This window comes from Callithrix jacchus, chromosome 13, assembly GCF_049354715.1.
Source record: "Callithrix jacchus isolate 240 chromosome 13, calJac240_pri, whole genome shotgun sequence".
NCBI classification, from domain to species: domain Eukaryota; kingdom Metazoa; phylum Chordata; class Mammalia; order Primates; family Cebidae; genus Callithrix; species Callithrix jacchus.
The window spans coordinates 122,238,898-122,305,692 of NC_133514.1; the positions used below are offsets into that span (position 1 = coordinate 122,238,898).

General features: G+C 45.2%; 1 protein-coding gene and 2 long non-coding RNA genes across 4 annotated transcripts; all 3 read left to right on the top strand.

Moving 5' to 3' along the window:
- Window positions 1–22,742: 22,742 nt before the first annotated feature.
- Window positions 22,743–25,065, top strand: LOC144579091 (uncharacterized). The gene is made up of 2 exons (XR_013525976.1): window positions 22,743–22,875; window positions 24,843–25,065. It is a non-coding gene; the product is annotated as an uncharacterized LOC144579091 (long non-coding RNA).
- Window positions 25,066–36,581: 11,516 nt separating this feature from the next.
- Window positions 36,582–58,690, top strand: RBFA (ribosome binding factor A). Of its 2 annotated transcripts, XM_002757361.6 has the most exons (7): window positions 36,582–36,773; window positions 39,209–39,251; window positions 39,873–40,049; window positions 40,736–40,848; window positions 44,613–44,697; window positions 50,856–50,929; window positions 52,410–58,690. In XM_002757361.6, exons 1-7 carry the CDS (start codon window positions 36,616–36,618, stop codon window positions 52,789–52,791), a joined length of 1,032 nt encoding a protein of 343 aa, XP_002757407.2. In that variant the 5' UTR covers window positions 36,582–36,615; the 3' UTR covers window positions 52,792–58,690. The 2 variants fall into 2 exon arrangements, with proteins under 2 accessions (XP_002757407.2, XP_008978280.2); XM_008980032.5 differs by lacking the exon at window positions 39,873–40,049 and having other exon boundaries at window positions 52,410–54,792.
- Window positions 37,864–38,938, top strand: LOC144579092 (uncharacterized). Its single transcript, XR_013525977.1, has 2 exons — window positions 37,864–37,914; window positions 38,735–38,938. It is a non-coding gene; the product is annotated as an uncharacterized LOC144579092 (long non-coding RNA).
- Window positions 58,691–66,795: the final 8,105 nt, after the last annotated feature.

The window sequence follows — 66,795 nt, forward strand, 5'->3', positions numbered from 1 at the left end:
ATTGTGGTGATCTCCTGGGGCACCAGCATGCAGGTGACACCTGAGGCCAGTGAGGCATCCTGGACTTGAAGGGTGTTGAGCAGGGCCCTGGCCTCCACCTGTTCTGCTAAAGATACAGAAGTCTCTACTAGAAATACAAAAATTAGCTGGCATGATGGGCGTGCCTGTAATCTCAGCTACTTGGGAGGCTGAGGCAGAAGAATTGCTTGAACTCAGGAGGCAGAGGTTGCAGTGAGCAGAGATCACATCACTCCACTCCAGCTTGGGAGACAGAGCAAGACAATGTCTCAATTAAAAAAAGAAGAAGAAAAAGAAAAATATCTAGGAAGAAGCACTTCCTAAAAACAGCTTTTTCTAGTATGGGAACACACATCTGTAGTCCCAACTACTCAGGAGGCTGAGGCAGGAGGACTGCCTGACCTTGGGCATTTGAGGCCAGCCTGGGCAGCACACATCTTGTTTCTAAAAAGTAAACCAGGCCAGGCTCAGTGGCTCACGCATGTAATCCCAGCACTTCGGGAGGCCAAGGCAGGCAGATCATGAGGTCAGGAGTTTGAGACCAGCTGGCCAATATGGTGAAACCCTGTCTCTACTAAAAAGACAAAAATTAGCCAGGCATGGTGGCACACACCTGTAGTTTCAGCTACTCAGGAGGCTGAGGCATAACGATTGCTTGAACCCTGGAGGCAGAGGTTGCAATAAGCTGAGATCATGCCACTGCACTCCAGCCGGGGCAACAGAGTGAGACTCCACCTCAAAATAAATAAATGAATAAATAACAAAAACCCAGCTTTACTGAGACATAATTCTCATGTCATACAATTCACTTAAACTGTACAGTCCAGTGGCTTTTAGTGTTGTTTAAAAACATTTAAATTGGGAGGCTGTTCCGCTGGGGTAGCTTTGGCACCGTAAGTTCCTGCCAATAAGTGGAAGCCCAGTGAAAACACTGAAGCAGAGGTGAGGCTTTACCACCAAAGCTGCCGACTGACCTTCACCAGGGGCTCTCCCACCCTCGCCAAGCCACCTGTCTACCTTGTCTTCCGGGAGGGCCTCTCCACTGTCCCCCTTCTCCCGCTCCCCACCAAGTGCATCTCCTCTCAGATGTCAACAGGGTCTTCCCAACTGCTGGTGTCTGGTACTGCCCAGCTCATGAACAGCTGAGTCCTCAATTAACCCTTTAAAACTGTAGTTTGCTGCAGTTTCCCTTTCAACAGTAGATTCACAATGTGCAGCCACCACCACAGTCAATTTTACAACATTTTCATCCCTGCAAAAGGAGACCGGGTACGCATTGGCAGTTGCCACAGGCAACCACTAATATGCCTTCTGTCCCATGGGCCGCCTGCTCTGTACACTTCACAGATGAGGACTCATGCAGTGGCATCTCCTTGGCTGCCTTCTCTCACTTCTGTCATCGTGTGTTGAATGTTGATTGACAACGACTCCTTGCTTGGCCAAACTGTAGTCAGCTTCTGATGCTTCTCTGAGGCCCATCTGTGGACTTTCTTGTAAAAACAGGTTTAGCAAATAGCAGTGCCAAGGCAGCTTATCAGGAACCCCCTGGCATCCACGCCTGGTCACCCTCAATATCTTATCAACATTCTGCATCCTGCTCTCGGCCTCTGACCTCCTGGCTTGCCTTCAGCAGGAATCCCATGGGGCTGCTTCAGCCAGAGCCCACCAAAGCCCCCAGACTAAATGATTCTTCAGCACTTTTGCATCTGCCAACCCCCTCCTTGGTCCTCAGTTCCCACATGTGCTTGGTATATTTGGAATGAAGCCCAGTTCCATGCTAGGGTCTCTCTTCCCCATCTCAATAATCCTGAATAGGCCATCGGGTGCAGTGGCTCACACCTGTAATTCTAGCACTTTGGGAGGCCAAGGCGGGAAGATCACCTGAGATCAGGATTTCAAGACCAGCCTGGCCAACATGGTGAAATCCCTTCTCTACTAAAAATACAAAAATTAGCTGGGCATGGTGGTGGGCGCCTATAATCCCAGCTACTTGGGAGGCTGAGGCAGGAGAATCCTTGTATCCAGGAGGTGGAGGTGGCAGTGAGCCAAGATCACGACACTTAACTGCAGCCTGGGTGACAGAGTGAGACTCCATCTCAAAAAAAAAAAAAGGAAAGTTAATTAGAAAGGAAGAATACTGCAAAAGGGTGCAGTGGGCACCTCAGAGAGAAGACTCAGTGTACATTGGTAGATTTTCCTTAGGAGCATTAATGGACCTTAAGGCTGGAGCTTAGGGTTGTAAAATGTTTCAGCATGGCATTCCAGAGATGTTTAGAAATTTTATTTCTAAATGTGGCCGGGCGTGGTGGCTCATGCCTGTAATCACAGCACTTTAGGAGGCTGAGGCAAGTGGATCACGAAGTCAGGAGATTGAGACCATCCTAGCTAACATGGTGACACCCTGTCTCTACTAAAAATACAAAAAATTAGCTGGGCATGGTGGTGGGTGCCTGTAATTCCAGCTACTTGGGAGGCTGAGGCAGGAGAATCACTTGAACCTGGGAGGTGGAGTTTGCAGTGAGCCGAGATCGTGTCATTGCACTGCAGCCTGGGCGACAGAGCGAGACTCCATCTCAAAAAAAAAAAAAAAAGAAAAGAAATTTTATTTACTTATAAAAGCTGACAGAAACCTGGAATTGAAGCTGTGTCATTTGTCTGGGGTAATACCCAAGGTTCGTTGCCTCACTCCAAGGAAATTGAGAACATGGACAAAAGGAGTAAGTTAAGAGTAGAAGTTTAACAGGCAAAAGAGAACAGTTCTCTCGTGCAGAGGGAGGCAGGTTCCGAGAGGATTTCCCCCTCCGCATTAAGATGCAGTTGGTTTTGTAGATGAGCTTGAGGAGGTGGTGTCTAATCTACACTGGGCACAGACGATTGGTTGGACCAGGTGTGCCATTTACATAGCACCAGAAGAAGCTGGCCAACTCACCCTCTTGTGCAAATCTGTTTATGCAAATAGTGTCTCTACCTGGCTGGCACCACAGAGCCTGCTTTTCTACTGCACATGTGGTGACAAAGAAAAGGGAAGGGGAACCTCCATGTTGAATATACCTGGCTTCCAGGTATCCCTTTGCTATTGGCACAGCTGCCGGCATTCACCTATGCAAGCTTCCAGCTGGCTTATCTATGTCTGCAGCTCCATTTTACAGGCTGCTCTTTGTTAGAAGAGAAATAATTTGGGGGCTGCTTTTCATCAAAAGGGAAGCCTTATTGAGGACTCTCTTACCTTCACTAACTGCCTAAATGATTTCTTTTTAGCTTTTGTATCAGAATCAGATGCTGTCTTTGGATACAAGGAAGTTTGATTACTTCACATTCCCCAGATAAGGAGTTTTGCCTCCGGATGCTCTGTTTGATGGTCACCAGCTGATCTTTGCTCCCTTCTAAATTGCTCACATAAGAAGTTTTGTCCCTGGGGCCTGTTCAATGGTCACCAGGTGATTTTCACCCTCCTCACAGCCTGGGCAATATAGTGACACCCCATCTCTTAAAAAAAATACAAAAATCGGCTGGGCGTGGCAGTGCACACCTGTGGTCCCAGCTACTCAGAGGGGCTGAGACAGGAGGATCGCTTGAACCCAGGAGGTCTAGGTTGTAATCAGCCTTGATTACACCTCTGCACTCCAGCCTGGGAGATGGAGAGACCCTGTCTCAAAAAAAAAAAAGAAAAGTTTTTCCGTGTGTTGTGAATGTGTTCTCCTGCTTCCCTGTGACTTTGTTCATTGGAGACTTGGCTAAGTATCCAAATTGTTTTTCAGATTTAAATGTTAGCAGCTCTCATTCATGGAAAGTTTATGGTCTGCTCTTTTAGCTGTGTGGCGGTATCTTTCCACCTGTGGCGTAAGGCTGGTTGGTTTTACGTCTGAGAAAAATGAGTCTGGGGAAGTGCCACTGCCATCCCGCAGCAAGCAAACAGCCTCCTGCATCTTCCTCATCTCATGCCTGGTCCTCCCCTTTCGTCATCTTTTCTTCCCTCACCCCATCTTTATCGTATCTCTTTTTGTCTCCAAAGCAAAACAATATTTTAATTGGTTGCATTTTTTTTACCATCCATTTTTAACTTTAAAAATATATTCATGACTTTCTCCTCCTCTTCCCTTCCTGTCTTCTCCGCATTAAATTCATCCTCTTTGTACTGCTACCTGAGTGGTTCCCCCATTCCCCCCACCCCACCCCACCCCACTTTAGGCAATTCTGAGTGGTACAAATGTTTCACATCCCTCTCCCGGGACTGTATAAGAGTCTGGTTTTCCTTTGAAGTAAGCAGTTGGGAGTTCATTCTACTTGATTTTTCTTTCTAGGTCTCAATTTTCCAGGGGCTTTAAAGGAAGAAAATCCTGTATTTAGAGCCTCGAGTCTGAATTTCAACAAAGGTAATGCTCTTTTTTTTTTTTTTTTTTTTTTTTGTAAATTAAGCAATCATCTTACAAGAAGAAAATGACTAACGTTCATGGTTTAGCAGCTCAAATGGAATGGTAAGAGGAAAGTGCGGAGCACAGTCAGGCAACGTCAGTCCTGAGCTATCACTGTTAGGCAAAAGCAAAGCTGTAAACATTCTGCCTTTTCCGTATTTCATGGAAGTGTTTATCCTCTGACTGCACAAGATGCAGGTTAATCACACACCTGCCCAGCTGTGCAGTCCTCTTGTTGGGAGGTCCCTGCCTGTGGATCCTGTCAAGTTTGTCAAGACAGGACACCAACAGGGCTGTGACCAGTGGCAAATTTATACAGCTCTGCAGCCACTTTATTCTCGCCTGCTTGGAGGAAAGAATGCGGCTGAGGGGCAGAAGTAGTTTTAAGGCAGAGGGAGAGACCAAGGCCAGATTTAGAGAAAGAGGGAGAGTTTATTACAAAGCTTTAGAGCAAGAATGAAAGGAAGTAAAGTACACTTGGAAGAGGACCAGGCGGGCAACTTGAGAGATAAGTGTCCCGTCCGACCCTTGATTTGGGGTTTTATGGGGTTTTGTATTTCTTCTCCCTTGATTCTTCCCTTGGAGTCAGCTGTCTGCTTGTGTGCTGTCCCCCCAGAACTTGGGAGAGGCTGTGTGCACCCCCCACTTCATCTGTAGGAACACTGAGAGTTTGTCTCTGGTGCATTACTACTGTTTACTGAAGTTGTACACATGCTCACTTGAGGCATTTTCCCCTTATCAGTTGAGTGTTTCTAGAGGAAGGTCGAACACCAGTCAGATCTCACCGTTGTGCCTCTTGGCGCCATGCTTCAGCCCACTCACCCGACTCCTGATCTTATCAGGAAGCTGCTGTCACCAGCTTCAGGGGTTTTCTATGTGTTTTGGAGACTGCCTTTCCCTGGCTCCTGCTGTGACCAGCTATTAAGCAGTGCAACAAGATGTAAGTTTTTGTTGTTTGAGATATAACTGGAGGGTTTTTTTTTAACCTCTAAGAAGATTAAGGAGCACAGACACAAAGGTGAAGCAAGGTTTAATAAGCAAAAGAAGGAAGCTCTCTCCCAGTAGAGGGGGGTCCCAAGTGGGGTGGACACTATGAGTCTCGTTCTGGGTTCTTTATGAACGGGAAAGGGGAAGAGATGTGCTTAGTCTGCAGGCTGTCTTGGTGAACATGTGACTTAGCTTGGCCCAGGACCAGTTAGAAAGCTTGGCCCTAGGCCAGGTGCAGTGGCTCACGCCTGTAATCCTAGCACTTTGGGAGGCCGAGGTGGGCAGATCACAAGATCAGGAGATCGAGACCATCCTGGCTAACACGGTGAAGCCCTGTCTCTACTAAAATAAAAAAACCACCCAGACATGGTGGCATGCACCTGTAGTCCCAGCTTCTCGGGAGGCTGAGGCAGGAGAATCACTTGAACCCGGGAGGTGATGTTGTGGTGAGCCGAGATCACACCACTGCACTCCAGACTCCATCTCAGAAAGAAAGAAAGGAAGAAAAAAGCTTGGCCTGAAACCTTGGCCCAGAACCAATTAGGAGCTGATGATTCATGGAGGCTCCTTAGCTTGGCCCAGGACCCATTAGGAGCTGAAGTGAAAGCTTGACCTGGGACCAACAAGAGGCTGGAGTGGTGATTCATAGGGGCCGAACTTACAGTCCAAGGACGGAAAGGAGGTTGCCCACCCAAACCCACCACAGCCCACTGTGCCCACACCCACAAAACGAGGAGAAGCTTTTTCAAAGGACGAAGGCATCGTTATGCCAGGCCTTGTGCCCTTATTCCAGTGAGCCGGAGGTTTGTGCAAGCTTTTTACTGAAATGCAGGTTTTTCCATCTGCGTAGCCAGGGGCATGTCCCTTGTCACAGCACCCTGTGCTAGTTCCCTTATTCGTGCCTGCAGCTTGATTTCCCCACACCCCAGGCTGCTTTTATTTTATGTGAGGGTGAGGCACTGACCCATGGGCTGGGGACTTTCCAAGGACTAAGACTTCCCTCTGGAGTAGAGACTGGAACTGCTGTTAGGGAGATTGGGCAATGCTTTTTTTTTTTTTTTTTTTTTTTTTTTTGCTACTTCCTGCTACAAAGGGGCATTGTGTGGGGAAGAGCAGCTAGGATTTCTCCTGGGGTTGGTTTGAGGATTCTGGAAGAAAGGCACATCCATGTGTGGTTTTGTTTGTATTACTATTTGGTGCTTGTTGGCCTCTAGGGAGAGGAGACAATTTGGGTTATAGGATTGTGTGTGCAAGCCCCAAATGTTAACATAAAGCATATAGGGGAAAGAGGTTTTAGCAGGGGAGCTAACCAGGTCCAAAGCCACGACTGGAATTTATTAAAAAGGGATCGTAGCCAAGTGGGACTAGAGTTCGTACTTTCCCTTAATTTGTTACTGACTTTAATTTGGTTTTTAAGCGCTTGTAAATCTCTCTCTGCCAGACTGTAAGTGTTGATCCAGAAGCAGCATGTTTTAGTTAAGGGTGCACAGGCGCCCCTACTTCAGCTGTAAGGACACATGACAGACTGTCGTGCTACACTGCCTTCCACCCTTGTTGCACTGTGACAGAAAGATTAAACACTGATTTTCTTAGAAGCGGAATACCACCAAACCAAGATAGGCCTTTGGTTATTGCATGTCCTGTTGCTGGTTTTTCTAATACAGGATTGCCATGTGCATGTCCTTTTTAGTTTTTTCTTTTAGTTAAATCTGCATATGATGGCATAGAAATAAGTGATCTTCTGTCCTGGAATGTGCAAGAGAATGCACTTTCCAGAAGAGAGGCCAAGTTAGGGATGTTACCTGATGATGCTACCATGTTAGTAGGGTTTAAAAATAACACACTGGGGACCACTGCCCCCATAGTGCATGTTCCTCTCTGGTGCCTGGGGAGTATTGAGTGTAGCCAGGAGCCACAGGGAAAGTAAAGCCGTGTCCCCTGAAGGGATGGTTTTATGTCGTGGTTTGTGAGGGTTTCAGCTACATTTAGTCCAGGCCTTGTTGGGTTGCCTTCCCTATATCTAATGGGAGTATCTTTAGGATAAGGATATCCATACTTAGTATCGTTATCCACAGTACCACGTGGAACTTTACATGCTGGATGGGAAGAATCTTTTTGGCAAATAGAGTTTTGAAAAATTAGAGACACAATATGCCCTGGCCAGTATCTTAGACAACCCTCCTTACAGGGTCTATTGGTTTAGTCACCCCTGTTAGTCCACAAATTTGCAGATAACTTCCATTAAATATTTTATTATTTTTTTTGAGGCAGAGTCTCACTCTGCTGCCCAGGCTGGAGAGCAGTGGTGTGATCTTGGCTCACTGCAACTTCCGCCTCCTGGGTTCAAGCAGTTCTCCTGCCTCAGCCTCCCGAGTAGCTGGGATTACAGGCATATGCCACCAGAGCTGGCTTTTTTTTTTTTTTTTTTTTTTGTATTTATAGTAGAGACGGGGTTTCACCATGTTGGTCAGGCTGGTCTTGAACTCCTGACCTCATTATCCACCTGTCTTAGCCTCCCAAAGTGCTGTGATAACAGGCGTGAGCCACCGTGCCCAAACTACTTCCATTAAATATTACACAGGGTCTGGGATTTCATGTGTGGACATCTTTGGGAGGAACTGGATTACTTTGTTTTCATACTGCTGATAAAGACATACCTGAAACTGGGAACGACAGCAACAAGAATAGATTTAATTGGACTTACATTTCCACATGGCTGGGGAGGTCTCAGAATCATGGAGGGTGGCGAAAGGCACTTCTTATATGGTGGCAGCAAGAGAAAATGAAGAAGAAGCAAAAGCAGAAACCCTTGACAAACCCATTAGATCTCAAGAGACTTATTCACTATCATGAGACTAGCATAGGCCCCCATGATTCAGTTACCCCCACCCCCATCACCACCATGTCCCTCCCATAACACATGGGAATTCTGGGAGACATAATTCAAGTTGAGATTTGGGTGGGGACACAGCCCAACCATATCATTCTGTCCCTGGCCCCTCCAAATCTCATATCCTCACATTTCAAAACCAATCATGCCTTCCCAACAGTCCCCCAAAGTCTTAACTGATTTCAGCATTAACTCAAAAGTCCACAGTCCAAGGTCTCATCAGAGACATGACAAGTCCCTTCTGCCTATGAGCCTGTAAAATGAAAACAAACTGGTTACTTCCTAGATAAAATGGGGTACAGGTATTGGGTAAATACAGCCATTCCCTGTGGTTTTGCAGGGTACAGGCTCCCTCCCAGCTGCTTTAATGGTCTGGCAGTTAGTGTCTCCGTTTTTCCAGGCACATGGTGCAAACTGTCAGTGGATCTACCATTCTGGGGTCTGGAGGATGGTGGCTCTCTTCTCACAGTTCCACTAGGCAGTGCCCCAGTAGGGACTCTGTGTGGGGGCTCCAACCCCACACTTCCCTTCTGCACTGCCCTAGCAGAGGTTCTCCATGAGGGCCCTGCCCCTACAGCAAACTTGTGTCTGGGCATCCAGGCATTTCCATACATATTCTGAAATCTAGGCGGAGGTTCCCAAACCTCAGTTCTTGACTTCTGTGCACTCGCAGGCTCACCACCACATGGAAACTGCCAAGGTTTGTGGCTTCCAGCCTCTGAAGCCACAGCCTGAGCTGTGTGTTGGCCCCTTTGCGCCACAGCTGGAGTGGCTGACACTCAGGTCAGCAAGTCCACAGGCCATACACAGTACAGGGACTCTGGGCCCAGCCCGCAAAACCATTTTTTCTCCTAAAATTCTGGGTCTGCGATGGGAGGGGCCGCCATGAAGACCTATGACATGCTCAGGAGACATTTTCCCCTTGTCTTGGGGACTAACATTCACTCCTTGTTACTTATGCAAATTTATGAAGCCAGCTTGAATTTCTTCTCAAAAAATAGATTTTTCTTTTCTACTTCATCATTAGGTTACAAATTTTCTGAACTTTTATGCTCTATTTCCGTTTTAAAACAAGATGCTTTTAACAGCATCCGTCACTTCTTCAATGCTTTGCTGCAGAGTAATTTCTTCTGCCAGATACCCTCAATCATCTCTCGAGTTAAAAGTTCCACAGTTGGCCAGGCACGGTGGCTCATGCCTATAATCCCAGCACTTTGGGAGGCCGAGGCAGGTGGATCACGAGGTCAAGAGATCGAGACCATCCTGGTCAACAAGGTGAAACCCCGTCTCTACTAAAAATACAAAAATTAGCTGGGCATGGTGGTGCGCGCCTGTACTCCCAGCTACTCGGGAGGCTGAGGCAGGAGAATTGCTTGAACCCAGAAGGCAGAGGTTGCGGTGAGCTGAGATCGTGCCATTGCACTCCAGTCTGGGTAACAACAGCAAAACTCCATCTCAAAAAAAAAAAAAAAAAAGTTCCACAGTTTTCTAGAAAGGGGGAAAATGCCACCAGTCTCTTTGCTAAAACATAACAAGAGTCACCTTTGCTCCAGTTCCCAACAAATTCCTCATCTTCATCTGAGACCACCTCAGCCTGAATTTTATTGTCCATATTGGTAACAGAATTTTGGACAGAGCCGTTTGACAAGCCTCTAGACAGTCCCAAACTTGTCTACAATTTCCTGACTTCTGAGCTTTTTAAGCTGTTCCATCCTCTGCCTGTTATCCAGTTCCAAAGTCACTTCCACATTTTCAGGTATCTTCTCAGCGACACACACTCTACTGGAACCAATTCACTGCATTAGTTTTCATGATGCTGATAAAGACATACCAAAACTAGGAACAAGAAAAGGTTTAATTGGACTTACACTTCCACATGGCTGGGAGATCTCAAAATCATGGTGGGAGGCAAAAGGCACTTCTTACATGGTGGCAGCAAGAGAAATGGAGGAAGAAACCAAAACAGAAACCCCTGATAAACCCTCAGATTTCAAGAGACTTTATCATGAGAATAGCATGGGAAAGACTGGCCCCCATAATTCAAGTACCTCCCCCTGGGTCCCTCCCACAACATGTAGGAATTCTGGGCAGTACAATTCAAGTGAAGATTTCTGTGGGGACTCAGCCAAACCATATCAAGGACCATATGTTATTTATTACCTGATAATAAGGTTGGCAAGGGTTGGCATTTCTGCCCAGGGATAGCTATTCCCGTTGGGAATTCCACCTAGGAGTTCTGGCTAGATTGTTAGAATTTTCCTATAGTCTCTCCCAGTGTTTGGTGTCACCCTTGTTCCTTCTTAGTCTCCAGATCTCTGTACTCTTAGCAATTATGAGCATACTTTTGCAATATTTGAGGTTTCCCAAGTATGGTTCTTTCCTTCTGCTTTTAAAGCAGAAGAAGACATTTGCTATCTTATTAACTTTACCTAGTCTAAGGGTGTGAGTCTTACCCTCAGGGGATGTGGGTTTTTTTTGGGGTTGCATTAAAAATGCTCCCATACCATTTAAGTTTTAAATGGCTAAACCCAGCAGAGGTAACCCCAAGACAGTGATGTGGTTTGGATGTGTTCCCACCCAAATCTCATCTTGAATTGTCACAATTCCAAAGTGTCATGGGAGGAACCTGGTGGAGGTGACTGAATTGTGGGGGCAGGTCTTTCCTGCACTATTCTCATGATAGTGAATGAGTCTCAGGAAATCTGGTGGCTATAAAAACGGGAGTTTGAGAGCATAAGCTCTCTCTTTGCCTGCCATCATCCATGTAGTATGTGGTGTGTTCTTCCTTATTTCCTTGAGGTTTTTTTGGCGCACAGGTTTGCACCACTATTTATTTACAATCATGTTCAGGTTCTCCAGTTTCCTCTGGGAGGAAAGTGGGTGGGTTTGGACAAGGACAGGACTTTAAGTGAGCTGCAGGTTTTGCCAGCAGCAAAGCTTGATATTTGAGGAGGTGATTATCTGTTAGCCAGATACTTCCTTTAGAGAATAGCAGTGCGGCTACATTGTGGGGTGTGTAAACAGGTTGTTCCTCGTAGTCAGCTCAACCATGTAACTGCAACTGCTCAGAGGCAAGCTGGCCATTTTTTAGCCACAGGGTTAAGCTTTTTTCTTAGGTAACCAACTGGCTGCTGGGCTGGACCTTGGGCCTAAGTTAAAACTCCCAAGGCTATTCTCTTTTTGAGACATAAAGATTAAATGCCTCCCCTATGGGAAGACTGAGTGTGGGTGCTTTAAGTAAGGGTTGCTTTAGCTGATTAAAGGCCTTTCAAACCTCAGGTTTTTAAGTTAGGGAGTGAGGTTTAGCTGCTTGAGTTTCTTTTATAAGCTGATAGAAAGGGTGAGCCATTACTTACCCAGGTATTTACAATTTACAAAAACCTGTAATGCTCGAAAGTCCTCCTAGCTGTTTGAGTGTTCTGGGAATGGCAAAGGGGGAAATAGTCTTATCTTCTCACCTAACGTTCTGGTTCTTTCTGACGAGACTAGAGCTAGGTACCTTACTGCAGTTTGACAGAGGTGAGCATTTGATTTGAAAATTTTATATCCTCTACCTGCTAGAAAATGGAAAAGAACCTTAGTGTTTTCTTGAGAACCCCCTCAGTTGGGGCACAGAGGAGAATATAATCTACATATTCTAAAACTTTAACCTGAGGATGAGAAAACTCAGGTTTTTGATAATGCTTGCCCAAACAGGTGGGGGCTGTTTTGGACTCCTTGAGGCAGTACTGTTCAGGTTAACTAGTTAGCCTGGTTGGAGGGATGTTTGTATAGCAAACAAGTATTGGGAGTTAGGGTGCAATGGTATTCAAAAAAAGGCATTCTTTAGGTTTAAAACTCTGAATGATTTAGTTCCCTCACGCATTTGAGATAGTGAAGTATAAAGATTGGGAACCACTGGACGGATTGCAACTATAGCTTTATTAATGGGATGGAGGTTCTGAACTAGCCTCCATTCCCCACTAAATTTCTGTGCCCCTAATATTGGGGTTTTGTGCTTGTAAATTATCAATGATGGCTTCAAGGTTTTGTTTTTTCAGCTTTTGGCTTTAGGGGGTACTGCTTTTGGTTAGGGAAGAAGGTGAATATTTTTAAGACCCCAGTAAGAGTGAACATGGTTGCTAAGACGGTGAAATTTTTAGGGTGAATTTGGATCAGTATAGTGCTTGTAGCCTGGCCAGTTTTCCCTTGATTTGCCCACACCTCTGGGTTAATATTGGTTTTTACTAAGGGGACGACGGAGTTTGTTCTGGAGCCATAAGGAAGGTGGCTCCCATACGGGCTAGATTATCTTTACTTAGTAAAGGGTAGGATTTTTAGGCATGATTAAAAACGTATGAGTAAATAACAATTCCCCCAGCTGCAACTGAGAAGCTGCGAAAAATATTGGGTTAAGGGCTTTCCCAAGACACCCACCATGGTTGTGCTACGGGAGGAAAGAAGGAATGGACTGGAGAACAGAGGCTGGCTCCAGTGTATAGAAGGAAGTTTGCCTTCCTCCCTTCTACCTTCAGAATTACCCAGGGCTCCTGAATAGTAATGTCAGTTTGAACCACTGGAGCCGAGGAATTAATCCCCGGGACTCGTTAGTCCCGCTGGACCATTTGGGAAACTAGTTCTGGACCCAGTGACCTGTCTCTGGGAACAGTTGGACTTCAGTGGTTTCCACCGCAGGCTACACAGGGCTGACGTGGCTTCTTCTTGATGTCTGGGCAATCCCTTTTGAAATGCCCTGGTTTGCTACATTGGTAGCAATTAGCAGATGCACACTGGGGATTCTGGATTTTACAGGCCTGTAATGCAGCCGCTAGAGCCTCTGTTTTTTTTTGTTTGTTTTTTTTTTTATTTATTTTATTTTTTATAGTTCCTCTTCTCCTGGGCCTCCTCCAGGTTTTTTATTGTGAAAGACTGAAATAGCCACTTTACAGAGGTTCTTAAAAGTACTATTTGGACCTGTGGGCTGTTTTCTTTTTATATTAGGAACTGCCTGATATAATTCTTTATTTTTGAGATGGAGTTTTGCTCTTGTTACCCAGGCTGGAGTGCAATGGCGCGATCTCGGCTCACTGCAACCTCCGCCTCCTGGGTTCAGGCAGTTCTCCTGCCTCAGCCTCCTGAGTAGCTGGGATTACAGGCACGCACCACCATGCCCAGCTAATTTTTTGTACTTTTTAGTAGAGACGGGGTTTCACCATGTTGACCAGGATAGTCTTGATCTCTTGACCTTGTGATCCACCTGCCTTGGCCTCCCAAAGTGCTGGGATTACAAGCATGAGCCACCGCACCCAGAATAAATTTGTTTTTTAAGATTAACTGTCCCTTAACATAATCAGGAGATTGGGAGGTGTTTTTTAAGCATTTTAGTATGCACATCAGAAAGTGTTTTTCTCCCTATTCATTTATAGAATTGTTGGTATTCCAATTGGGATTTTCAAGGGGTACTGCCTCCCTCCCTATTGGGAATGGAGGTTTTGCTATCGGCTCACCTTTTTCTCTTTTAGACTTCTTCCTTTAAAGACTTTTAGACTAGCTATATGTTTCTGCTGCCTGTAAGGCTGCCCTTTTTTTTTTTTTTCAACAGTTAGGGTTTGAATTAAAAGTAGCATATCATATTTTTAAGTTAAAACACTTGGATTAAATTTTAGAAAGCCTCTATATATTTATTACAGTTATTAGAGAACCTGCCCAGGTCCCCTTTTATTTAAGGTCCTACAATGAAAAGGAAACTTGAAGCTTCGTAGCACATTGTCCCTTGGGCATTTCTTGCATGGGCAACAGTGAAGTTGGGAATTTCTTGAGGGGCACTACCAGAGGAGCTAATGATTTGGCTACTGGGAACCTCAAATATATGGGACAGGTAGGGTACCCAGAACTTGGCATTTGAGGGTCCCCCAGGGTTTGTTTTCCTAACTCTGGGCAATCATCCTTTGAAGGCTTGATGTGGCTGCTAAGACAGTGTGGTTAACTGTACAGTGCTTAAAGATTTGGGTTATCTTGCAAGGCAAAGACAACCTGTACATTGGGAACCTCCAACCATTTGCCCTTTTGCCTACAGAAAAGTTTACTGGTTGAATTGTACAGAAATCAAGATTTTCCTTACAAATCCAGGTTTGTTTGTTCCCAAGATGATAACAAGGCCACACTCCTGTGTAATAGAATATAAACTGCTTGCTCTGTAGAGTCTTAGGGTTAAAGGAGTTCCAGTCATTTAGAATAAACTCAAGGAAAGTACAGACTGCAGATGAAACCCATCTAGAAAGAGAGTGGGAGACGAGGTGTTCCTTAGTCCTCTTCCTCCATTTGGCATGACAGAGGGTGGAAGGAGAGACAGAAAAAATGTTGCACTTTTGTCCTTCTCCTCTTTCCTCCTCTCCTCTGGATCCTGGCAACCTTATAGGTGCTGCCCCATGGATACAAGTGTGACTTTTATTAATAGATCTGGAGGAGCTAGTAGGCATGACTAGTCATGCTTACTTGCTCAAAGCACTAGCTTTTTGCCCTGTTGGATTCTTAGACCCACTCAGCCCAAAAGGCTCCCAAGGTATCCCATAGACATGGGAGAGATTATGTAGTAGTTGGACTTGGGCAAGACTCTTTAATGGAGGAAGTGTTTTATTACTATATTTGGCATTTAGATTCTCTTGCTATGGCCTCAGTGAAAAACTGGAATCCCACAGAATGGGACTGATTAACTTCCAAACACAAAATTATTTTCTTTTTTGGTTTGAATCCCAATGTAGTTGGATGCACAACAGGTGCCTTAAAAAAAGCATACAAATTGAATGGCTGCCCTTCCTTTGATTGGGATGGTATTGAAGCTAAGACCTGTTTTTATTAGGATAGCCTTCTCCTGGCTGTTGAAAGTGGAGTTTTTTTGTTTGTTTACAAGTAGGATGTGGGGCCTGATCACTGATAGAGGGACATAAAAGGCAAAAGAATAAGGAAACTAGAGGTTTGGGGAGGGCTGACAAGGCTCCCAATGGAGAAAAACCTTATTCCACTAGGTGTCGCTGTAGGATTGCAAATGTTACTAGGTAAATACTGACTCCAAATTATTTTCAGGCAAAAGTTAGAAAGAGGTTTGGGCCGGGCGCAGTGGCTCACGCTTGTAATCCCAACACTTTGAGAGGCCAAGGCTCGTGGATCATGAGGTCAAGAGATTGAGAACATCCTGACCAACATAATGAAACCCCCATCTCCACTAAAATACAAAAATTAGCTGGGAGTGGTGGTGTGCACCTGTAGTCCCAGCTACTCAGGAGGCTGAGGCAGGAGAATTGCTTGAACCTGGGAGGCAGAGGTTACAGTGAGCCAAGATCACACCACTGTACTCCAGCCTGGCTCCTGGCGACAGAGCGAGACTCTGTCTCAAAAATATATAAACAAAATAAAATTTAAGAAATAAAATTATTTTCCCACAACTTCTTAGTACCAGGGGAAAAGAAAAAAAGAAAAAGAAAGAGAGGTTTGGAATTTGATAGGCTGTCCCCATAACCTGCCCCAGCATAAGAAAATTAAGTCGTCTCATAAAGGAACTGTTTAAATTTATTGAACAATGCTGAACTTTTTTTTTAATTGCATTTTAGGTTTTGGGGTACATGTGCAGAACATGCAAGATAGTTGCATAGGTACACACATGGCAGTGTGTTTTGTTGCCTTCCTCCCCTACACCCACATTTGGCATTTCTCCCCAGGCCGTCCCTCCCCTATTTTTCCCAATAAACCCCAGTGTGTAGTACTCCCTTCCCTGTATCCATGTGTTCTCATTTTTCATCACTCACCTATGAGTGAGAATATGCAGTATTTCATTTTCTGTTCTTGTGTCAGTTTGCTGAGAATGATGTTCTCCAGATTCATCCATGTCCCTACAAAGGACACAAACTCATCATTTTTGATTGCTGCATAATATTCCATGGTGTATATGTGCCACATTTTCCCAGTCCAGTCTATCATCGATGGGCATTTGGGTTGGTTCCAGGTCTTTGCTATTGTAAACAGTGCAGCAATGAACATTGCTGGGCATGTGTCCTTATAGTAGAACGATTTATAGTCCTTTGGATATATACCCAGTAATGGGATTGCTGGGTCAAATGGAATTTCTATTTCTAAGGCCTTGAGGAATCGCCACACTGTCTTCCACAATGGTTGAACTAATTTACACTCCCACCAGCAGTGTAAAAGTGTTCCTATTTCTCCACATCCTCTTCAGCATCTGCTGTCTCCAGATTTTTTAATAATCGCCATTCTAACTGGCGTGAGATGGTATCTCAATGTGGTTTTGATTTGCATCTCTCTAATAACCAGTGTTGATGAGCATTTTTTCATGTTTGTTGGCCTCATGTATGTCTTCTTTTGTAAAGTGTCTGTTCCTATCCTTTGCCCATTTTTGAATGGGCTTGTTTTTTTTCCTGTAAATCTGTTCGAGTTCTTTGTAAATTCTGGATATCAGCCCTTTGTCAGATGGGTAAACTGCAAAAATTTTTTCCCATTCTGTTGGTTGCTGATACACTCTAGTGACTGTTTCTTTTGCCGTGCAGAAACTGTGGAGTTTGATTAGGTCCCATTTGTCTATTTTGGCTTTTGTTGCCAATGCTTTTGGTGTTTTGGTCATGAAGTCCTTGCCTACTCCTATATCCTGAATGGTTTTGCCTAGATTTTCTTCTAGGGTTTTTATGGTGCCAGGTCTTATGTTTAAGTCTTTAATCCATCTGGAGTTAATTTTAGTGTAAGGTGTCAGGAAGGGGTCCAGTTTCTGCTTTCTGCACATGGCTAGCCAGTTTTCCCAACACCATTTGTTAAACAGGGAATCCTTTCCCCATTGCTTGTTTTTGTCAGGTTTGTCAAAGATTGTATGGTCGTAGATATGTTGTGTTGCCTCTGATGCCTCTGTTCTGTTCCATGGGTCTATATCTCTGTTTTGGTACCAGTACCATGCTGTTTTGATTGCTGTAGGCTTGTAGTGTAGTTTGAAGTCTGGTAGTGTGATGCCTCCCGCTGTGTTCTTTTTGCTTAGAATTGACTTGGCTATGTGGGCTCTCTTTTGGTTCCATATGAAGTTCATGGTGGATTTTTCCAGCTCTGTGAAGAAAGTCAATGGTAGCTTGATGGGGATAGCATTGAATCTGTAAATTACATAGGGCAGTATAGCCATTTTCACGATATTGATTCTTCCTAACCTAACATTCTTCCTAACAGAATGTTTCTCCATCTGTTTGTGTCCTCTCTTATTTCGTTGAGCAGTGGTTTGTAGTTTTCCTTGAAGAGGTCCCTTACGTTCCTTGTGAGTTGTATTCCAAGGTATTTTATTCTTTTTGTAGCAATTGTGAATGGCAGTTCGTTCTTGATTTGGCTTTCTTTAAGTCTGTTATTGGTGTAGAGGAAGGCTTGTGATTTTTGCACATTGATTTTATATCCTGAGACTTTGCTGAAGTTGCTTATCAGTTTCAGGATTTTTTTGGCTGAGGCGATGGGGTCTTCTAGGTATACTATCATGTCGTCTGCAAGTAGAGACAATTTGGCTTCCACCTTTCCTATTTGAATACCCGTTATTTCTTTTTCTTGCCTGATTGCTCTAGCTAGAACTTCCAGTACTATATTGAATAGAAGTGGTGAAAGAGGGCATCCTTGTCTAGTGCCGGATTTCCAAGGGAATGCTTCCAGGTTTTGCCCATGTAGTATGATATTGGCTGTTGGTTTGTCATAAATAGCTTTTATTACTTTGAGATACGTTCCGTCAATACTGAGTTTATTGAGGGTTTTTAGCATAAAGGGCTGTTGAATTTTGTCAAAAGCCTTCTCTGCATCAATTAAGATAATCATGCCGTTTTTGTTTTTGGTTCTGTTTATGTGGTGAATTACGTTTATAGACTTGCGTATGTTGAACCAGCCTTGCATCCCCAGGATGAATCCTACTTGATCATGATGGATAAGCTTTTCAATGTGCTGTTGCAATCGGCTTGCCAATATTTTATTGAAGATTTTTGCATCTATGTTCATCATGGATATTGGCCTGAAGTTTTCTTTTCTTGTTGAGTCTCTGCTGGGTTTTGGTATCAGAATGATGTTGGTCTCATAAAATGATTTGGGAAAGATTCCCTCTTTTTGGATTATTTGGAATAGTTTCAGAAGGAATGGTACCAGTTCCTCTTTGTGTGTCTGGTAGAATTCGGCTGTGAATCCATCTGGACCTGGGCTTTTTTTGTGTGGTAGGCTCTTAATTGCTGCCTCGACTTCTGACCTTGTTATTGGTCTATTCATAGTTTCAGCTTCCTCCTGGTTTAGGCTTGGGAGGACACAAGTGTCCAGGAATTTATCCACTTCTTCCAGGTTTACCACTTTATGTGCATAGAGTTGTTTGTAATATTTTCTGATGATGGTTTGAATTTCTGTGCAATCTGTGGTGATTTCCCCTTTATCGTTTTTTGTTGCATCTATTTGGTTGTTCTCTCTTTTCTTTTTAATCAATCTGGCTAGTGGTTTGTCTATTTTGTTGATCTTTTCAAAAAAACCAGCTCTTGGATTTATTGATTTTTTGAAGGCTTTTTCATGTCTATATCTCCTTCACTTCTGCTCTGATCTTAGTTATTTCTTGTCTTCTGCTAGGTTTTGAGTGTTTTTGATCTTGCTCCTCTAGCTCTTTCAATTTTGACAATAGGGTGTCAATTTTGGATCCCTCCACTATTCTCATATGAGCACTTATTGTTATATATTTTCATCTGGAGACTGCCTTAAATGTGTCCCAGAGATTCTGGTATGTTGTGTCTTCGTTCTCGTTGGTTTGGAAGAACTTCAGTCAACATTCAAGAGCCAGTTGTTCAGTTTCCATGAAGCTGTGCGGTTCTGAGTTAGTTTCTGAATTCTGAGTTCTAACTTGATTGCAGTATGGTCTGAGAGACCATTTGTTATGATTTCAGTTGTTTTGCATTTGCTGAGGAGTCTTTTACTTCCTACTATGTGGTCAGTTTTAGAGTAGGTGTGATGTGGTGCTGAGAAGAATGTATATTCTAGAGTTCTGTAAATGTCTATCAGGTTTGCTTGTTCCAGGTCTGAGTTCAAGCCCTGGATATCCTTGTTAATTTTCTGTCTGGTTGATCTGTCTAATATTGACAGTGGAGTGTTTAAGTCTCCCACTATTATTGTGTGGGAGTCTAAGTCTCTTTGTAGGTCGTTAAGAACTTGCCTTATGTATCTGGGTGATCCTGTATTGGGTCCATATATATTTAGGATCATTAGCTCTTCTTGTTGTATCGATCCTTTTACTATTATGTAATGGCCTTCTTTGTCTCTTTTGATCTTTGCTGCTTTAAAGTCTGTTTTATCAGAGACAAGAATTGCACTCCTTCTTTTCTTTGCTCTCCATTTGCTTGGTAAATCTTCCTCCATCCCTTTATTTTGAGCCTTTGTGTATCCTTGCATGTGAGATGATGGGTTTTGGCTTTTTATCCAATTTGCCAGTCTGTGTCTTTTGATTGGTGCATTTAGCCCATTTACATTTAGAATTAATATTGTTATGTGTGAATTTGATACTGCCATTTTGATGCTAGCTGGCTGTTTTGCCCGTTAGTTGTTGTAGATTCTTCATTATGTTGATGCTCTTTAGCATTTAGTGTGATTTTGGAATGGCTGGTACTGGTTGTTCCTTTCTATGTGTAGTGCCTCTTTCAGGAGCTCTTGTAAAGCAGGCCTGATGGTTACAAAATCTCTGAGTACTTGCTTGTTTGCAAAGGATTTTATTTTTCCTTCACTTCTGAAGCTCAGTTTGGCTGGATATGAAATTCTGGATTGAAAGTTCTTTTCTTTAAGGATTTGAATATTGGCCCCCACTCTCTGCTGGCTTGTAGAGTTTCTGTTGAGAGATCTGCTGTGAGTCTGATGGCCTTCCCTTTGTGGGTGACCCGACCTTTCTCTCTGGCTGCCCTTAGCATTTTCTCCTTCATTTCAACCCTGGTGAATCTGACGATTATGTGCCTTGGGGTTGCTCTTCTTGCAGAATATATTTGTGGTGTTCTTTGTATTTCCTGGACTTGAATATTGGCCTGCCTTGCTAGGTTGTGGAAATTTTCCTGGACAATATCCTGAAGAGTATTTTCCAGCTTGGATTCTTTCTCTTTGTCACATTCTGGTACACCTGTCAAACGTAAGTTAGGTCTCTTCACATAGTCCCACATTTCTTGGAGACTTGTTCATTCCTTTTTGTGCTTTTTTCTCTAATCTTGGTTTCTAGTTTTATTTCATTGAGTTGATCTTCAACTTCTGATATTCTTTCTTCTGCTTGGTGAATTCGGCTGTTGAAACTTGTGCATGCTTCGTGAAGTTCTCGTGTTGTGTTTTTCAGCTCCTTCAATTCATTCATATTCCTCTCTAAGTTGTCCATTCTTGTTATCATTTCCTCAAATCTTTTTTCAAGGTTCTTAGTTTCTTTGCATTGATTTAGACCATGTTCTTTTCGCTCATGGTAATTTTCTCATTACCCACCTTCTGAAGTCTGATTCCATCATTTCATCACATTCATTCTCCATCCAGCTTTGTTCTATTGCTGGTGAGGAGTTTTGGTCCCTTGTAGGAGGCAGGGTGTTCTGGTTTCGGGTGTTTTCCTCCTTTTTGCACTGGTTTCCTCCCATCTTTGTGGGTTTATCCACCTGTCATCTGAGTAGTTGCTGATTTTTCGATTGGGTCTCTGAGTGGACGCCCAGATTGTTGATGATGAAGTATTTCTGTTACTTAGTTTTCCTTCTAACAGTCCCCTCTGCTCTACGACTGCTGAGGTCCACTCCAGGCCCTGCTTGTCTGGGTACACCTGTAGCAGCTGCGGAACAGTGAGGGATGCTACCAGTTTCTTCTTCTGCTATCTTTGTCCCAGAATGATGCCCACCAAATGTCAGTCTGATCAGTCCTTTTTGAGGTGACTCTTTGGATATACAGGGGTCAGGGAGCTGCTTGAGGAGGCGGTCTGTACTTTATAGGAGCTCAAGTGCTGAGCTGTGAGCTCCATTGATCATTCAGGGCTTTTAGGCAGGTACGTTTAAGTCTGCTGCAGCAGAACTCATAAAACCCCTTTTTTTCCTCAGATGCTCTGTCTCAGGGAGTTAGGGCTTTCTTTATGAGTATCCGTTGCACTGTCCTGCCCAGCTATGAGGCAGTCTAGTCACTATTTGCCTGCCGAGGCTCCGCCCTGCTGCTGTGGGCTCTGCCCTGTTGCCATGGGCTCCAATGTGCTGTTGTGGGCTCTGCCCTGTTGGCGGAGTCTCTCTGTTATGGCAAGTTGCCTCGGCAACGGCAGGCTGCGTCAACAATGGGAGTGTACCTCAGTAGGGTCCAAATGCCTCGGTAATGGCGGACGCCCCTCCCCCACCGAGCTGCACCATCCCCACAGTGAAACTCTCAACCCTGAGCATTTTGAATCGCTGTTTTGTTTGTCTCTGTGGGGGTGGGACCCGCTGAGCCTGATCACCTGGCTCCCTGCCTCAGAGCCCTGTTTTTCTTTTTTTAAGTTGAACGATTGACTCTCTCCCAGGTGCTTCAGTTGCCAGCTGATAGGGCACTGGGATCTGTGTGATTTCCTGTGCAGCAACCCACTGCGCCAGCTCAAACGTCGCTTCCCGAGAATCTCCTGGTCTGGCTCACTGTCCAAGTCCTGTTTAATCAGATGCATATGCTAATCTGCCCTCCCAAATCTCAGATTGCTGGTTTAACAGGGCACCCAGACCAGTGCGTTTTGTGTGGAGTGCTGCTGCACTGCGGCGCCGGCCGAAACGGCCGTGCCAGCCAAAACAGCTGTGCTGGTGTCCTGTGTCTCTCCTACACCTGGGAATTTCCCTGTTCTGTGGGCAACAAAGATCCATCTGGAAATGCTGCTTTCACTTACCCTCTGCATCTTCACTGAGAGCTGCAATGCTGAGTTTCTCCTACTGCGCCATCTTCTTTTTCCTCCCTGAACTTTTTTTTTTTCTTTTGAGACAGAATCTCACTCTGTGACTCAGACTGGAATACAGTGGCGCAATCTCGGCTCACTGCAACCTCTGCCTCCTGGGTTCAAGTGATTCTTCTGCCTCAACATCCTAAGTAGCTAGGATTATAGGCACCCATCACCACACCTGTGTAATTTTTGTATTTTAAACAGAGATGGGGTTTCACCATGTTGGTCAGGCTGGTCTCGAACTCCTAACCTCATGATCTGCCTGCCTTGGCCTCCCAAAGTGCTGGGATTACAGGTATAAGCCACCATACCTAGCCAATGTTTTTATATGAAGGAAAAAAGAACCCAATGGAGAGAAGTATATTCACTTGGGGTGACGTATCCTCCCATATGTTACCATGAATGTTTATTACTGAGGGATAAAGAGGCCTTAATAGGTAAAATTTTAGACTGAAATATTGAATTCCCTGTTTCTAGGAAGTTACCAACAAAAATTTTTTTTTTTTTTTGAGATGGAGTCCTGCTCTGTTGCCAGACTGGAGTGCAATGGCACAATCTTGGCTCACTGCAACCTCTGCCTCTGGGGTTCAAGCGATGCTCTTGCCTCAGTCTCCCATGGAGCTGACACTACAGGTGCATGCCACCATGCCCAGGTAATTTCTTGTATTTTTAGTAGAGATGGGATATCATCATATTGGCCAGGATGGCCTCGATCTCTTGACCTTGTGATCCACCTGCCCCAGCCTCCCAAAGTGCTGGGGTTACAGGTGTGTGCCAGCACACCTGGCCTAACAATAACTTTTTGAACTACATTCCTGATTATTAAGACACTAACTTTACCCAGCAGAATTATATCCCTAGGTTCCAAAACCACCTGCAACACTGCAGACAAAGAAGGAGTAAGAGACATGATAGCCACAAGAAGAAAGAAGGAAAATGCGATAGGAAAACACTGGAAATCGCTGGGCTGACAACTGACAGGCTGCTGGGGACTGGAGTTAGTCTGAGGACCTTCAGATAACACCGAAGCATAGTCCCAGCCAGAAATCTTCAGTTGCCCTCGGACCTGCTTCCAATCTCTGATGGCTAGGCCTTCTATGAAAGGAAACTAGATTAGAATAGACAAGAAGCCTTAGAAAAAAGTGTTAATGATTCGCTTTTACTCACCCTTCAGATGAATTCCCTCTTTCCCAGACAATGCACCAAAATATGTTGTAGTCTTGGCAGTGCACCAAGATATAAGAGTCTGAGATAACACCCAGAGTTCTTTGTCCTACCTCCAAGAAGATTAAGGAGTGCAGGCACAAAGGTGAGGCTGGAGCAAAAGTTTAATAAGTCAGAGAAGAAAACCCTCTGCCAGCAGAGAGGGCGTCCTAAACCAGATGCCTACTTTAAGGCCCATTCTGGGGTTTTTATGAACTGGAAGGGGAAGATATGCTTAGTTTGCAGGTTGTCTTGGAGAACGTGTGACTTAGCTTGGCTCAGGACCAATTAGAAAGCTTGGCCTGGGACTTTGGCCCAGGATAAATTAGGTGCTGATTCATAGAGGCTGCTTAGCTTGGCCCAGGACCTATCAGGAGTTGAAGTGAAAGCTTGACCTGAGACTAATCAGGGGCTGAAGTGATGATTCAGAGGCTGGACTCACAGCCCAAAAAAGGGAAAGAAGAATGCCCCCTGTGCCCGTGCCCAAAAAATGAGAAGAACCTTTTCCCTGGGAGCCCACTGACTAAACAAATGACAAGGACACTTTTATGCTGGGCCTTTTTCTTTTATGAGTGAGCCAGAGGTCTGTGCAAGTTTTTATCCAGATGGGCCAGAGATTTTTCTGTGTAGCTATGGGCATATCTCCAGCCACATCCTGTGCTAGTTACCTTATTAGTGCCTGCAGCTTGATTTTGTTTCCCCAGGCTGCTGCTTATGTTACATGGGAATGAGGCACAAACCCATGGGTTGGGGCTCTCCAGGTACCCTTCCCTTGTTATACCTATGGCAAGCTAACTAATTCCTTTCATAATCTCCAAAGACTTTTCTGTACTCATCACAGTGGCAGGGTTTCCCTTTAGGGTAAACCGGCCAGGGCCACTATGGGCCAGGACACAGACACAGACACACAGACACACACAGACACACACACAATTTTGGGAACCCAATCTCATTTAGCCAAAGAGAAATGTCAAGCCGGGAACTGGATCATGCAGACCTGCCTCCCCTTTTGGTTCCTAAATAAGATGGCTATGAGATGAAAGGCCACACCCCTCCCCCATTTTGCTGAAAAGAAAACTGCTGGTAAGCTATTAAAACTTCACTATGGCAAAGCGAATTAACAGCTTATCTTTACAGGTGCAGTTACCCAGGCCTGCCATAAATGCTTAACTGATTGCTCCCCTACCCCATTTTGTCTGTGTTGTATCTTATGTAAAATGCAGATTCCCCATATTTTTCCTCTGCCCCCTTTTGTTCATGTGAAAACTGTTTCTCAATATCCTGCCCTTTCCCTCTTAAATCTGGAGCCCTCAAAGTCACCTCTGGAGAAAAGCACAGACCCATCTCCTGGGCACGTCCGTAACGCTGGCAAAGCTCCTGACGTGATTGAGATTTGTTTTGTCACTCTCTTTGATAGACATCTGGTAACCATGAAGGGACCCTGAGTGGAAGTGACCCAGTCTGCAGCACTCTGCCTCTCAGTGCTTGGCACTGGCTTGGGCACCTTATAGCCTGAAAAACGGGACAATTCGCTGAAGTCTGGGACCTCTTTCATCCAGGGACCCCTGAGCTTCCAATGTTTCTTGGTTGGGGATCTGAGGTTTATTTGCTGTAAAGAAAAACAAAACAAAAACCCTCTCTTTTTGTGGGAGTTTGTCTGCTTCTGCATTGGCAGAGGGTGGTCTCCAGCTCGGGCCCCATCACTAGATAAGAAACTGGTTTTGAATTCTGTCTTACAAGTTCTTTAAATGACTAAAATTAGCATTAACAACCAGCTGGTGCTAACTTCCTGCTTACACTTGGAGTGCTCAGAAATCATGTTTTGTGTGATCATTGTTAGTTTTGCTTAACTGTTTTTGTTGCTTGTCTCTCTCTCTCTCTCTCTCTGCGTGTGTGTGTGTGTGTGTGTGTGTGTGTGTGTGTGTGTCTGTTTTGGTCTTTTTCCCTATCAGATCTGACCAACTCTGAGCCCTGTAGCTCATGAGTGTGGAATCTTCCGCACTGAAGAAATAGAGCACCTTGCTCCCCTCAGTCTTTTAGGGCATTCTCAGGAACTGAGAATCACATGAGGGTGTCTGGGAGAAATGCTCCCTAAGAAGTGCAGCAGCTCCAAATAGGTTTCCCCTTTCAGAAGAACATATTTAGGGTCTCATCTCAGCTGGCAGGTGCATATAAGGAACCAACCCTCCCTGCACCTTGAGCCCCTGACACATTTGTGCCAGGTAGCCATGACACAGTAGACCAAACTGGTTCAGGAGGTAATGGCTTTGAAAATCCAGGTCCGTAAGCAGCACATTTTGGGTCCGACACATGACCCGACTTCACCAGTTCCAAAGAGGAGCTCTAAATCATGGAGAACAAGGCCTCTAAGACCCCTGCAGCTGCAGAACGCAAAACTCCCCCTTTAGAGAGTCTTGCAAATATTTAACCAAGTGGACCACTAGAACTAAAGCAGATTCTAAGTTACAATGACCTAAATGGGGATCTTTTGAGATGCCCAAATTAGTGTACCTGAGAACTAGGATGGAAAATGCCCACACAACAAATAAGTGACCAGAATGGGAGAGTTCTTTCCAGTGGCATACAGGGAGTAGCAAAAGGATGAAGACTGCCTCGTTTCTCTATAGGAGGCAAACAAGCAACCTAGAAGTGCTCATCAAGACCTCTCTCACCTCATGTCTCTTACAGAATCCTCCAAAGCCCTTACTTTCCACCTACACTCCCACTCCACCCTGACTTCTCCCACCTTCCCCAGACCAGATCCGTCCCTCTTTTCTCCTTCATGTCTAACACTCGCTCAACAAAAGGCAGTCAGGAATCTGACTTTGAGGACACCACCTGCTGATGATTCCTTGACAGCCCAGTGGCCGTGTCTCATCTGGAAGATGTGTAAAAGGGGGATCCTATAGGGACTTCTCTCTCACTCACCCCATTTCAGGAACAACTGCTAACAGGTAGGGAAACCCAGCCATTATCTACCAACCTTGGCCAAAGGCTGAATTATGAGGCATAAAGAATTTCCTGACTCCCATAAAGATCCAATCAGGTTTGCCCAAGAACTTGAGCTCATTATCAGAACCTGTGACCCAGGTCATTCAGACCTTTACCAGCCAGTTCACATGTTGGTCTCAGAAGTTAAAGCTAAGAATGGCTAGAAAAAGTACAATGGGGCTGAGCTCGGTGGCTCACGCCTGTAATCCCAGCACTTTGGGAGGCCGAGGTGGGTGGATCACGAGGTGAAGAGATCGAGACCATCCCAGCCAACATGGTGAAAACCCATCTCTCCTAAAAAGGCAAAAATTAGCTGGGCATGGTGGTGTGCGCCTGTAGTCCCAGTTACTCAGGAGGCTGAGGTAGAAGAATCACTTGAACCCAGGAGGCGGAGGTTACAGTGAACCGAGATCATGCCACTGCACTCCAGCCTGGGGACAGAGTGAGACTCTGTCAGAAAGAAAGAAAGAGCACAATGGTCAGAGCCTCTAACAGATTTGACCCCTGAAGGCCCAATAGAGCCACAACAACCAGCCCCCCAACATCCAGAAGACAGATGTAAAGCCCCATGGGAATGAGCAGTGATTCTGTTAAATACTGTTCAGCAATGCTGCCAGAACCCAAAAGATCAGTTTTAGATTATTTCACACGTTTTGATAAAACTTTTAGACAATATTCTGGGATATCATTGCATTGAAAACAATAAAAATTATACATCATGAAATGCAAATTTCTCAAACAGACTCAATGATGATTTAGCTACCCTTGAAAAATGCCACAGAAAGAACTAATGAACTAGTTAACCTAGCTGACCAATTATCTCACCCTGTGATAAAAGAAAGGCAGAAGATTGCTGGAGTTATACATGTACAGCTAAAGCAGTTGACTTCTCAAACTTCTCAGCCCCAGAAAGATTTTAATGGTCTGAGAATCCTTCCCTCCCAGGCTATTGCTATTGTAAAAGACCAGGGCCCTTAAAAGGGATTGTGTTAGGCTGACATGAAAGAAAAGGGAGGAAATGCTCCGAGGACGTACAGGAGTTTCACATCTCCGAATATTCTACCGTGACAAAAAAATTGGGAGCGATTAATAGAATAAACTGTGAGAGACAGCGGCCTTTACTGACACAGGCGTGGCTACATCTCTGGAAATTCTCAGCTTATTCAGAAACCCCATTCCTCAGAGTAATAAAAAAGTTAACATGGTGGGTGTGTCTAATAAAACAATCTTATGTTTTAAATCCAAACCTGGACCTTCCCATTTCATTGGGTTCAGCTCCCCCACCACAGGCTCTAAGTGTGACGTGCTCTGTAGGTCCCATATGTTTCTAAATGCCCTGCAGCCCTTGGCAAGCTTTTGGGCCTTGACCTCCTCAACATCCATAATGCCATTCTCTCGTTTTCATCAAAAGGGGAAATTTTTAAAAATTGGAGCTGCAGGACCAAAAAGAAAAGGAAATTTTTAAATGTCCCAACAATGTACCACGATTTAGTACTAGTAATGTCACCTTGTGACCAGGAAAATGAAATGGAGAGAGAGGAGGAAATATTAGGGAGAACAGAAGACATTCGAATAAAAAGTAGGAAGCAATAAAATTCCTTTTAGCTTCCTCAATTTTCCTGTTAACATCAGAAGCAGAACACTTGCTCCAGATGTCCCTTTCCACTTATGGTCTCAGTGAAATACAGATAGAGGGAAAATATTCTCAGCCACTACAATAAAGGTAGAGATAAACCTGAAGAAACCCCTACCCAGACTTAACATCCTCTACAGCAGGAAGCCATCGATGGAATCGCCCCTATCTCACAAGATTATCTGAAAAGGGAGCTCAGTATTCCCTGCAGGAGTCCCTGCAGCAGCCCTGTATTCCCAGTAAAGACGCCAAGTGGGAGAGGATGGAGATTTGACCAGGACTTGAAGGCACTGAATAAGATCACGATTCCCGGACACCCACATATCCTTCCATCAGCTCTGCCCACCACCAGCCAGTGTTTCAGCTGCAGACCTCTGCAGTGCCTTCTTCAGTTCCCCTGTAGAGCCAGACAGCCAGTATTTGTTTGCCTTTACTTGGAAAGAACGGCGATATATGTGGACCGTAATGCCAGGGTATACAGAAAGTCCCGCTTACTTTTCCCAAATACTAAAAGCTGATTTCGAGGATTTAATTTCTCCCCAGGGCTCAACACTCATTCAGTAGGTAGATGGCCTTCTCCTTCGTTCAGACACACTATCTTCCCCCAAGGAAGACAGTGCATACTCAAACAGCCACCAATCGACACAAAGTGTCCAAACACAAACTTCACCTATGCTAAGCACAAGTTAAGTATTTGGGGGCGTATTGTCTCAAAGGACTGAGTATTAACCGTGACAGAGTGAGCGGAATTTTAGAGTTTTAGCTGTCCCAGTGCCTGTCACTAACAAATGACTTAAAGGATTTTGGGTCCTGGCTGGCTAGTGTAGAAACTGAATGCCAAATGTCTTCCTTACGACTCAACCTCTGTAGGCATACCTAAAAAATGAACAACCTGATCCCATCTTGTGGACTCCTGAGGGACAGTCAGCTGTACAACTGAACAGCTGTCCTCTTCCCCAAGCCAGACCTTCTCAAGGGGCTGAACTGATTGCCCTGATCCTGACTGATGCCCCAGCCTTAGGGCACCCAAACTACAAACTGCCTTTCTCCCTTTTCATACACGAAACTGGACGTACTGCATCCAGGGTACTGATCCAGAAACACGGTGATCATCAGAGAACTATAAGCTATTACAGCCAATACCTGCACCCTGTGGCTCGAGGGCTGCCTCCTTGTGTGAGAGCAATAGCAACCATGGCCCGTCTGTTGAAAACATAATTATGGGCTCCCCTCTTACCATTTTTGTGCCATATTCTCTTGAGACCCTGCTAAACTCTCATCATACTCGACATCTGTCAACTGGTTAGCCTCTTATTAGATTTTGCTTTTACCGTCTTCCAATATTACTATTTCCCACTGTAATAATCCTAATCTGGCCACTCTCTTGCGAGGCCCTTTTGACAAGACCCCTCATAACTGTTCTGATGACTGACTTCTCACCCCCAGGACAGACCTACAAGAGATGCCACTGGATAATGCTAAAATAGAATGGAATACGGATGGGTCTTATTTAAGAGGAGAGGATGGAACTTTTAGAGCAGGATGTGCTGTGGTTTCCTTCCTACAGGTGACTGAAACCTGTCCTCTTCCCCAAGCCAGACCTTCTCAAGGGGCTGAACTGATTGCCCGGATCCATCTGTATTTTGTCGACTGGCAAAATACAAAGTTGCAAACATTTGCTATGCTTTTGGAGTTCCCATGACTTTGGGATGCTATAGCAAGACAGAGGGTATTTTACCTTCTCGGGGCAACCCATAAAAGATGTCCAACATGTGTCAGAGCTGTTAGAAGCTATTCTAAAACCAAAACCTTTGACAATTATAAAAATCCCAGCCACCCAAAATCAGACACCACAGAAAGGGTGAGCAATTGGCTAATGCTGCAGCTAGAAGAGCAGCACCAGAGCCATCAGCCCCAATCCAGGAAATGGCCACAAAACCCCAAACACTTAGAAACACATTGAAAACACCCAGAGCATAGCTCCTACCAAAGAGAAATCTACTTGAAACGGAGATACTTTTCTCCCAACATTGAAATATAGTGTGGACCTAATAATAATAAACCCATCATCCCAATGGGATGCCAGCTGTCCCTAATGGAATACGTTCATAATCTAACCCATTATAATGCAGATAAAGTGATATCCCGGTATAGACAGTATTACTGGAAACCATCCTTCACAATGGCATAAAAGATTGACTCTTGATGTGTTATTTGTCTCAAATACAACCCAGGAAAGCCCCTCCATGGGGCCTACGGTCATTTTCCGCTTCCAGCTGGACCTCTTGAGGTAGGCAGCTTAATTTTGTTCAGCTGCCATCATCTCAAGATTACAAGTCTGTTTTAGTAATGGTCTGCATGTTTTCCCCTTGGCTTGAAGCTTCTCCCTGCAGGCAAGCAACAGCCATGGCAGTTGGAAAAATCCTACTAGAAAAAATGATCCCCCGTGGCAAGTCCCATGTGAACTTCACAGTGACAGGGGAATTCACTTTACTGCCAGGTTATCCAAAATATTTGTAAAACTTGGCCCATTTTTAACATTTCCATTGTGCCTACCATCCCCAATCCTCAGGCCTAGTGGAGAACCACAACTGGCTAAATTCACCTCCAGGCACTTCACCTCCCCTGGCGCAAAGCACTCCCCTAGTGCTGCTTACACTCCAATCCGCCCCTTTTGGAAAGCAACTGTGTCCTTAACAAATAATAATGGGAAGACCCATAGGTATGGGAACAAACATCATCAACCCAATTTTTCTCAAGGGAGATATATTGCAATATTGTGAGGGACTTACCACCTTAAAAAAAGACAAGATTTGGTGAAGAATTCCTTTCACAGTGTGCTCCATGAAGATAAGGTGCCTGGTCATAATCTGCAACTCAGAGATTTTGTCTATTGGAAAATACATCTAATAAAGGATTCCATTCAGCCCCAGTGGAAGGGCCCATACCCGTTACTATTGACCAATCTATGCGCCACAAAATTAGAGGGTGCAGATTTATGGATTCACATCTCTCATCTTAAAAAGGTACAACCTCCTGAGTGAACTGTAACTCCTACTAAAGACCTTCACCTCCAATTCACTAAACATTGACCTTCAACCCAGGATTAGAAGCAGACAACAGCTGCTGTAACCTGTTTAAATCCAAGACACAGGACCAGGCCTGTACACAAAGAAATGCCTATGTTTATTGTCCAATAACCATTACAATTATCGTCCTATATATACTGGCATCTGCTGTCTCATAAAGAACAGGGCACTTGCCTTGTTTGATTTAACACCCTTTAGTAACTAAGATGAATTTCACAACCTTGCTATTATTAGTCATGTATCCCTAACCTTCTTGCCACTGCCACCCACTGATGCCCATGAAACAAACCTGTTTCTATAACGGGCTCAGGATTATGCAGACAGGTTATAAAAGAACACCTGCTGGATATTTGGACTCATGACTCTTTCCAGTGGCTCTGGCCTGCTATGGTGGGTATCCTCCTTCCAAAGTCAGGACTGGATAGAATACCAAAAATTTATTACATCACAGAAATGGTCTGGTATTCTTAGTGCTCGCATAACAAAAGACAGTATCTATAACTGGCCCATTAAAAACACCTTTGGCCACGTGCAGTGGCTCACAACTGTAATCCTAACACTTTGAGAAACCAAGGTGGGTGAATCATTTTAGATCAGGAGTTTCAGACCAGCCTGGTCAACATGGTGAAACCTCATATCTATTAAAGATACAAAAATTAGCCAGGTGTGGTGGTGCGCACCTGTAATCCCAGCTACTTGGCAGGCTAAGGCAGAATTGCTTGAACCCGGGAAGCAGAGGTTGCAGTGAGCCGAGATCATGCCACTGCACTCCAGCCTGAGTGATGGAGTGAGATTTCGTCTCAAAATAAACAAATACACTCTTAAGAACAAGGGACATGGGAAAAGTTTTTCAATGGAAAGGACCAGCTCATTAGCTCTCACTTTAGTATCCCCACCAACTAAAACAGAAAGTGGCAACCATGCCCCAAACAATGGCCCTTTTACAATGGAATGATGCAAACTTGGGATAGATTTACATGGTTCACCCCTTCATTTGGCCAACTCAGCCAAAATGCTCCTTTGTGCTGGGAACAAATAAATCACCACCCAGGACCTATGGCCAAACAGTAGGAGAGATAACGGGGTGGATACCTGGAGAATGTTGTGACCACACTATCATATTATAAGACACTGACTGGCTTGCCACCAATTGGGTGCAGCGACCAGGTATTTATTGGCTCGCTCCCAATGGGACATACTGGCTATGTGGCACTGACTTACGGCCGTGGTCCCCTCCAGGGTGGCTGGGATGATGCTCCCTAGGTTATGCTTGGGTACAAGGATGATTAATTCAGACCCTGCCAAAACCAGCAAACCTTTTTCATTTACAATCTTGTTGGACACATTCAGCATTCCAATGGTGTGATCATTTAGCTTCAATCTCTGTACCACAAATAGGTATTGAAGATGTTATATAGCATATAGAAGCCTTAACAAATTACACCCAAAAGGCCCTGAATGATGGAAACATGAGTATCTCTTTGCTGAACCATGGGGTCATGCTTATGAGGAAGGCTGTGCTGCCAAATCATATGTGTGGGTTACCCCCATGTAGGTACTGAGGAAGGAGACCTAAGCAGAATCCGGCATAATTAAGGCCTGAAGAATATCTCAGTTATTTCCTTCTATGTAATTATATTAGTTTACAGAATTAGGGCTTGGAGAATATCTCAGTTTATAGTGTTACTACTTAGTTATTTCCCTTTATATAATCCTCTATATATAATCATGTTACTTCATAGAGTGGGTGCTTAAAGAAAATCTTACCACTCATTTACTTCCATATATATATACACATACATACATATTTATATATACATACACACATATATATACACACATACATACATATGTATACATATATACACATACATATATACATATACACACACATATATACATACATAGACATACATATGCACGCACATATATACACATACATATATACACACATATATATACACATATACACACACACATATATACATATATACACATATATATACATATACACACATATATACATATACACACATATATACACACATATATACATATACACACACATATATACATATATATACATACATATACACACACATACATATATACACATATATACATATATACATACATATACATATATACACATACATATATATACATATACACACACATATATACATACATATATACATATACACACACATACACATATATATACATATATATACACACACATATATATACATATACACACATATACACATATATATACACATATATATACATACACACACATATATATACATATACACACATATATACATATATATACACACATATACATATATACACATACATATATACATATACACACACATATACATATATACACACACATATACATATATACACACACATATATACATATACACACATATACACATATACATATACACACATATACATACATATACATATATACACACATATATATACATATACACACATATATACACATACATATATATACATATACATATATATACACACATATATATACAGACACACACATATACATATACACACATATATATACATATATACACACATATATATACATATACACACACATATATACACATATATACACACATATATACATATACACACATATATATACATACATATACACATACATATATATACATATACACACATATATACACACATATATATACAAACATATAGACACACACACATATACATATACACACACACATATATATACATATATATACACACATATATATATATATACATATATATACACACATATATATATGTGTGTGTGTGGGTGTGTGTATCTTAGCTCATTATCGGAGGAATGCCTAGAGTAGACACAGTACAGAGCGTGAATTAAGGAATAAGCAGCTTATAGTTGGAGGAATGTCTGGAGCAGACACAGTGCAGAGCATGATTTAAGGGAAAACAGTTATACTAGGACAAGAACCCACGGCCCAGGCAGCAGCGTTCAGTACCCTAAAGATACCCGCTGTATGGCAGGCTTGGGGCAACAGCCATTCCTCCTGATAAAGGAGTTGTAGGACCTTGCCCCAGTTTTCGTGGAAGGCCGCCCTCAGACCGGCAATCACACCTTGGTGACTGTGAACTTTATCAGCTGTTGTTACTGTGCTGCTTGAAAAGCATTCCCCTATAGAACTCATTGGAAGCTGCCAGCAGGTGGTGTAGACCCTGACAGTTCTGTCTCTGCTGTGTGACTTAAAGCATCCTCCTGTATTCTTAGTAGCTTGCCCATAGATAGAGGTATTGCACACCGAACCCTCTTCACTGTGCCCAGCCCACCTCCATACCTCAGTGACCTAATGGGGGTGGACCCCTTACTGCACATGGCCCTTGCCTCGATGACCTAATGGGAACGGGCCCCTTGCTGTGCACTGTCCACCTCCCAGCCTAGGTGACCTAATGGGGTGGACCCCTTGTTTTATTGCTCATGACCCTATCACTATCCTTAAAGATGATTTCACTCACTGCCCTGCCCCCTAACCTACACACAATAAATACTCATGCTTCTGGACATTTGGGGCCTGGCCTGACTCCGCTTGTAGGTGGTGTGGCCCCCTGAGCCCAGCTGTGTTTTCCTTGTACTTCTGTGTCCTCTTTATTTCTCAGATCCTGTGCCTTAGCACAGCATAAGGGACACCCCACGACCCTGTGGGCCATCAACCCTACCCTAAATAAGATGGCTACGAGACGAAAGGCTACACCCTCCCTAATATTTTCCCCACAGGAAATTCTGGTGAGCTGTTAAAACTTCACCCTGGTGGCCGGGCACAGCAGCTCACGCCTGTAATCCCAGCACTTTGGAGGGCTGAGGCGGGCAGATCACTTGAGGTCAGGAGTTTGAGACCAGCCTGGCCAATATGGGGAAATCCCATCTCTGTTAAAAATACAAAAATTAGCTGGGTGTGGTGGCACTCGCCTATAATCCCACCTACTCGGGAGGCTGAGGCAGGACAATTGTGTGAACCTAGAAGGCAGAGGTTGCACTGAATGGCGATCACACCACTGCCCTCCAGCCTGGACGACAGAGTAAAACACCATTTCAAAAAACTAGAAACAAAAAATAAAACTTCACCATGGCAATGCAAATTGATAGCTTATTTTAACACGTGCAGTCACCCTAGCCCATCAGACTGTTCCCCGCCCCCATTTCGTCGGTGTTACCTTACGTAAAATGCAGATTCCCCACATTTCTCTTCTGCCCTTTTTTTAACGTGAAAACTCTGCGCTTCTCAATAGTCCGCCCCTTCCCTTTTAAATCCGGAGCCCCCAAAATCATCTTTGGAGAAAAGCACAGACCTGTATCCTGGGCACGTCCTTAACTTTGGCAAATACATTTCCTAAACTGATTGAGACTCGTCTCATCATTTTCTTCGACTGACCCATGTCCACACGCACATGTATGTGCGCACACACGCACGTGTCCGCGCACACACACACACACGGACGTGTCCACACACACACGCACGTGTCCACACACACGCACGTGTCCACACACACACACGGACGTGTCTCACACCACAGGAGCCCACGCAACCCCGCGCTGCGGCCGCGCTCGCTTCTCCGTCCACACCCGGGGGAGCGGCTTCCCCGCTGGGCCACGCTGGCTCCGGGGCGGCGGACGGCGCTGGGCCGCCTCTGGGGTCTTTGGCTGCCTGCGGAGGAGGCCGCTCAGAAGCAACCCTGGCGGGACCAGCGGCGGAAACGGACGGACGCCTCGCAGACCCCGCCGCCTTCGTTGCTTTGGGCCGCACCCGCCCACGGCAGTTCCCTGCTTTCAAGCAAAGTGTTCCCTGGCTCCGTGGTGCCGCAGCCGGACGGTTCTCGCGTTTCCCCGCGTGGCTCACCCTCCGCGCAGTCCACGCGGCCTCCCCACGCCCCGCCTTCCCCTGCCCCGCCTCGCCCCTGGCTTCGACCCGCCCCCTTTGCCGCCCGCTCCCAGTCTCCGGCCTAGCGCGGGTCGTCGCCCCGCCCCGCACCCCGCGCGCGTAACCACCCCCCCACTGCGTGTCGACTCCCAGCCAGCGCACGGCCCACCCGGCGTCGTCTTCGCCCCGCCCATTCACCGCCCACCTCGCGTCATCCTCACCCCGCCTACCCGCCGCCCGCCTCGCGTCAGTCCCCGCCCCCTTCCGTCTCGCCCCGCCTCGCGTCGGTCCCCGCCCCCTTCCGTCGTCGCCCCGCCTCGCGTCAGTCCCCGCCCCCTTCCGTCTCGCCCCGCCTCGCGTCGGTCCCCGCCCCCTTCCGTCGTCTTTACTCTGCCGGCCTCGCGCCCAGTTTTCTCCGCGCCTCGCACCGTCGCCCCGCCCACACGTCGCCAGCTCGCGTCAGTCGTAGCTCTGCGCCTGCGCCCGTTGTCTCCTTGGTGGCGCCGGGCCCTGCGCCCCGCCATGTGGGCTGCGGCGGGCGGGCTGTGGGGCTCCCGCGCGGGGCTCCGGGTCCTGCTCCGCAGCCGCGATGCTGCGCTCGTTCCGGACTGCGCGCGGGGACTGCACGGCTCCGCTGTCTCCTGCAAGAACTGGCTCAAGAAATTTGCCTCGAAAACCAAGTAATGCGGCGGAGGGCGGTGTCCCCGGGCGCGGTGTTCCCTGGCGGGTGGTGTCTCCGGGGGGCGGTGTCTGCGCAGCCCGGTTCCCGCGCCCACGCGGCCTGGGTCGCCAGCTCCTAACTGCGGGCGTCTGCGGCAGTTCCAGCCCTCACTGTCAACAGTGGCAGTTTTTCTGTTCGTGCACGTGTGTCCGGTTAAAAAACAAAGTGACAACGTGTGTTTATTTTGATTCTTGTCACCAGAAGCATTTTTCAGGAAATTAGTTTCATTCAGCAAATGAGGGAAAATGAAAAAATATAAGAATTTCCTTGTTAATGTTGACTTTCTGTGTGGAGTTAATTTGAAGACTAAAGCTTGTCATGATAGTATTTTTAAATGATGAAAATTAAGTACAATGAAATATATTGACTTTCTGCTAAGTCTGGCAGGGGGGGTGTATGTTTTCTACTTTAATACACTACTTTTAAGGCAGTTTTAGACCCTACAGAAAAATTGCAAAAATAGTATTGAGTTCCTGCGTCCTGGCACCCCGCTGCCCCTCTGTAAACATCGCACTTTAGCCCCTGACGTGGTGGAGTTAATGAGCCGATGTCGATAAATCGTTACTAACTGAAGCCCGTGCTTTATTCACTTTTCCTTGGTGCTGCCCGCTGTCCCTTCCTATCCCAGGTCCCCGCCCACGGTCCATGTTATCGTTACATTGAATTGTCTCCTTAGGCTGAGGTAGTGTCCCAGACTGTCCCTGTTTTTGATGGGTGTGCCAGTTTTGAGGGGTATTGGTCAGATGCTTTGCAGGATGTCCCTCTGTTGGAATGTGCCTGCTTTCCTTATGTTTAGACGTGGATTATGGATTCTGGGGAGGAAGACTGTAGAGGTAAAGGCCATTATCGCACCCTATCCAGGGTCCACGTTGGCCGCTGGCTGAGGTGCTTGGCTGGGTTTCTCCACCTCTTTTTGCCCCCTTTCCCTGCTATACTCTGGGAGAAAGTCGCTGCGTACAGCCCACGCTTCAGGAGTGCAGAATTTTGCTCATAAGTGATTGGCATTCTGCTTGGGTCTGCGACAGTTCCAGCCCTCAACTGTCAACATTGGCAGTTTTCTGTTCGTGAAGCTGTGTTGGGTTAAAAAGCAAAGTGACAATGTGTGTTTATTTTGATTCTTGTCACCAGAAGCCTTTTTCAGGAGATTAGTTTAAGGAAACGAGGGGGGAAACAAAGCGGATGTGGCCGGGCGCGGTGGCTCACGCCTATAATCCCAGCACTTTGGGAGGCCGAGGAGGGTGGATCACGAGGTCAAGAGATCGAGACTATCCTGGTCAACATGGTGAAACCCCGTCTCTACTAAAAACACAACAATTAGCTGGGCATGGTGGCTCGCGCCTGTAGTCCCAGCTACTCGGGAGGCTGAGGCAGGAGAATTGCTTGAACCCAGAAGGCGGAGGTTGCGGTGAGCCAATATCGTGCCATTGTACTCCAGCCTGGGTAACAAGAGCGAAACTCCGTCTCAAAAAAAAAAAAAAAAAGGCGGATGTGTCTCTTCTCCCCCATTAATTCATTCATATCACTAAGAACTCGTCTCATGTTGCTTTATTTTGTTCCGGTGTTTCTAGCTCTGGCTCTCTCAGCTCCTGTGTCCTGTTTGCATACCCTGTCATTGTGGGGTTTTGCTGGGTTTTTGTGTGCATTGAACACTTTCCTACTTTCTGACACTACGGGATGCTCCAGGCTTATCTTGTGTTTCCTGCCCCAGCCCTAAAATCAGCCATTTTGCCAAGGTGCCCTTATTCCTTTTATTGGAGAGAGATATTAGAAATCATGGGTGCCGGGTGTGTTCATTGCTTCTGGGGTGCATGTCTTTTGGGCCATCTCATCTGACGAAAGAGTATACATGTTTCTGCTAACCTGTGTGTAAATATGCACCTGTAAACATTTCTGTGTATAACCATCTGTCTCCAACTCCAGAGCATCCCATGTGGATCATTCTAGCCTCCTCTCCTTGCTTATCTGTAAGTCCCCACTCCAGTAGTGAGCTGAGCGTGGCTCCCACCATCCATTTGCTTAAGTGTTCATTCTCAGTCTGTGCCTAGAACAGTATCAGAATCCTCTACCTGAACTTCCATGGGAAACATCTTTCTCAACTAGAGTATAGCGTTTCTGTGCAGTTTGGTAGGTATCTTTTTAAGATTCCCTCTGTATCCTTGGGACTAGAAGTAGAATTTAAGTAAAAATTACAAGGTTGAATTAAAACCATCTTCAACCTCTTCCCCACAACCCATGTTGTTATCAATTAAGTTTTGAAATTTTTTAAGATGGCCAGTAATGTACTGTCTAAGTTTAGCCCCTTACAAACGGTTGTGGTATCATAACCTCTTAAATTAGTAAATGTAACTTTTTGACTTTGCCATGACTAACATAATGTTTATCTTCTCCCCAAAGAAAAAAGTTTTGGTATGAAGGTCCTTCCTTGGGCTCGCACTTGGTGAGTATAAGCCACCAGCCACTTTATAATCTTGATGGGAGTGAGAGTTTAAAAGTGGGCAAAATTCTTACCTGGAGGTCTTCCATCTCTGTGTGAGAGGGGACAGTGTCTGTGTGGATGCGACGAGATGCCATTGGTAAATGAAGCTTTGACCTTAAAAAAAAATGTACTGATATTAATGTCTTCTGGAAAGTTATATTTTTTATCCAACTATAATATGGTAATGTCCATTCAGTTTTTAGCGTGTGTGTACCATAAAAGTTTGCGCAATATATGGTCCCATTCTGAAAAATAAATCCATCACATATGCTAAAAATTACTGAATTATTCCCTTTAATAGGGTGAGCTTTATGGTATGTGAATTATATCTCAACAAAAACTGTTTTTGAGAAGATATTTACTTGTAGTACTTTTAATCTTGGAGGGTTATCCGGTCAAATCTAAAAGGGTCCCAGTTTATAAAGAACAAACTTTATCTTGAAAGCCGACAAGGCTGAGAGTAATAGCTGTTGTTTATCTGGTTGCCCATCAAGCCCTTCCCCAGCCCCTGTTGTATGAGTTGGTAAGTTGGGTGTAGAGTTGTAATGCTGCCCTTGGGTTGTGCTCTTCTTCTTGATGGAGACTTACAAACCATCCAAGTTGGAATTCCTCATGAGGAGCACCTCACAGAAAACCAGGAAGGAAGACCATGTGCGCCTGAGGGCCCTGAATGGCCTTCTCTATAAGGCACTGACAGACCTGCTGTGTACCCCTGAAGTGAGTCAGGAGCTCTATGACCTTAATGTGGAACTCTCCAAGGTAGGCTGCATGGCCAAAGAGAAGAAATGAGTTGAGACAGCAGGCCTGGCACTTACTTTACCTGGCCCAGTGTTGCCTGACAATTAAAAAAAAAGACTAGCATTTATAAAATCTTAGTTCTGGGTTGCAGAAATGATAGTCTGGTCATAGGAGCCCTAAAGACAGATGGTGGGTATCTGCTGTGCAGAGGCAGATGTCTCACTGCAAGGCAGGACTCCTGTGACCAAACAGCACCTGGCACATTGTCAGATAGTAGACAGTCTAAGCCTCCCACGGGAAGAGGGTACATCTGCATGTGCCTCAGTGCAGAGGTACAGAAGATGACTTCCTCCGACCCACTCAGAGTGAGTTCAGCTAAAAGGAAGTCATCAGGAGAAAAGACAGCTTCGACAATTTTTGATTAACGTCTCAGGGCAAGTGGCTGTGAGGCAAACATGGGGGCAGGATTCCGGTTTTGTTCTGCAAACTGTGGGACCTGGTGAGGAGGGGAGGGAGGTTTTGGTTTTTGGGGCCCTGCTTTCACCTGGGGGTGTTGTGCAGCAGCAGGTGGTGGCCTCCGGCACCATGCCAGAGCCCTGTCTCGGGTGAGAGGGGCTTCTGCCGCTGCCGTTTTCATCTCCTGGATGTGGTTTGTCTTGAAAATCCATGTAAACTAAAGAGTGACCTGTGTGGGGGTGGGGTCTCAGGTTTCTCTGACTCCAGACTTCTCAGCCTGCCGAGTGTACTGGAAGACAACACTCTCTGCTGAGCAGAACGCACGCACGGAGACTGTCCTGCAGAAAAGTGCCGCGCACATGAGGTGAGGACCTTTGCTTTCTGAACGTACTTGCTTTTTGCTCGCACCTTAAATTTCTCAGCTGTTTCAGTTGTAGATGGACTTTAACTTTTCATTGAGTATTTTTGCTTTTAAGGAAAATTTTGGAAGCATTTTCTTGAAGTTCACAGTATAATTTGCATTTTCATATGAGCCATAATGTAGGGTAGCATTTCTCAAAGCGTGCCAGAATTCCTAGCGATCTGGAAATTCTGTCAGGGAGTTCATTAGGGTAAGATGTTATTTTCCCTCTCCTGCTCTGTTGATGTTTACACTAAGGGTGCAGAAACCGTGAGGGAAGACTGCGGGTGCCACGCTGCCTGCCAGTGCTCTAGGGGCATCATGCCTTTTACCTATAGTAAAAGACAGTGTCATGTTACTTAAGAAAATCCCAGATGAGGCTGGACATGGTGGCGGTTGCCTGTAATCCCAGCACCTCAGGAGGCTGAGGCAGGAGGATCTTTTGAGGCCAAGAGTTCAGGACCAGTCTGAGCAAGATGGTAAGGCCCCTGTCTCTACAAAAAATTAAAAAATTAACCACATAGTTGCAGTACACACATGTAGTCCCACCTACTCAGGAGGCTGAAATGGGAGGTATCCCTGGATTTCTGTCACCCCTGGAATTTGAGGTGGCAGTGAGCCATGATCACGTCCCTGCATTCCAGCCAGGGCAACAGAGCAAGACCCTGTTTCTCAAAGAAAAAAATTAAAAAAAAAAATCCTAGACAGTTAATTTAAAAAAATCTTAATTTAATTAAATCTTAACCCTTGAGTGTGTCTTTAATATTCTTTGTGATGGGAAGTACATGTAAATCACCTGGCATCTGGAGAGTGCTGAGCAGAAAGGCATCAATGAGCAGACTGTTGAGGTTCGGTGCTTGGCAGACATTCTTTAAAAATGAGCGAGTGAACCTACCACTTTAGGACAAACAACTGACTCTATCCGTTGCCAGTGATAAAACTGAAGCTTTGAAATGAAAATCAGAATTTTAGGAAACTTGTATTCGCCACTGTGAGCTTGACAACTTCTAGGTACTTGAGAGTCTTCTGATGAGATTGGCAGTGACATTAGTAAACATGCTATTATATGATAAACTGTCAACACTTTTAAAATCTGTGTAACTAGGTGAACCGTTGTTTTCCAAATGACCAGTGCCTGAGGTTACAAAACCATACGCTGAGAGAAATCATTCAGTGGGAGCCAGAGGATGAGTTTTAATGTAGCAGAGTGTGACAGGTTGATTGGTGTAGTTTCAGATTCCTCATTACAACTGACCTTTAATTAATTTATTTATTTATTTGAGATGGAGTCTTGAGCTGTCGCCTAGGCTAGAGGGCAGTGGAGTGATCTCGGCTCACTGCAACCTCTGCCTCTTCGGTTCAAGCGATTCTCATGCCTGAGCCTCCTGAGTAGCTGGGATTACAGATGCCCACCACTAGACCCAGCTAATTTATGTATTTTTAGTAGAGATGAGGTTTCACCATGTTGGCCAGGCTGGGAGTACGCTTGTTGAGTTTCTGTGACAAAGAAGATCCATACTTTCTGAGGGCTGTTAAATTCTCTCTTTCCCAACACATACCTGTGAGGCCTGATTTTCTTCTTATTTTCTTTCTTTCCTTTTGATTTTTTTTGAGACAGGATCTCATTCTGTCTCCGAAGCTGGAGTGCAGGGGCGCAATCAGCCTCAACCTCCCAGGCTCAAGCAGTCTTCCTGCCTCAGCCTCCCATACAGCTGGAAGCACAGGTGCATGCCATCACGCCTGGCTAAGTTTTTTTTGTAGAGATAGGGTCTCCCTATGTTAGCTGGGTTGATCTCCAACTCCTGGGCTCAAGCATTCTCTGGCCTCCCAAAGTGCTGGGATTACAGGCATGAGCTATTAGGCTGGCTCTTCCTGTATTTCAGCGAGAGTAAGGACAGAGTGCAGAAGCAGCAATGAGATCCCAGCTGTCTTCCATGAAGCTGGTCTTGGAGAATGTGCAAATATGTAAACAATGCCATACTTCTCATTGATTTTGGGGGGGGTAGAATATATACTTTTTTCATTAAAAATGTCTATGTAAGCATTTAGTGGGTTTTTAATGACTTTAAAAAGACACAGCTTTTAGATTTCTCAGTTTTAGTTTCTAGTATAGTAAACATTGATATATATAACCCATATAAACAAAATCTCTTTGGGATCTTCAATCATTTTTTTTTTTTTTTTGAGACGCTCTTGTTACCCAGGCTGGAGTGCAATGGCGCGATCTCGGCTCACCGCGACCTCTGCCTCCTGGGTTCAGGCAATTCTCCTGCCTCAGCCTCCTGAGTAGCTGAGATTACAGGCATGCACCACTGTGCCCAGCTAATTTTTTGTATTTTTAGTGGAGACGGGGTTTCACCATGTTGACCAGGATGGTCTCGATCTCTTGACCTCGTGATCCACCCGCCTTGGCCTCCCAAAGTGCTGGGATTACAGGCGTAAGCCACCGCGCCCGGCCCTTCAATAATTTTTAAGAGTATAAAGGATCCTGAGAAAAAAGATTTGGGGAATTGCTAAGCTGGGTGATAATAAAGAAATAATTCCGTTTCCTCCTCAGTTTTAAAAAATGCAGAAATCGGCCGGGCATAGTGGCTCACGCCTGTAATCCCAGCACTTTGGGAAGCCAAGGCAGGCGGATCACCTGAGGTCAGGAGCTCGAGACCAGCCTGAACATGGAGAAACCCTTCTCTACTAAAAAATACAAAATTAGCCAGTCTTGGTGGTGCATGCCTGTCATCCCAGCTACTTGGGAGGCTGAGGCAGGAGAATTGCTTGAACTCAGGAGGCAGAGGTCGCAGTGAGCTGAGATCATGCCATTGCACTCCAGCCTGGGCAGCAAGAGCAAAACTCCATCTCAAAAATAAAACAAAAGAGAAATCCAGCTCACTGAGCAGCATTCTCAGAACTGGAATTCTTCCTTCCTGCCTCCCTTCTCATCATGCTCCAGGTTTAGGATGGGGACAGAAGTAGAAAAGGTGACCATGTGTGGGCTTCATTTCAGGCACCTGCCTGGCTTCCTTACCAGCAACACCCAGCATGGTGTTGCCCAGGAGTCTTTCCTAAACTGCATGTCAGAGAATGCTCATTTCATTTCTACTGTCTAACAAAACCAAGAAAATGAGAGATTCTGGACAAGTGTTGGAACAGCATTGTTTTTCAATTTTTAGGTATCAAAAATTCAGTTGAGCTGAATGTCTCTCTTCCCAACTCCTGTGGTCACCCACGATTTAGGATGAAGGTTTACCATAGCTGTGTACCAAAGATCTGTGGTCACGGCTTTCACTGGTTATATGTGCCGTGCCTGCATTGGCCTAGGTCTGCACTGTGTGATGTGCATGATGCAGGTATCATTTCTGTGTCTAATATCTGGGAACCTGAGGGTCGCGTCGTGCCAGTGCAGGTCCACTGAGTGCAGGAGGACACGCTGTTAGTGCACAGACCCTGGAACCCAAGGCCACGGTGATGAGTTCAGATCAGGTGATTTACACAGATCTCACAAGCTGAATTGAGAAAAGTAAAGGCAATTGCAGTTATGATGCATATTGATCCCTTTTGTGATGTGGTAATTGGCTAAAGATGACTTTTCTGAGCTGGTGTCATTTTTGAGTAGTACAATAAATCTCACTCCTGCCTCTTAGTGGTATCTTAAATCTTATGTTCAGCATTGTCACACCTCTCCATTGAGTGTCATGGTACAGCTGTGAGCATCTACACATTCTCTCTTCTAGGCACCTTTTGATGTCCCAGCAGACCCTGAGGAATGTGCCACCGATAGTGTTTGTTAAAGACAAGCAAAGTGCAGCTCTAGCTGAGGTAAGGCTTTCAGAAAAACTTTTTAAAAATTTAAAATTTTAATTTTTTTATTAGAGACAGAGTCTTACTATACTTCCCAGGCTGGTCTTGAACTCCTGGCCTCAAGTAGTCCTTCTGCCTCAGCCTCCCAAATTACAGGGTTAATAGGTGTGAGCCACTGGGCCCAGCTGATAACTAAGTTTTTATAACATAAACATTTATGTGAGCAAAATTTTAAGTTTAAGTTTTAAATACTGAAAAGATAATGTACAGTTAAAGAGATGTAACCACTGAGAAGGCAACAATGAAAAGTAATGAAAGAGGGTGCAAATGAAAAGGCTCCCCTTCTCCCGTGTCCCTGTTCCCAGCCCAGGGCCCCAGAGGTAATTGCGTTTTCTGGTTTGTATTGTTTTATGCTTAACACTGTAGCTCTAATTAGTAAACACAGTCTCTGTCTGTTTGTGTGTAAAGTCGATACAGCCAGAGTTGCCCTCCCACGCTTGTCTCCCCCTCCCACCTCTCGGCATGGATCTGTCTGCTGTCCTTTCACACCATTGGGGCTTGTGAGACTTAGGTCTGCCCTGTCACTAGAAGTACTTTTATCATTGTTTTCCTTGCTTTAGAGATGGGTTAACTATAAAGATTAAAACATGTAAATATATACTTATCTGGTTGGTAGTTACCTGGTAGTTATTAAGGTATGTTATATCTTCAAAAAGTCAATAAAAAATCAGCAAATAGCCTTTGCAGTGTCATAGTTAGGTTACCGTTGTTCACTGTAGGGCTAGACTGCACAGTGTCATAGTCAGGTTACCGTTACTCACTGTAGGGCTAGACTGCACAGTGTCATAGTTAGGTTACCGTTACTCACTGTAGGACTAGACTGCACAGTGTCATAGTCAGGTTACCGTTACTCACTGTAGGGCTAGACTGCACAGTGTCATAGTTAGGTTACCGTTACTCACTGTAGGGCTAGACTGCACAGTGTCATAGTCAGGTTACCGTTACTCACTGTAGGGCTAGACTGCACAGTGTCATAGTTAGGTTACCGTTACTCACTGTAGGACTAGACTGTATCAGTGTCATAGTTAGGTTACCGTTACTCACTGTAGGACTAGACTGTATCAGTGTCATAGTTAGGTTACCGTTACTCACTGTAGGACTAGACTGTATCAGTGTCATAGTTAGGTTACCGTTACTCACTGTAGGGCTAGACTGCACAGTGTCATAGTTAGGTTACCGTTACTCACTGTAGGACTAGACTGCACAGTGTCATAGTTAGGTTACCGTTACTCACTGTAGGACTAGACTGTATCAGTGTCATAGTTAGGTTACCGTTACTCACTGTAGGGCTAGACTGCACAGTGTCATAGTTAGGTTACCGTTACTCACTGTAGGGCTAGACTGTATCAGTGTCATAGTTAGGTTACCGTTACTCACTGTAGGGCTAGACTGTATCAGTGTCATAGTTAGGTTACCGTTACTCACTGTGGGACTAGACTGTATCAGTGTCATAGTTAGGTTATCGTTACTCACTGTAGGGCTAGACTGTATCAGTGTCATAGTTAGGTTACCGTTACTCACTGTAGGGCTAGACTGTATCAGTGTCATAGTTAGGTTACCGTTACTCACTGTAGGACTAGACTGCACAGTGTCATAGTTAGGTTACCGTTACTCACTGTGGGACTAGACTGCACAGTGTCATAGTTAGGTTACCGTTACTCACTGTGGGGCTAGACTGTATCAGTGTCATAGTTAGGTTACTGTTACTCACTGTAGGGCTAGACTGTATCAGTGTCATAGTTAGGTTACCGTTACTCACTGTGGGGCTAGACTGTATCAGTGTCATAGTTAGGTTACTGTTACTCACTGTAGGACTAGACTGCACAGTGTCATAGTTAGGTTACCGTTACTCACTGTAGGACTAGACTGCACAGTGTCATAGTTAGGTTACCGTTACTCACTGTAGGACTAGACTGCACAGTGTCATAGTTAGGTTACCGTTACTCACTGTAGGGCTAGACTGCACAGTGTCATAGTTAGGTTACCGTTACTCACTGTAGGGCTAGACTGTATCAGTGTCATAGTTAGGTTACCGTTACTCACTGTGGGGCTAGACTGTATCAGTGTCATAGTTAGGTTACTGTTACTCACTGTAGGACTAGACTGCACAGTGTCATAGTTAGGTTACCGTTACTCACTGTAGGACTAGACTGTATCAGTGTCATAGTTAGGTTACCGTTACTCACTGTGGGGCTAGACTGTATCAGTGTCATAGTTAGGTTACTGTTACTCACTGTAGGACTAGACTGCACAGTGTCATAGTTAGGTTACCGTTACTCACTGTAGGGCTAGACTGCACAGTGTCATAGTTAGGTTACCGTTACTCACTGTAGGACTAGACTGCACAGTGTCATAGTTAGGTTACCGTTACTCACTGTAGGACTAGACTGCACAGTGTCATAGTTAGGTTACCGTTACTCATTGTAGGACTAGACTGTATCAGTGTCATAGTTAGGTTACCGTTACTCATTGTAGGACTAGACTGCACAGTGTCATAGTTAGGTTACCGTTACTCACTGTAGGACTAGACTGCACAGTGTCATAGTTAGGTTACCGTTACTCACTGTAGGACTAGACTGCACAGTGTCATAGTTAGGTTACCGTTACTCACTGTAGGGCTAGACTGCACAGTGTCATAGTTAGGTTACCGTTACTCACTGTAGGGCTAGACTGTATCAGTGTCATAGTTAGGTTACCGTTACTCACTGTGGGGCTAGACTGTATCAGTGTCATAGTTAGGTTACTGTTACTCACTGTAGGACTAGACTGTATCAGTGTCATAGTTAGGTTACCGTTACTCACTGTGGGGCTAGACTGTATCAGTGTCATAGTTAGGTTACCGTTACTCACTGTAGGACTAGACTGCACAGTGTCATAGTTAGGTTACCGTTACTCACTGTAGGACTAGACTGCACAGTGTCATAGTTAGGTTACCGTTACTCACTGTAGGACTAGACTGCACAGTGTCATAGTTAGGTTACCGTTACTCACTGTAGGGCTAGACTGCACAGTGTCATAGTTAGGTTACCGTTACTCACTGTAGGGCTAGACTGTATCAGTGTCATAGTTAGGTTACCGTTACTCACTGTGGGGCTAGACTGTATCAGTGTCATAGTTAGGTTACTGTTACTCACTGTAGGACTAGACTGTATCAGTGTCATAGTTAGGTTACCGTTACTCACTGTGGGGCTAGACTGTATCAGTGTCATAGTTAGGTTACTGTTACTCACTGTAGGACTAGACTGTATCAGTGTCATAGTTAGGTTACCGTTACTCACTGTGGGGCTAGACTGCACAGTGTCATAGTTAGGTTACCGTTACTCCCTGTCGGACTAGACTGCACAGTGTCATAGTTAGGTTACCGTTACTCACTGTAGGACTAGACTGTATCAGTGTCATAGTTAGGTTACCGTTACTCACTGTGGGGCTAGACTGTATCAGTGTCATAGTTAGGTTACTGTTACTGTAGGACTAGACTGCACAGTGTCATAGTTAGGTTACCGTTACTCCCTGTCGGACTAGACTGCACAGTGTCATAGTTAGGTTACCGTTACTCACTGTAGGACTAGACTGCACAGTGTCATAGTTAGGTTACCGTTACTCACTGTAGGACTAGACTGCACAGTGTCATAGTTAGGTTACCGTTACTCACTGTAGGACTAGACTGCACAGTGTCATAGTTAGGTTACTGTTACTCACTGTAGGACTAGACTGTATCAGTGTCATAGTTAGGTTACCGTTACTCACTGTAGGACTAGACTGCACAGTGTCATAGTTAGGTTACCGTTACTCCCTGTCGGACTAGACTGCACAGTGTCATAGTTAGGTTACCGTCACTCGCTGTGGGACTAGACTGCACAGTGTCATAGTTAGGTTACCGTTACTCCCTGTCGGACTAGACTGCACAGTGTCATACTTAGGTTACCGTTACTCACTGTGGGACTAGACTGCACAGTGTCATAGTTAGGTTACCGTTACTCACTGTGGGGCTAGACTGCACAGTGTCATAGTTAGGTTACCGTTACTCACTGTAGGACTAGACTGCACAGTGTCATAGTTAGGGTACCGTTACTCACTGTAGGGCTAGACTGCACAGTGTCATAGTTAGGTTACCATTACTCACTGTAGGACTAGACTGTATCAGTGTCATAGTTAGGTTACTGTTACTCACTGTAGGGCTAGACTGTATCAGTGTCATAGTTAGGTTACCGTTACTCACTGTGGGGCTAGACTGTATCAGTGTCATAGTTAGGTTACTGTTACTCACTGTAGGGCTAGACTGTATCAGTGTCATAGTTAGGTTACCGTTACTCACTGTAGGACTAGACTGCACAGTGTCATAGTTAGGTTACCGTTACTCCCTGTCGGACTAGACTGCACAGTGTCATAGTTAGGTTACCATTACTCACTGTAGGACTAGACTGTATCAGTGTCATAGTTAGGTTACCGTTACTCACTGTAGGACTAGACTGCACAGTGTCATAGTTAGGTTACCGTTACTCACTGTAGGACTAGACTGCACAGTGTCATAGTTAGGTTACCGTTACTCACTGTAGGACTAGACTGCACAGTGTCATAGTTAGGTTACCGTTACTCACTGTAGGACTAGACTGCACAGTGTCATAGTTAGGTTACCGTTACTCACTGTAGGACTAGACTGCACAGTGTCATAGTTAGGTTACCGTTACTCACTGTAGGGCTAGACTGTATCAGTGTCATAGTTAGGTTACCGTTACTCCCTGTCGGACTAGACTGCACAGTGTCATAGTTAGGTTACCGTTACTCCCTGTCGGACTAGACTGCACAGTGTCATAGTTAGGTTACCGTTACTCACTGTAGGACTAGACTGCACAGTGTCATAGTTAGGTTACCGTTACTCACTGTAGGACTAGACTGCACAGTGTCATAGTTAGGTTACCGTTACTCCCTGTCGGACTAGACTGCACAGTGTCATAGTTAGGTTACCGTTACTCACTGTAGGACTAGACTGTATCAGTGTCATAGTTAGGTTACCGTTACTCACTGTAGGGCTATACTGCACAGTGTCATAGTTAGGTTACCGTTACTCCCTGTCGGACTAGACTGCACAGTGTCATAGTTAGGTTACCGTTACTCATTGTAGGGCTAGACTGTATCAGTGTTATAGTTAGTTTACGTTTACTCACTGTACGGCATTTGGTCTGCAGAAGAAAAAATCCTGTTTGACATTTTTGATATTTGTTGATCATTGTACAGGTAACACTAAAAACATTATGCAAGTAATAAGCTTGACAGATATGTGATTTTTCTTGCTGGGAAAAGAAACAAAGGAGTGAACTTATAGACCCTGTTTTAAGGAATCAAGGACAGTTTATTTGATGGCAATGTGCTGTGAGGGCATCAGCAAGGCATTCCCGGGGAGGGTGGGCCAGTCTCTTTGTCTTTGGGGATGGTGGTCCCATCAGGTGTTGTGGGTTCCCTTCCAGAACAGTCACTGGACAAGGGAGGGCGTGTGCTGTGCTTGAAGCAAGGCACACACAAGGCAGGATGAGGACATCCCCAGAGGCAGGGGACAGGCAGGCCAGGGTTCGGGTGGAATGCAGTGTCCAGCAGGGTTTGTGGGCCTTGCCCTGTTTTGTGTAGCATCCCATCTGCCCTTATGAGGAGCAGTTTTCTCTTGTAGGTTAGGCTTCCAGCTTTGTGACCGTCCCTGTCATCTTTTGCCTTGTCTTGCTGGGAGGCCTTTGTTCCCCCAAGCACACACATTCTGTGGCAAAACCGAAGCATTTTACAAAACTACCTTAGAAAGTAGTTAATGGTTAGTTTTTTAATTTAACTAACATTTAACTGATTTCTTCATACATTTGACTAACATTTACAAGTCTAAAATACAGTTTTAAAAAAGCTTCACTTTGTTATCTGAGAAAATGTGTTGTTAAAGTGTTTGAAAGCACAGGTGATTGAACAGTTCCTAAGTATCTGGGAAGAGTCGATAGAAGGAATTATGGAAAGTGTAATCAAAAGTTCAGTGGTTAAGGCAACACAGGAAGGCGCAACGCAGATGTTACGTGGAGCCCAGCTCTAAGTACGGCGGTGCGGGTGTGGCTAACTGGTTCACCCTCTGTGTTCCTCTGCAGATTGATCAGTTGCTAGCAGTCGCAGACTTTGGACCTCCAGATCAAAGAGACGACTTTGTGCGAAATGATTTCAGGTGATGCATGTGGACATATGTTTTGATTCCCTGGGGTAGATTCCTAGGCATGGAATTGCCGTTTTCCACAGCAGCTGCACAGTTCCACATCCCCAGTCGCCTGCAAGGTCCCCCAGGGCCGGCAGTCCACGTTCACAGGCTGTGCTGTGGCCTGGCCACATTTACACAGTGAGGGCCTCAGTGGTCACCAGAAGTGTCTGCCATGACTCCTGCAGTGAGGAGAGGGGCTCTTGTCCTCTTCAGTTGCTCAACACATTGTTATTGAGTGCCTACTGTATGCCTGGTCTAGCACTTAGGCTGCAGCTGTCTTTGGAATCTGCGGTTCACTAGGGGAGGCTGACAGGAAGCAGTAAACAATCACAGATGGGTCAGTCATATGTGAGTAGCGTAGTAGAGGAAGGTGGGGCTTGGGAGAGCAGTCGGGGACATGGAAGTTTGGCCTGTGCATGTACACACACATATACAACTTTTCCAAACATGTAGTGCAAACTGACAGAGCCTGCAGGTGCTGAGGTGTTTGTGGAGGGCCCGTTCCAGGCATGCACCTGCTAGAGCAGGCCTTGCCTGTGGGGCTTATACAGCAGCTTCGACATTGCCTGGGCACCCGCCAGAGTCAGGGTTAACCAGCCTGCCAGGTGCTTACCTGAGCTGGAAGCAAAGCTCCATACTGTAGCAGGCCTGCCCTGACTGGGTCAGCAAGGGGCAGTGTGGGGGCAGCAGGTCAGGCAGCTGAGCCCAGGGTTTTGGAGACTTTCCAGAGTGGAGCCTTGGAGGATACATGGCAGTGACATGACTCTGCTTAGGTGTTGTTCACCAAGAATAGACTCTTCATGAAGGTTAATGAGTAGCAGATCTGATAGACGCCACCTGTAATTCTGCTAGTTTAACTGATCTGAGGCACTGGCCATGCTTGGAGAAAAAAGTTGCAAATGCATTTTGTTTTTTCCCCGAGATGGAGTCTTGTTCTGTCATCCAGGCTGGAGTGCAGGGTGCGATCTCGGCTCACTGCAACCTCTGCCTCCCAGTTTTAAGTGATTTTCCTGCCTCACCCTCCTGAGTAGCTGGGTGTTACAGGCGCCTGCCACCACATCTGGCTAATTTTTGTGTTTTTAGTAGAGATGGGGTTTCACCATGTTGGCCAGACTGATCTTGAACTCCTGACCTCATGATCTGCCCACCTCAGCCTCCCAAAGTGCTGTGATTACAGGCATGAACCACTGTAACCGGTGCAGATGCATTTAATGCATGCAGGACAGGTGCATCTAGACTGTGCTGGCCAAATGCTTCTAGTGCTGGAGAATGCCAAAACCAAAACCCAGTTTCCTTCACTCCTGTCTCCGGTTACCCTGAGATAGACTCTTGCGAGGGTTCACGAGCGAGCAGATGTAGGAAGTGTGATGCCCTGTTGTGTTGTGGCGACAGCACTGGATTGGGGGCTTGGTTTGTGCTTTGTGTGAAGGCCCCTCTTCTCCCTTCCCAGGAACCTTGATGCCCCACGACCCTGCGGCACCACAGAGCCTGCCACAAGCTCCAGTCTGTGTGGGATCGATCACGAGGCACTCAACAAGCAGATTATGGAGTACAAAAGGAGGAAAGATAAAGGGCTTGGGGGCCTGGTGTGGCAGGGACAGGTGGCTGAGCTGACAGCGCAGATGAAAAAGGGAAGGAAGAAGGCCAAACGCGTCCTGGAGCAGGACAGCTCCCTCAAGAGTTACCTGTCGGGAGAGGAGGGCGAAGACGACCTGGACCTGGATGGCACCCTGGAGTACGAATGCTCCGCCCCAGACACAGAGGAGTTAGAGGCTGAGAGAAGAGGTAGTATAACAGAGGATGACCGCAGCTGCAGAGCAAGGGGGGAGTAGATGGCGTTGCGTCAGCTCTGCCATCCCACGTTTGCAGGGAAGGGCTTTGGCATGTGATGCAGCATGTTGCTTCATCGAGGCAGTTGATGGAGTTAGAACCATCTGCTCTTCTGCTGCTTAGACATTTTCTAGCTTTTCCATGTATCGAAACACAATTTACCCCAGAAAAGTCACCGTTTGTTCCCCCCACCATACACTATGTGTAATTTAGAAAATAAAGGGCCATATTATTACAGATTCTCACACAAAAAAATGGTAAAACAGTGTCTCTGAGATGCTGGCATGGCCACCTCCACCTGCAGAGCCCTGCCAGGTGCCAACGAGTTCTTGGCCCAAGGGGTCACACCACAGCAGTGGCCGGGATGAGAACTGAACCTGCAAACCTGGGGAGAGCAGAGGGTCCCAGGGTCTCCCAACATCCCCAGAGCTGCTGAGTAAGCACATGGCCCTGAGGCTTCGTCTCTGACTGGCCTCTTTAGCACAGCTTTGTACAGCGGATTCCACCAGGTTCAGGCCGTGGTTGGGCAGAAAGTGAGTTGGCAGGTTTGCTGCTGAAGCTTCCTGGGCGAGCCTGGCTCTTATCGTAGTTCCATCACACCTGAAGTACTGACACTTTCCCCTTGGTGGCTGTGGCCACCGAGTGTATTTTCTGATCCATCCAGATATGCAGCATACTTGGTCTTTGCCTTCTGAAGAGCGTGTGACTCTGAGACACAGACTGTAAAAGGCATCACTCGTACTGAATTCTTTGTGTCACCTCTAACACAAGGATTCATTTTGCTGTTTATTAGAAGAGAAAACACAGATGCTAACCCTTGTCAGCTACTGTTTAGTTCGGCTTCCCTCTTGATGCCCCGGCCTCTCTCAGCTGTCAGGTTCTAAATTCTGTCAGGTCTACACTGTGAGTCAGTGTCGTCCCTCCAAGCCTTGGCTTTTTGCTGGTGCAGTGGGGCTGTGAGAATCAAGACCCTGTCCCAGGGTCTGCACATGACAGGTGCCCACGGTGCGGGAGCAGAATCTGTGGAAGCAACAGTGGCTTTAGTCGCTGTGCTCCTGCCAGCCTCCTCCCACAAAAGGAGAAATGTCCAAGGGATGGCAGACCCACAGCACTGAGCAGCCTGCTGTGCTGACCACTGGATCCGGGCCACGTGCTGCCAACGTGGCTGTGGGTGAGTGATGAGGCCTCTACCCAGAAAGGTCCTTGTGCACTGTGTGGGGTAGGAACTGTAGGAGATGCTGCTGCAAGATGCTGACTTCGTATTTTTTTTCATTTATGCTCCGGGGCTAAGCTGTGTATAAGTCATCAAATGGCAGAAGCAAGATTTTTCTTTTCAGATCTACGAAATTATTTGTTTATATTCCACATTCTTACTTCCTGTATCGGGATGGGGAGGCCACTGCCTTAGGCCACGTAGAAGGAAGGATTTAAGACAATCTGCAAGCACAGATGCAACCCCACATAACGTATGAGTAGGAGAGAAAGAAAAAAAGGGAGCCGGAAATTAGGCCACGAAGCGTACACCATAGTGAAGCCTCATGCCTGTGTCACATGAGGCAAGTGTTTGGCTCTAGGGTTTCTGGTAGCCAGTTAAGGGGTGTATGTGTCTGTGGTTAATCATTATATAGGTCAGGATAATGAGGTGATCCTGCAGTGACAAACGGCAAATCTCCCGGGCCTAAAACAACCAGTTTGCTTCGTGCTCTTGGTAAGAGACTGTCGTGGGCTGAGGTCAGGCCAAGGCATTTTGTATCTGATGTTAGCGGAACATGGCTATGTGAGTTCGTTTATGTGCAGGAGACCTCACCATCCTAATGTTGGAAATGCATGGTGATGATTGCAAGCACACGTCTTTAAAAATGTTTTTGTAGGCCTGACGTGGTGGCTCATGCCTGTAATCCTAGCACTTAATGGGAGGCCAAGGTGGGCGGATCACAAGGTCAGGAGATTAAGACCCTCCTGGCCAACATGGTAAAACCCCATCTTTATTAAAAATACAAAAATTAGCTGGGCATGGTGGTGCGCGCCTGTAGCAGCTACTCGGGATGTTGAGGCAGAAGAATTGCTTTAACCCAGGAGGCGGAGGTTGCAGTGAGCCGAGATCACACCACTGCACTCCAGCCTGGTGCCTGGAAACAGAGGGAGACTGTGTCTCAAAAAAAAAAAAAAAAATGGCCGGGCGCGGTGGCTCAAGCCTGTAATCCCAGCACTTTGGGAGGCCAAGGCGGGTGGATCACGAGGTCGAGAGATCGAGACCATCCTGGTCAACATGGTGAAACCCTGACTCTACTAAAAATACAAAAAATTAGCTGGGCATGGTGGCGCATGCCTGTAATCCCAGCTACTCAGGAGGCTGAGGCAGGAGAATTGCCTGAACCCAGGAGGCGGAGGTGGCGGTGAGCCGAGATCACGCCATTGCACTCCAGCCTGGGTAACAAGAGCAAAACTCCATCTCAAAAAAAAAAAAAAAATGTTTTTATATTTCCCTAGCAAGATAATGTCAGGTTATGAGGCTCTTGTACTTGACCACGATAGCTCCATGAGAAAACAGCAGAACCAGCTTTGCAGGTGCATCCACAGCACTGCTGAGCTGGGAACAGGACCAGTGCTTGCACCAGCACGTGAGGGACTCATATTGCAGCAGCACCTGTGGAAGTCAGGCCCTGGGGCACCTGAACTGAAATGCTGCAATGTGACTCAAAACGGAGACTGAGCCAGGCATGCCACACTTGGGAGGCTGGGGTGAGAGATTACTGCACCGAGACACTTGGGGCCAGCCTGGGAAACATAGCGAGACCTTGTCTCTTAAAACAGAAAAGGGAGATTGACTCAAATTATAATGACACATTAAAAATGTACAGATAGCTCTTATATGGAGATCTCAAAAAAACCCTACAATCTCATTTACATTTATGTCACTTCTGAAAAATATACACAGGTTTACAGTTCCTTATCCGAAATCCTCAGGGTCTGGGCAGCATGTTGCATCAAAAACGTTAAGATCTACGCAGGTAAATACTGAGTAGCTTAATTAAAGAAGGTCCTTGGGGAAAAGATGACAATGCTAACAAGAATGGTGGTAAAGCTGCCACGTGCCAGTGCATGCTGGGTGCCTGTCTGCACAAACTCATTTCTCACAGCCACCCCATCAGGTGGATACTGGCAGCCCCATTCTACAGATGAAGCTGCTGAGGCGTGGAGGGACTCAGGAACTTGGCTGAGGCATTCAGGACTGGGACTGTCATGACGAAGGTTCCACTGTTCTCCATGTGCTCCTTGGGGTCTGGGCCTTATGGCGTGGAGGAGACTAGTCACCCATTTCTTCCTTGCTAACTGAAATCCAGTTGGTTAGCAAATGTTCATGGACCTTGGTAGATGCAAGGTCCTCCCTCAAAGACAAGGCATCAGGGTACCTCCATTCTTTTTGTTTTTGAGACAGGGTCTCCCTGTTGCCCAGGCTGGAGTGCAGTGGCCTGATCACGGCTCATTGTAGGATCGCTTGATCCTCCCGACACAGGCTCCTGAGTTCTTGCCAATACTGGGTGTAGAAATGGGCACCTTGGCCTGTGAAAAGTGACTGCCCCTTTTCCTCCCTCTCAGCACTTGCTTCAAAATATGCCAGTGAGGTGTGAGATGGCAGAGAAAGGTGGGCCTGGACATCTGAGCCATGAATGAGCTTTCTCCAATTTCCTGTCCCTTTTCTTCTGTTGGGTGGGTTGATGAGGCTCTTTATTGTTTAAGAGAAATTCACTTACTGCTTTTGTTAGTTGCAAGCAAAGCATCCTGACAAAATCACTGAGAATTCCCCAATTGAAATCCAGATTGGCAGGGATAGGTATGAGGTTAACTCGTTATTAGACTTACACCCAGAGGTAGTGAGTTTATCAGAGAACAGCCTGTCACTTTGGAAAGCAGGGACTGAGGCAGGTGCATAGGGGTCGCAGCAGAGTAAAGACGAGTCCACCCTGCAGGACGCTTCGCAGGTCAGGCGTTGCTGAGTGCTGTGTGCTAACCTGCTCCCCACCTTACCTGGGAAGGGTGTTAAACAAGGAGAGAACGCCCTAAATGGTGTGTCCTTTGCATACACAATGCACTTGGTGTGCCCAGGCTACGGTTTGGCAATGTTACTGTGACAAAACAGGTTGTTGCCATCAATTCGTCTCGGGTTCCTTCTGGCACCTCTGACAGTGACTAGCGTCTAGAGCCATGAGGACAGAGACCAGAAGAGACCAAAAGGAGTGGGCAGAGGGAGGGGAAGGCAGAGTTAGGCCCAGAGAGCCCCAGGCTGCTGCCCCAGACCTCTCCAGTGCCAGGCGTTGTATTGGCTTCTCACAGCAGTCTCGCAAAGTTGTTCTCAGTTTCCAAATAAGGAAACTGAGGCCCAGGGAGCGGTGAAGTGCCTGCAGGCGATCTAACCAGCTGTCGGCTCAGTGCCTCCTACAAAGTGGAGTAGGGACATGTTTCAGAGAAAACTGGCTTACGCTTCTCTGTTTTTGGTGTGACCTTCTCTACGAGCAGGTTAGGGACATGAAAGCTCACCCCTCCTGAATGGGTCCACTCCTGGGGGTTGCCACAGCTCCCCAGATGACATGCATGGACACTAAACACCCAGCAGTTGGGAGGCACTGATGGAGTGAAGTCCTCCAATGAACCTTGTGAGCTTTCTCCAAGCGCCTGTCACAGTTAAACTGCTGATGAAACATGAAATGACTTCACGGTTTTCAGTTTGATATGCTCTCCTCTGTCACCGTCTCTTACCTTGTTAGTGTTGGTCAGTGCTTCTCAGAGATCAGGGCACATTCCCTGGGGGCTCATAAAACCACACTGCTGGCCCCTTCAAGCTTCTGGTTCGCTGTGCCTTGGTAATGCAGATGGCCCCAATAAGCAACTATACAAACATTTGAACATTTTGAGGTAGAGAAGGGAACTTCATCACCCCTTGTAGGCCCCCAGAAAATGGACGCAACATCCAGTGCAATGCCTGTCAGCCTCAGCTGTGTGTCCAAAACACCTGCATGCCGTCTGAAGACACCTGGGCCTGGAGATGGGCCAGAGCCGCTGTGGTGCCAGCGTTAGAACCTCTGCTCTTCAGGTGACTTCCCTGGGTTGACTTTTTTCCAGTGTTATCTTTAGTACAGAATCTCTTGCTCCTGTAAGGGCCTGAAACCCTCTGTTAAGAATAAAAGTTCAGTTTTTCTCCTCACTCCATTTGCCCAGACGGAAAACCTAGTTTTACATCAGAAACTTCAGGTTCTTTGAAAATCTGCCAGCTACCTTGAAGGAGAGAGGGCTTGAGTGTATTGTGGTGGAAGAATGAGGGGACAGAGGGGTAGGGAGAAAGGGCAGAGCTAGAAGAAGGACAGGCTTGTGCCACCCAAGCCAGGGTAAGGGGAGCAGAGACCTTTCGGTTATTGGCTTGTGACAGTGGAAGGGAGGGAACGGGAGGACAGGGATCATGCCACTGCACTCCAGCCTGCCAACAGAGCAAGACTCTGTCTCAAAACAAATCAAAACAACAACAAAAAAAATTATTTTTAATTTTCATGGGCACATAGTAGGTGTATATATTTATGGGGTACATGAGATGTTTTGATAGAGATGCAAAGTGAAAAAGCACATCTGTTGTGGAGGGGCTAGGGGAGGTTGGAGAGAACATGGGGAGAAATGCCAGATACAGGTGACGGGGGGGATGGAGGCAGCAAACCACATTGCCATGTATGTACCTATGCAACAATCCTGCATGATCTGCACGTGTACCCCAGAACCTACAGTACAAAGAAAAAGGACATCATGGAGAATGGGGCACGCATCCCCTCAAGCATTTATCCTTTGTGTCACAAACAATCCAATTATATTCTTTCAGTTATTTTAAAACGTACAATTAAATTATTGTTGACTATAGTCACCCTCCTGTGCTGCTCCTCCACCGTGGACTCCAAGATCATAAATGTGTGTGGACGCCGTATTTCTAAAAATAATATTATAGTTTCTTTTTACGGAAGGAATATACATTCTTTGTTGAAAAATGTAAAACAGACACCAACAGAATGAAGGAAACAAAAGCCCCACGTGGTCTCAGCTCCAAGACGCTGTTAAATTTTGGTGTCGAGCCAGGTGCGGTGGCATGTGCTTGTAGTCCAGGCACTCAGAAGACTGAGGCAGGAGGATCAGGTGCAATCACTGTGCTTGCAGCTTCAAACTCCCAGACTCAGGTGAGTGTGGGACTCAAGTGAGTCTGGGAGTTTGAGGCTGCAAGCACAGTGATTGCACCTGTGAATAGTCACGCCACTTCAGCCTGGGCCACAGAGTGAGGCCCCGTCTCAAATAAATAAATAAATAACAGAATGTTAAATGAGCACAAGGACCCAAGCCCACACGGACAGCAGCTAGAAAGGCCAGCCCTCATGTCAGTTAATCCTCAGCCCTTTTTGAGGTATGCCATTTGTCCCACTGATGTCCTTTATGGCAGAGGGCCTGGTCCAGAGGCATTTGTTACGTTTACTTGTCCCCTCAATCCCATGCCCTGGAATGGCTCTTGGGCTGCCTGAGCCTTCGTGACCCTGATTTTGAGGAGTGTAGCCATTATTTTGTGGAGTGTTCCTGTTTGGGCTTGTCTCCTGTTTTCTCATGATTATATTTAGGACTCGTTTGTTTGGCAGGAATGTCACAGCAGTGATGCTGGGCTCTCAGTGTTGGGTCGTATGTTCCCGGTGATGTCCACAAGGATGAACTGAAGAAAGGGGTGTCTGTTGGGCTTCTCCCTGTGAACTTACTCTTAAGTATGTCATTTTTGAAACAAATGAAAAGAGAGACACAAGACACCAAAACCTCTGGTATGCAATAAAAGCAGTGCTAAAACAGAAGTTTAGAGCATTAAATGCCTACATCAAACATACAGAAAGATTGCAAATTAACAACCTAACATTGCACCTCAGGGAAATAGAAAAATAAGAACAAATAACAATCCAAAATCAAAGCTAGCGAATAAATAAAAAATATGAGGGCAGAACTAAATGAAGTAGAGACCAAAAGAAAAATACAAAGGATCAATGACATGAAAGTTGGTTTTTTGAAAAAAGGAAACAAAATTGATAGACCGATAGCTAGATTAACCAAGAAACAAAACAGACAATTCTAATAAGCACAGTCAGAAATAAAAATGGAGGCAATGCAACTAACACCATAGAAATACAAAAGATCATCAGAGACTACTGTGAATGTTTCTATGTTTACAAACTAGAAAACCTAGAGTAAATGGATAATGCCTGGAAACATACAGACTCCTAAGGTTGGACCAGGAAGAAGAAATCCTGAACAGACCAGCAGTGAGTGGTGGGCTTGGATCAGTAATAAAAAGACTCTCCCAGCAACAACAAAAAAGCCCAGGACCAGACAGATTCACGGCCAAGTTCTACTAGACATACAAAGAAAAATTGGTACCAATCCTACTGAAATGGTTCCAAAAAATCCTCCCTAACTCATCCTACAAAGCCAGTATCACCCTGATACCAAGCTAGGCATACAACTAAAACAACTACAAGCCAATGTCCCTGATGAACTTCGGTGCAAAAATCCTGAGTGAAATACTAGCAAACCAAATCCGACAGTACACCAAAAGGTAACACCTCAATCAAGTGAGTTTTATTTCAGGGATGTAAGGATGGTTTAACATACACAAATGAATAAATGTGATTCACCACATAACACACACACAAAACCATGGCCAGGCGTGGTGGTTCACGCCTGTAATCCCAGCACTTTGGGAAGCTGAGGCAGACAGATTACTTGAGATCAGGAGTATGAGACGTGCCTGGCCAACATGGGGAAACCCCGTCTCTACTAAAAATATAAATAGCTGGGCATAGGCATGTGCCTGTAGTCCCAACTACTCGGGTGGCTGAGGTGGGAAGTTCACTTGAGCCCAGGAGGTTGAGGCTGCAGTGAGTCGTGAGTGTGCCACTGCACTCCAGCCTGAGTGACAGAGCAAGACCTTGTCTCAAAAAAAAAAAAAAAAATCCAAACTGAGAAAATTAAATCTGTTTGCTCATGTTATGATCTTATATCTAGAAAACCCTGAAGACTCCTCCAGAGGACTTCTAGATTTGATAAATAATTTCAGTAAAGCTTCAGGATAAAAAATTAATAAACAAAAATAAGCATTTCTATACACCAGTAATGATCAAGCTGAGAACCAAATCAAGAAATTCCATTTATAATAACTATAAACAAACAAAATCCTAAGAATACATTTGACTAAGGAGGTGAAGACCTTTACAAGGAGAACTTCAAAACGCTGATGAAAGAAATCATAGATGACACAAACAAATGGAAAAACATCTCATGCCCATGGCTTGAAGAATCAGTATTGTTGAAATAACCATACTGCCCAAAGCAATCTACAGATTCAATGATATTCCCGTCAAATTACCAAGGTCATTTTTCACAGAATTAGAAAAAAATTTCTAAAATTTATATGGAATCATAAAAGAGCCCAAATAGCCAAAACAATCCTAAGCAAAAAGAACAAAGTGGGAGCCATTGCATTACCTGACTTCAAATTATACTAGAAGGCTATAGTAACCAAAACAACATGATACTAGTATAAAAATAGACATGCAGATCAATGGAACACAATAAAGAACCCAGATAAAACCATGTACCTACAACCAACTGATCTTTGACAAAGTTGGCAAAAATATATCCTGGGGAAAGGACATTCTGTTTAATAAATGATGCTGGAAAAATTGGACAGCCATATGTAGAAGAATGAAACTGGACCCTATCTCTCACCATATAAAAAAATTAAGGTGCATTATGACAAATGTAAGACCTCAAACTATAAAAATCTTAAAAGAAAGCCTAGGACAAACTCTTCTGGTCATTGGTCTAGGCAAACATTTATGACTAAGACCTCAAAAGCAAATGCAGCAAAAACAAAAATGGACAAGTGGGACTCTAAAAAGTTTCTGCACAGCAAAAGAAATACTCAACAGAGTAAACAGACAACCTATGGAATGGGAGAAAATATTTGCAAACTATACATCTGACAAAGGACTAATGTTCAGAATTTACAGGGAACTCAACGAGGAAAAAAAGCAACCTCATTAAAAAATGGGCAAATGACATGAACCGGAAATTTTTCAACATACAAGCAGCCAACAAAATATGAAAAAAAGTGCTCACCCTCACTAACAGAGAAATGCAAATGAATACCACAATGAGATGCCATTTTACACTAGTCAGAGTGGCTACTATTAAAAAGTCAAGAAGCAACAGATGTTGGTGAGGATGTGGAGAAAGGAAATGCTTATACTCTGTTGATGGGAATGTACAATTAGCACTACCTCTATGGAAAACAGTGTGGAAATTTCTCAAAGAACTAAAAATAGAATTACCATTCAACCCAGCAATCCCACTACTGGGTATCTAACCAAAGGAAAAGAAATCATTATATTAAAAAGACTCTTTCACTCGTGTTTATTGCAGCACTATCACAATAGCAAAGTCATGGAATCAAGTCAGGTGTCCCTCAATGGATGATTGGATAAATAAAATGTGATCTATATGAAAATACCAGAAGGATTTAGAGCATATGTATACACACACACATATATACACACATACCATGGAATACTATAAGAATAAAATGTTTTTTGCAGCAACATGGACGGAACTGGAGGCAGAAACAAAGTCATGTTCTCGCTTATTAGTGTGAGCTAAACAATATTTACACATGGACATAGAGGATGGAATAATACATTGGAGGCTCCAAAAGGTGGTTGAGTAGGAGGGGCATGAGAGATGAGAAGTTACCTATTGAGTACAATGTACACCATTTGGGTTATGGTTACACCAGAAGCTCAGACTTCACCACTGCGAGATATATCCATGTAACAAAAATTCACTTGTACCCCTAAATCTACTTTTCTACGTATTTCTGTGGAGCTGTTTACAGACTATGTACATGTGTATTCCTTATCAAACTTTCATTTTATTTAACTGTTTAATCAGCCTGACTCCAACTTTCCTAGTTTATTCAATAGTTATATTCTGTTACTATGTTAATTAATTTTTTAGAGATGGAGTCTTGCTATGTTACTTAGGCTGGTCTCAAACTCTTGGGCTCAAGCAATCCTCCTGCCTCAGCCTCCCAAGTTGCCGGGACTGCAGATGCACACTGCCATGCCCAGCTAGTTAATTTATCTTCATGCTTAAATTGACCTCAGTTTGGCAGAGGAGAAACTGTGTTAGTTTCCTGTAGGTGCTAATTACCACAAGTTCAGTGGCTGAAAACAGAAGTCTCACACTTCTAAAGGATGGACAACCAAATCAAGGTGTCAGCAGGCCAGCATTCTCACCTCAGGCTCTGGAAGGAATTCTTTCCTTGTTTCTGACAGCTTCTGGCAGCCTCAGGCATTTCTTGGTTTGTGAGTGTCATTGCTATTTTTGGAAATACAAGCAAATATGTGTATGTGTTTGTATTTCTCTCTTGCAAGGCAGCACATTGTGCATATTGTTCTGGATGCTGCTCTTTTCACTTCGCATTGTATCCTGAGTCTCAATATCAGCAGATAGAGAGTGTCCTTTGAGTTACCATATGGAGTAATTTCCTTCGTCTGGTACACCTTTGCTCACACCCTTTTTCTTTGTATCATTAAATTGTCAAGTATATTGCATTTCTATACATTATAGACTCAGCAATACATTATGTATACCTTGTTTTGTACAGTTTCATTTTAAATTATTTATGTGATGAGAGAAGAAAATACAACTTTATACTGTGTTTTATAATTACGTGATTAACTTTACTGGTGCTCTTTGTGGATTCAGATTTTCATCTGCAGGGCAGACCCCCCAGCCCTCTTTCAGCCTGAAGAACTTCCTTGTAAGGCGGGTCTTCTAGCAGTGAATTATCTCAGTTTTTGTTTATCTAGGAAAGTCTTTATTTCACTTTTATTTTTGAAAGGTAGCTTTGCTGGATGTAGGATTCTTGAGTGACAGGTGTTTTCTCTTTGAACACTTTGAATATGTTATCCCACTGCCTTCTGGTCTGCATTATTTCTGCTGAGAAGTCAGCTGTTAATCTTGTTGAAGGTTCAGGCCTTATTTTTCTCTTGCTGTTTTCACACTTTCTCCTTGTCTTTGCCTTTTGGCATTTTTATTGTGATGTGTCTTTGGAGTTTTTCAAGATGTATAGATTTGTGTAGATTATTGAGTTTTTGTTGTTAATTTTAGGAAATTTTAGGCCATCATTTCTTCGAATATTTCTCTTCTCCTTTCTCTTTCCTCTCCTTTCTGTCATGTGTATGTTGGTGCATTTAATAATGTCCCACATTTCTCTGAGGCATCATTCATTTTTCTTTTCTTGTGATTGCAGAATCTCTATTGATCTATTTTCTTTTTTATTTTATTTATTTATTTAGAGGCAGGGTCTCTGTCACCCAGGCTAGAGTACAGTGGTATGATCATAGGTTACCACAACCTCAATATCATGGCTCAAGTGATCTTCCTGCCCCTACATTCCAAGTAGCTGAGACTACAGGCATGTACCACCACACCTGACTAATTTTTTTATTTTTTGCTGAGACAGGGTTTTGCTGTTAATGTGGTTTGGTTCTGTGTCCCCACCCATATCTCACCTTGAGTTGTAATAATCTACACAAGTCAAGGGATAGGACAAGGTGGAGATAATTGAATCATGGGGGTGGTTTCCTCCGTACTGTTCTTGTGATAGTGAGTGAGTTCTCACAAGATCTGATGGTTTTATGAGGGGCTTCCGCTTTGCTCAGTTCTCATTCTCTCTCCTGCTGCCCTGTGAAGAGGTGCCTTCTGCCATGATTGTAAGTTTCCTGAGGCCTCCCCTGCCATGTGGAACTGTGAGTCAATTAAACCTATTTTCCTTATAAGTTACCCAGTGTTGGGTATTTCTTTATAGCAGTGTGAGAATGGACTAATACAGCTATGTTGCCCAGGCTGGTCTTGAACTCCTGGCCTGAAGTGATTTTCCCACCTTGCCTCCCAAAATAACCAGCATGAGCCACCATGCCTGGCCTGATCTATTTTCAAATTTGCTAATTCTTTGGCCAGGTGAAATGTATGGTTGAGCCCTTCTAGTGAAGTTTTACTTAGACTATTATACTTTCCAACTCCAGAATTTCCATTTGGTTGTTTTATAATTTCTGTGTCATTATTGGTATTCTGTATTTGATTCAGTGTTGTCACATATCTCCTTTCATCACGATCTCTTTTAGTTCTTTGAAAAAATTGTAATGGCTACTTTGTAGGCTTTTTCTGTTAAGTCTGACATCCGATCACTCTCACAGGGAGTTTCTGTTGTCTGCTTAATTTCTGGTTTATAGGTCATGCTTTCCTATTTCTTTGTATGTGCTGTGATCTTTTGGAAACTGGACATTTTAGATCAGGGTTTCTAACCCTGGGCTGTGGACTGGTACCCATCTGTGGCCTGTTAGGAGCAGGGCAGCACAGCAGGAGCTGAAGGGCAGGTGAGCAAGCATTACCATCTGAGCTTCACCTCCTGTGTGATCAGTGGCAGCATTAGGTTCTCATAGGAGCATGAACCCTGTTGTAAACTGTGCATGGGAGGGATCTAGGTTGCATGCTCCTTATGAGAATCTAATGCCGGATGATCTGAGGTGGAACAGTTTCATTCCAAAAGCATCCCCTAACCCATTCCCAGTCTATGGGAAAAATTGTCTCCACAAACCAGTCCCTGGTGCCAAAATGGTTGGGTACTGCTGTTTTAGATGATACGTGTAGCAGCTCTGGTTATGAACTGTCTCTCTAGGCTGGTTATTGTAATTTACTTGTTTATTTGTTTAGTGACTGGCTGGCTTATGTTATGGGAATCTGCCTACGCCCAACCCCAAATTCCAGTGTTAAATATCTAACGTTGTTCCTCGGGGAACTCAGACATGGGCATGTCCACAGTCACCCGGGGATTTAGTGGGAGCTGTCCTTTGATCAGGGCATGGCTTACTTTTACTCTCTTTTCCTGGCCATACCCAGCTAGACTAGATCCACTAATGGCTCTAGTGTTTTAACAACACTCTGGGTTGTAAATCACCCCACATTGTAAACAATCAAATTCAGGATCCTTTGAAGGGATCCTGAGGCCTGTGTTTGAGATTTGTTTTGAAATCAGGCAGGCTCCTCTGAGCTGTCTCTTTTAGCAATTCTCTTGGACAAACTAGCAGGTCTGCCAGGAGCCTACATCTGCTTTTTCCCTTTAGCCATCACCTGCACTGTTTTTGAGTGCCCTTAGGCTTGCACCTCCCCACACTTTGTTTCAGTGAAATCAATTCCTTTGGGAAGAGATTTGGAGTTATCTGTTTTACAGCCTGCTCTCTCCAGGCAAAATCCCTGGAGCTTGGTGGGTGGTGGGGAGGGAACCCTGGCAAGCTTCTTTTTGGTTGACACCCATCATCAGTCGCCTGGAAGTTGAGATTGGGAGGTGAGGGGTGGGCAGTAACCTGAGGTCTTCTTGGCTTGCCTCTCCTGTGGTGAAGCCACCACCATAATGCCAATATTTTTAGTGCCCAGTGCCCAAGAGTCTTCATCCCAGAGACAGAAGCCAGTGTGGAAGGGGGCGCTGCCCTTCCCAGGAGGGAGCCCTGTCACAGCCAGGAAGGCCCCCGGCTGACGTGTGTGTGTCTCTGTGTGTGTGTGTGTGTGTGTGTGTGTGTGTGTGTGTCTGCAGGAAATGCAAGCCTCTGCACGCATCCCTGTGTTTCCAAAACATCATGAGTGCTAGCCTCTCCACAGGTGCATGGGTGGGACCCTAGAGACAGGGACAGGGAGACTGGGTATCCCTTCTGGGGGGAGTCTTGAGGTAGGGGTGGGTCACCGGCCTCTCCAGCGTTCTCAGCGCCAGATCCCAGAGTGTGGGGGTTGCAGTGTACTGAGCCCAGCCCCCTAGCTCTGCAGAGCAGACACCCAGCTGTTGGCCCCATGTGCGGCCCCCTGTGGGTGCAGCTAGGAGAGACAGG

What these genes read in the sequence shown, in the direction of transcription:
- RBFA (XM_002757361.6), top strand. Translation starts at nt 36,616, where the DNA reads ATGTGGGCTGCGGCGGGCGGGCTGTGGGGCTCCCGCGCGGGGCTCCGG. An exon ending in CTTCCTTGGGCTCGCACTTG is followed by an intron (nt 39,252 to 39,872) that starts GTGAGTATAAGC and finishes TTCTTGATGGAG; the next exon opens with ACTTACAAACCATCCAAGTT. An exon ending in TTAATGTGGAACTCTCCAAG is followed by an intron (nt 40,050 to 40,735) that starts GTAGGCTGCATG and finishes GTGGGGTCTCAG; the next exon opens with GTTTCTCTGACTCCAGACTT.